The sequence below is a fragment of the Conger conger genome, chromosome 13, assembly GCF_963514075.1.
Source record: "Conger conger chromosome 13, fConCon1.1, whole genome shotgun sequence".
Classification (NCBI taxonomy): Eukaryota; Metazoa; Chordata; class Actinopteri; order Anguilliformes; family Congridae; genus Conger; species Conger conger.
The window spans coordinates 33,481,215-33,550,265 of NC_083772.1; the positions used below are offsets into that span (position 1 = coordinate 33,481,215).

Sequence of the window (69,051 nt, forward strand, 5' to 3'; positions counted from 1 at the left end):
ACGGTCACGCTGATGACATGCTATGGCCAGCAGCCCTGTACAATTGTGTGTAGCTAGCTGAGCAGTTGCCATGGGAGGGAGGGTTTTAGTCTGTGGTACTGTGCCAATCCCATTGCATTCGAGCGACTCCTCTGGCCAATCAGGTGGCTGCATCCTGCCTGTGCCAGCTGCATGAGAGGTGTCCTCCTCCGAGTCATTAACCGCACACCTCACGCGGTGGACTGGGGGGTAAACAGAATCACCATTTAGGGGCACATGCTTCAGAAGAGACTGTGTGACTTTTATGGAAGAAGCTGCAGTGATTAAACGGGCTTAGGGATATCATATTAGGGATATCATGATATACATAATACATGAACCCGTTTTTCTGAATTTGTTTTGTGCTGTTGGTTTTAGGCTCTGCACCTTCCCCAGCCCCTGACCGCTCATGGATTACCTCACGGAGTATGTCTACAATGAGACACTCGATGAGAACGCCACGGAGAGCCTCAATGGCACGGAGGGCGGCCAGCGGCACCAGTACAACTACTACGCCATGCTTCTCACCCTCCTCATCTTCGTCATCGTCTTCGGCAACGTGCTGGTGTGCATGGCGGTCTCACGGGAGAAGGCTCTGCAGACCACCACCAACTACCTGATCGTGAGCCTGGCTGTGGCTGACCTGCTGGTGGCCACACTGGTTATGCCCTGGGTGGTGTATCTGGAGGTATGTGCACACAAACGGCTGTAACCTACAGGAGCTTTAAAAGCTTTCATAGGTTTAAAAGCGCAACAAACTGTATTTCTACAACATTCAGTCACCTACAGCAGTTTTACAAGAGCAATAAACTGCACTTCAACAACATTCAGTAACCGACAGGAGTTTTAAAAGAACAATAAATTTCACTTGAATCAGAGACTACATAATTCAAGTTTGAGAGGATGGTGCAGTGGGTAGCACTGCCACCTCACAGCAAGGAGGTCTTGGGTTCGAATCCCGGTTGGCCGGGGCCTCTCTGTGTGGAGTTTGCATGTTCTCCCCGTGTTCGCGTGGGTTTCCTCCGGGTACTCCGGTTTCCTCCCACAGTCCAAAGACATGCAGGTTAGGCTGATTGGAGAGTCTAAATTTTCCGTGTGAGTGAATGGTGTGTGGACAGACAGTGGCAATACACCATCCCCCAAAAGAAATGGTGACCAGAGGCAGTGAAATTGAAATGATGTGAAATGTGTTTTGCCAAGAAACGGTTGTAAGCCACTGCTAGTGGACGTGAGACAGATACTTTCGAAGCATATATGAAGGCTTGGCGCATGTACTCCTATAACCATGGTGCTTGCCGTCCTGAACACTTGCAAGGTAGAAGGAAACCAACTGATGCCCTGTTTACACCTTCAACACTACTATGTACGATCAGATTGACTTCAGCACATCCATGCTTACCACCACTAACTATATGTGCTGTCAGACACCAGAACACTGAACCCAATAGCAAGACCACTGGAGATGTAGTGAACGTTAAAGTCTTTATTAACTTTCACGCAGTTCAGACAGGCAGGAGTCGATTTCCAGCAAACAATAATGGAGATCCAGGCAATGGTTTGATAAACGGCCAAATGGGTACAACAAGGGTAATCCAGAGAATGGTCGATGTCACAGGCAAAGGGTCAAAAACACAGAGACAGTCTAAACAGAAGCGAAAATCCGAGAAGCCAAAGGGGGTCAAAATACAGCAGGTCAAAACAGAGCAAGAGGGAAATCGAAAGAGCAGTAGTAAAGTACAAAAAATGTAAAGTGGGAGATCAGACTAAAAATAATGCTGGAAAGCATGGCTAAGGCTCATGACAATCTGGCAACAAAACACAGAAACAAAGGGGTTTGAATGACAACAGCCAGGAAGGAAGTATATATAAGGTGTGGGAGGCGAAGACACAAAATGGAACACAGGTGAAACAAATGAATGACGGTGAATGAAACAAGAAAAAGACTACGGTGAGCACAGAGGGTAAAAATAAACAAAAATGCTAAGGACAAAAATAGATAACAGAAAAAAACGTACTTGACATGTGCAAGAGAATGAATATGACCTGAGATGTTGATGTTGATTATTATCGACACATTGGGTCGCAAGTATGCTGTGTCAGCAGATGAAGACCAGCGACCTAGGATTTGTAAAGTAGAGATGCATCGGCCACGTTGGGCTGCAGTGATAGTGTAGAGCTTTGGTAACATTCTGCATTAAACCAGAACGGCACTGAGATGCCAGCTGAACTAATGCCTGCTCATTGGTACTCCAGTTTTCGTTATGAACAGTGGTTTATTTACATCTGTATGAGGCAGAAAAATTGGTCCTCAAGCTGAATCATAGGTCTTTGACATGGATTTGGCCCGACCAATTCTCATTTATTGCTTGGCAGAGTCTGTGAACAGCTGAAGGATAATCTGCGTCATTATAGAAGAATCATATGCCGTTCCACTTCTCCAAGAGCAGAGGTCAGAACTGGAGATCTGAATGGCAACCATCATCCAATATAACGCTATCGGTAAGGGATGATACCGGTCTACTTAAATCCAGCAATCTAGATGTAAAGGACTGGCCTTGGGGAATTATGCGCGTAGCAAAATTGAGCTGTCCCAGTAGTGAAAGTAACTCCCGCTTAGTGATGGAAGGAGTCTTCACATACACTTTCATCCGTTTTAATAATGAGGTGTACTTTATCAAGGGGAAGAGAAGCTTGTTGCATAATGCTGTCTAGATTAACATCCAGAAACTCAATGGAAGCAGCTGGTTTCGATAGTTTTCTTGTTGGATAGGGGGATGCCTAATTCTCTAATGTGCGCTTTAGAGATTCTAACACGGGGCTGATCAGACAGGAAATCAATCAAAAGGAAATCGTCTAATAGGCATGGAACGAACAGGAGATGCTTGTTATTCAACAAAATCCAGCATAGTGCTCCTGACAAATGGTTAAATATTTGAGGACTACTCCTGCATCCAAAAGTGAGTCTAACTGCAAAATAGAACTTTGAATCCCAGCGAACATTCAGAGGCATGGATGGGGATGATTTTGAAAGCATCAGTTATGTAACCTTTGGCAAGCCAGTCTGCGAATTTAATTAGCTGAATGGCGTTGTCGACTGTAGCGTAGTTTAATGAAAATGGTTTGAGGGGAATCATGCTACTTACATTTAGACAGTGTGGGGAGTGGGAAGAAGACAAGTCAAAAATGTTCTCTCCTGAATATTTACGAGTGGCGCCACCAATGGGGTTTGAAAGAAGGATGGTAAAGGGGGAAAGAGGAGAAGGGGATGATCAAATAGCCTTTATTTATTTCTTCTTGGATTAGACCTTTAACTATGTCAGGTTCGCTTACAACAGTTTTGATTATAGGGGTAAGAATGGCCACCCGAAGTCCTTGTGAAAGACCGTTAATTAGATAATATCGGAATGATTTATTAGAGCAAGGGACAGTGCGGGCACATTAACTGGAGTAGAAGGGTGTTTCTTTCTACAACATACAGAATCTACAGTAGTTTTTAAATATAAAATATTTTCTCAAAGAGAAATTTGTCTTGGACATTCGTGAGTTGTGGATCTGTTGCAATACATACTCACAGCTGAGCTGACATTTAAGAAGAAGGGGAAAAAAACACAAAATACAGAATTACACATTTCCTATTATTTCATAACCATTACACACACACTCCAAGATATTGCACATTCCCCACAAAATATTGTACCTTTCCAGCCATTTTATAAATTTCACACAAAAATTCCACACATATCCTTCAAAATATTGCACACTCCCCACAGACTATTGCACACTGCACATTTACCATCATTCAACAGGCTCTTTACATTCTGAACAAGCAATCTAGTTTTTACTATTCAGTAACTTAATTGACAGTGGAACCAGTGAGAATGTATATCTATTCGTCTTTGGTAACCTGCACCATCTGTCAGATGACATAACCTCATATTCCTTATGAAGAACATGATTTGGCTCATTTGGTAATTTTTAGAGCTTGCATTATCACTGTCTCTTCAAAGATCTCCTTCAGAGAGGCTGAGGGCAGCATACCAATGATTTATTTATGACTTAAGCTTAATGGACAATTTACCAAACCGTGTTGAAATACGATAACATACAATTTATTCAGAGGCTGCTCTATCGAACTGTGACATAATCCAATCTACTCCATACACCCTAAGCCTACACAAGAAGTGCAACCATTGGTTCATTCATGTACAAACATACTGAACTTGGGTAGCCCATTTCAGATTAAAATCAAAGTGCACTCCTAAATATTTGTACACTGTCACCTGTTCAATTACCTCTTTGTGGATTGATACAGGGTTGTGGTCATCAACAAACTTAGGATCAAAGACCATCTCTTTTGTTTTGTCATTTAACATCAGATCACACACTGCTGTACAAACTGTTCTATCGCTGACCTACGTATATGTAGTAGTATCAGATTATTTTGTAATTTTGTCATCTGAGAATTTGATAATATCCTAATTTGCATAGGGGCTTCTACAATCATTTGAATGCAACGTGAGGAGGAGAGGGAAGCTTACACGACCCTGTGGGGCTCCAGTACTTATAACTCGTTAACAAAGGGGTGACATGGCTCAGGCAGTAAGAACAGTCGTCTGGCAGTCGGAGGGTTGCCAGTTCGATCCCCCGCCCGGGCTGTGTCGAGGTGTCCCTGAGCAAGACACCTAACCCCCAAATGCTCCTGATGAGCTGGTCGGGGCCTTGCATGGCAGCCAATCGCCGTCGGTGTGTGAGTGTGTGTGAATGGGTGAATGGAGACGCATCAATTGTACAGCGCTTTGGATAAAGGCGCTATATAAATGCCTGCTATTTACCATTTACCATTTTTGCCAACTGCTGTTGTCTCCCTATAAGGAATGAGTGATACCATTTTATGATATAGGGGTTCACCTAAATTTGCTTAAACTTATTTAACAAAATGTGTGTATTGTATTAAACGCTGAACTAAAGTTGATGAACATTAATCTTGCAAAGGCTACAGGACTTTCAAGATGCTTTAGAATAAAGTGTGTGGTATTCAATGTGTCGCAATTGGTAGTGGTCTAAAAGATTGCACACATCAGTCTATAAAAGACCAATAAACTGTAGCATTCAGTAACCTACAGGAGCTTTCAAAGAGCATTAAACAGAATTCATTAAACAGAGATCCGACAAGGGAATGCACTGCTGAAGTTCTTCCAAAGCCTTTGTTGCTGTGAGAGGGTTTTATGTTTTCAAGCATATAATCCAAGCCAACATAATGTGGGCAAATCTAAAGAAAGTCTTTTCTAATTAGTTTCCATTTTCAACCGAAACACCATTAGGAACCATACACTGCAAAGCACAATAATAAAAAAAATAACACTGTTACAATTATTAAGAGTTTTTATGATTGGAAAGGATACTACTGTTGAATCATGCAATTATTTGAGGTGGGGGACACAATAAGTGTTACCCCTGAGAAGCTTTGCTGTCTGTACTGCTCTCTCTCCACGTGTGAAGATAATTATCATTTATTAAACTTCAGTTAATAAGGAAAGTCAGCTGGCGATAATTACAAGAGACTGTGTGCCAAGAAGTGTATGGAATATGATTAAATTATCAGATTGAGCGGCGACTGGGGAATTTGACCAATGCAGCAGAATTAATATCCTATAATCAGAATCACATTATTCTATACATGTTTTTTTCTTTGAGCATTTTGTTTTGTTTGTTTGTTTTGTTTTGCATGTCAAAAGAACAAAGGTGGCAGAAGGTTATGCCTTTTGTGTGCCTTTATTTTGTGTTTTTTATCTGCTTTCCATGCAATTACTAGTTCATAGGTCTCAGATGGGAAAAACATGAAAACAAAACAGTCCACATGACATATCTAGCTGACTGCCAATGCCTGCTTGTGGCCTTTTCCTAATTGTGATGTCTGTATACATAAGAAATCATCATTATGAAAGATTCAGCCCTTACTTTAAAACATGACCTTTATATGGCCTTTGCCAGTCCGAGAGGGTTGATGCACAGGTTGATGTTTTTGTGTCTCAGGAGGCTGACAGCCTCTTCCTATGTAGGAGAAGCTCTAAATTCATTATTCAAGTTATGTAGCATTGCCTTCAGCATGAATGGTGTTGGAGCACTGTTGGTTAGTAAGGTGAGCTTCCCTCTTTTAGTTTAAATGTGCTATAGTATATACATGTAAACATATTGGACATTGGAACAGCGAGGGATTCTTGTATCGATCCTCTCATATGGATGTAATACTCTCAAATTAAAGCTGGCAGTTTGTCTCATAGTCAGTATTTCAAATCCAGTGTGCTGGAGTACAGAGCCAACATGACAAAAATTGTGTTGCTGTCCCAAAACATGCATTTCACGGCGTATAACTGCATACTTTATGTGTAGATTAGTACAGGACTGTGCGTATTACTGGCTGCTGGTGTAACCTGGCTCATCAGAAGTGTTCACTGGGGCCCAAGTCTGGTGATCGAGCTGTCGTTTTCTGAGCCCCCCAGAGTGTGTGATCGCTCTGCTGCAGTTTTCCCTGCAGGAAGCGTTTTACAGATCTGCACCGAAGTATTAATGTTCAGCCGGGCTGCCATCCATCAACAGTCCTGACAATCTATCCAGTTTGTGCGGTAATGAGACCTGACGAGCATACGACAGTCAGGAAGCACGGAAGGCTGACATTACCGACTGCAGAATTCTTGGTTAAACTTAAGCATATGCTTATCATGAATCCATATTACTGTTTTTGGGCGATGTCGGCTCAGGCGGTAAGAGCATTCATCTGGCAGTCGGAGGGTTGCCAGTTTGATCCCGCCCTGGGTATGTCGAAGTATCCCTGAGCAAGACACCTAACCCCCAAATGCTCCTGACAATCTGGTTGGTGCCTTGCATGGCAGCCAATCACCGTGAGTGTGTGTATGAATGGATGAATGAGAAGCATCAATTGTACAGCGCTTTGGATAAAGGTGCTATATAAATGCCTACCATTTACCATATTACTCATGTTGAACAAGAATTCTGTTGACAACAACAATATATCAGATGTATTTGTTGTTTTACTTTTTTATTTACTTTTACTTTTACTTTTAGTTTTACTTTTAAGTTTTAAAGCAAACAAAGCAAGTTATTTATAGGTATGTGTTCACATACTTTCATTTGATGCATCATAATAGATTTATGAAATTTGCTGCGTATGATAAAATAGATTAAAAATCTGTTAGATCTGTTAAATCTCTGCCACTCAACCTCTCAGGGACCAGGGAACAACAAGCTAGTTATTAAAGTGTTATTTCACCATTCCAAGAGATTTGAGTAAACCACGGTGCCACACCAAGATCCAAATACACGCTGGTTTGTGCTGTGCAGAAATTCAGCAGTGTGTGCTGTTGAAGTTGCAAGCTGCTAACCCAATGCTCCAATGCCTGCTGACATTTGCGAAATGAAGCCTCGGGCAGTAGGGCCATGGTCCACTCCCACAGAGGTCAGGCCATAGCACTGCATGAGGATCTTATGCAGCTCTCTGGTTCAGGCAGAGTTGAGAGAGGTGCTCCCCCACCTCCCCTGACTGCATTCATATTCTTCAGTGACGTCATCAATGCTCAGCATTAGAACCTGACTCAGCGCTTTATTCTGCATATTGTAGAACCTGCACAGCTAGACCTATGAGGGAATAGCTGGAGGTGAAGGGACGACGTGTTCTTTCCTGGCTGTTTGGAAGTGAATGAAAGATTTTAATTATCATCCTCCGCACACGAACAGAGCACAATTATGTTTAGGAATATACTGGGTCTGTTGCCACGGGTCGGATATGGATTGACCTGCCCCATATCCCGCTTACAACTGGCCTGAAACAGATCAGTAAAATTCCTAATATTCTCCGTTCGTAAACGGGGCCGTATTTGAAAGTTTAGTGGTTCCTCTTGTTCCACTCGTTTATCTGACTCCATTTAAGATATATAATTTAGAAATTTGGGTTTGAAATTTACGCGAACCTCGGGAGTGATTACACTCGACTCGTACCTGCGCCACTATTACTCAATATATGTTCTCACGATTAACACTATTGCTGAATATCTCAGTTCGGTGTAGAACTCAGAGGCTGAGGGTCCAGTCAACACAATGCATGCAACACTGTCATGATAGTTGCGAGCCCAGGTCGGCGCAGCATTAACTGGGCTCCTTAGAGATAATTTGACAGGAACCAGCGCCGTAACGCCCAGGGGTTCCCTTCGCGTCAAATCACAAGAGCTGCGCATAACCGACCCTTTAAGTTGGCAGAAACTTGCTGGCCTCACAGCTTAGAACTATCACATGGGTACCAAGCTCTCAGTTCGGTGTAGAACTCAGAGGCTGAGGGTCCAGTCAACACAATACATGCAACACAGTCATGATAGTTGTGAGCCCAGGTCGGCGTAGCATTAACTGGGCTCCTTAGAGATCATTTGACAGGAACCAGCGCCGTAACGCCCAGGGGTTCCCTTCGCGTCAAACCACAAGAGCCGTGCATAGCCGACCCTTTACGTTGGCAGAAACTTGCTGGCCTCACAGCTTAGAACTATCACCTGTACCAAGGGACTGCCGATCGGTCAGTCCTTGGTCCCCATTGTCCCCCTCAATATTCAGTTGTAATTTAGGCTGAAAAGGTACAAGATGAATTAGAGTCATGGAGATCACGCAAGTTACAAACAAAATAATTTATTTGCAGACGGGTAGGCAGTTAGCGTAGAATCACACAGTCAATTACGAAAAGACAAATTGAAGATAAAAAGAATAGAGTGACATAGTCTTACCCAGCCTGCTTTCGCTACACACATATACAAAGTATGCACAGTGTGGGAAGTCGAGTGCGATCTTCCCTGATAGGCTCGTCTCCCTGGCTTTTATGCCAAATCATGTGTTTGATCCAGGCGGCAGTGCCATAAATTAGCCTGGTGGGGTTGTCGAATCTGGAATTTAGACCCCCACCATTGGGGGTTGTTGCGTAGGGAAAATGAGATGATTACCAAGAGAGGACGTGTAGGTTTTCCCTTGAGTTATTGAAACTATGGTTTATTAAAATCCATTTGGTATGAAATGTATCTCATCTGATTCCTTGCTTTTACTGGATCACATCCATACCAAACAGATTATCCTAATGTTTTGTTATGGTGCAGTTATCATGAAACCTCCCTCCTGTGTATCCATTTTACATGTAATTCCTGTTATTACAACAATGGGCATAATGCAATACAACAAGGATCACATGGGCAATGTTTACAATATTGTACCGGGTCTATTGACCATCTCAACCACAGTTCTGAGGTTTTCCTCCAAGAGAGTAGTCCCTGGGGTAATGACAGCAGTGCCCAAAGGAGGGCACTGTGGTACTGCCCGGAGTCTTTCCCCCTGGAAGTGACCAGGTGTGGGGTCATAAGATTTTAGGCACATTCTTTTCCCAGGAGTTTTAATGGCCCACATGGCCTAATTGCCCGGGAACCGCTCATCCACCCACCATATATCTATCCCTTATCTTCCTGGCATCACTGGTCTGGAACTCGTCAAAAGGTACTACAAACAGCATTGTCCTTTGTCCCTTTTGACACATACCAGAACCCCCACTTCACAAATGGCAGAACCCCCAGCTCACAGGCTCCTCACAGATGGCAGTCACACTTCGCCTCCCTCCTACAGCTCCCCCCTCTGACCCAGTGGGGGACACTTCGGACCGTCCTCCCGAGGGATCATAGAAAATCCCTCAGATGGTTTCCTTTGGACACCCAGGGTCGTAGGGCTGACTGTGGGGGGACACCTGGAGAGGGTTGACTGTGAGGATACCGGGAGAGGGTTAAGATCAGGTGTCGTGTAGGTTGGAGTGTGTTCCGTCAGGAGCGCAAAATACGTTGGATAGTGTAATGATGGTCAGGCCATGCACGATCTGTTGCACCAAGCCATGCAGAGATTTCATTATTCTTGTTACAATGCACCATATATGCATTAGATATATGATTTATATAAAAGATTATAATAAACAATATAACATCACATGACAAGATTTGAGAAAGAAATGGTAACACAAACTAAACATGAAACATAACATGCCATGATAATGAACATGAAAAATATACACATTTATGCAGGGTGAATGTTTGCATGAATCCGTAATCAAATTAAAGAATGATTAAAAACAATAAAAATATACACATTTATGCAGGGTGAATGTCTGCATAAATCTGCAATCAAATTAAAAAATGATTAAAAACAATTAAAATATACACATTTATGCAGGGTGAATGTCTGCATAAATCTGCAATCAAATTAAAAAATTGATCAAAAACAATACATCAAAACAAAATAAATCATACACTCCCTCAAGATAAACCATTGAGAGTGCAGAGTCTCCTGTTGTAAACACCTCACCGTATAGGCACAGATGCCACAGGTCACTGTAAATCAGTGAAAACTTTAAAGGGTTCATTTCATGGCATTAACTGGTTTATCTAAGGTCTAAAAAATATCCTAATATATATATTTTGTGTTAGTGGGAGAAACCACACAAACATACAATTAGATTTTTAAGTACACACATGTCTCAGTTAATCTAACGGGCATCCAAGTAAGTATATTAGTGTTATTAACTAACAATTCTTAAATGACATGCACAGACATGCAGTATACCGTATATAACAATATAAATTCTCTGCATTCACAGTGGTGCAACTCGAGCACACAAAGTGAAGCGGAGGAAACTAATATGGTACACCAAGATGCACTATACATTTGGCCTATGCCTAAATAATTTAATTTATCCTAATAGGATAAATGATGTATTCAGGGAATTCATCCTTTTTATTAAGAATGTATCCCTACCAGGGCATAGTTTATTTGACATTTATTACAGAACACTTGTATATTTAACTATCCACATGCCTATAACAAATGCTTTCCAAACTGTAGCCTATGTATTTAATTACAAGTATACAACTGTTGCCAATACAGGTAGCACATGCCAGAGGAATTTTACTGATCTGTTTCAGGCCAGTTGTAAGCGGGATATGGGGCAGGTCAATCCATATCCGACCCGTGGCAACAGACCCAGTATATTCCTAAACATAATTGTGCTCTGTTCGTGTGCGGAGGATGATAATTAAAATCTTTCATTCACTTCCAAACAGCCAGGAAAGAACACGTCGTCCCTTCACCTCCAGCTATTCCCTCATAGGTCTAGCTGTGCAGGTTCTACAATATGCACATCCAATCTCAAAAGGTGTGTATACACACACACACACACACACACACACACGCATGCACAAACATACAAACACACACATAATATTTGATTTGATTTGAATGTATAAAAGCACTCAAAATAAAAGCAAAGAGCTTACAGTTACTCAGCTAATACCTTATCATCTTACAGTGTGATTGCACAGTGCTTACATTGTTTACACAGCACTATTGTGTCATGCAACTACAAAACATAAGAAACTGTGTTTTTAAGTGTGAGGGGATATAGCCAGCCATGCAGACAATTTTCAGTACCCTAGTATCGGAAGAGGCTCCTAAAAATTCAGGAGAAAGAGTGTATAGATCTCAGCAAATGTGAATGACTGCTCAGGGAAGAAAATGATTTAAAAGCTTAACAGGGGATTCTCATGGAGACATTTAGAAATGTAGTCCTTATGGATAGGTCTGTGAAGTTGAAATTAAAGAAAAATATATCTATCCCAGAGCGACTTTTAAAAAGTCCAAGCACAGAGTTAATTCATAAGTGAAATATGAAAAATGGTCCATAACGTATAGAATAATAAAAGCGAGGTTTCGAAGTGATTCAAACCTTTGGAAGCATTAAAGAAGAAGATGAAGGAATCATTGCTTCATCTATGGGGAGCAGATCCTACCTTAAGAGCAGTGGCCCTGCTCCCTTTACTCATAAATATGTCACGTTTCAGGTCTGTCTCGCCATGTTTTATGTTTATTCATGTTGTCTTAGTCACGTAGTGTCTTATCATGTATTATGTTAGTCTAGGTTCGTCATGTTGTTTAGGTTATTTCTTGTTACGATTTATTTTCTCGTCATGTCTAGTTATGTTTCGTTACGATTATATTACCTTATGTATATTACGATTATATTATATTATGTTGAATGGTTATCGTCTTAGTTTCGTTTTGTATTATGTTTTGATTTATGTTTATTGTTACGTTAACTGGTCGTTGTTTATGCATACACTTTTACATGTCTTTCCGCAAACCTTGCGTTCTGCCTTTTCTCTCTCGCTCCTTCTGTCATTCACTCCCTAATTATTTCCATTTGTCTATTTACTAAAACGACTAACGCTTGATCAGGATTGGGTAGAAACTAACAAGACTAATCATGTGTTCATGTTACCTTACGTTTCTCGTGCATGTCATTTACTAATTTACTAATGCTAGGGCAGGATAGGTTCATTACTAACGATTACTAATCTCCTTGTTAAACTTGTCATCCATCGCACCTGTTTTCCATTTCCTTGCTACGCTCTAACTAATTGTCTACACCTGTCTACACCCGCATTTATAGCCCAGTCGCGCAACTGTTCTTCGCAAAATTGTCTGCCTCTTGTTATCAAAGCAACTCGTGAGCATTTACATTATTTGATTACACGTTACGATACAAGCCTGTTTTACCGACCATTGATTATTGATTTCTGTTTTGTTGACCATCGTTTGTTTTTGACCACGTCCTCGCCTACCGATTTTGTACTTTTGCCTCGTTGTTTGTTTTATGGTTTCGACTTCCGCATCGCCCACGACTACGCCTCTGCCTGCCGTCCGTCTGTTCATCTGCCCCGCTGACAGCTCCTGCTACCGGACCTCCCTGCACGTCTACCGACTACGAGTTTGCCTCTTCCCTCGGCACCGTGCTTTTTGTTTGTTTACTTTTTGTTTGGCTGGATCTACGTGTATGGACTTTGCTTGTGTTGACTACTCTCCTGGGATTCGTCCCGAATAAAGCCCTGAGGGGTCTTTATATTACTATTGTTTCTGAGTCGTGCATTTTGGGTCCAATCCCCACGCACCCGTCTCAAAATACATTTTTTATGCTATTGCTGAAATAGACACCAGGTTGATAAAACCAATCAATAAAACATACATTATGCAATATGATCACGAATCAATGTCCGGCTTATAAAACCGGTTGGTAATCTTTGGATTGTGTATCTTTACCATACGGGAAATACATTTTGGTTATTTTTATTTATCTTGTTTGATTAGATATTGATTCTGAAGAAAGTACTCTTCTCAAATGTAATCCAAGTGCACTGGGAATCTTTCAGCATTTGGTTTCTCCAAGGCAGTTACTTAATTAAAAATGGATTATGCTTCCACACAAAATTTGCATGAGAAGCAAAATCATGTCAATGGCAAATAATAGAGCTGATTATTATATTATAAGAGAATCTTGTCTGCATTTTTCCATTGCACATATTATAGCATAAGGAACTACTGTTTAAATAAGAGTTTAGATTTTGCTTCAAATTAATGTTAAAAACAAAATAAATAAGAGCAGTGAGAAAATCAAAGACACAATGGAGCTTGAACCAGGTATTCAAAACTGAATGAAGTCATAATCATAAATATAATAAATATATATTTAAAAACAAAGCTCGCGATTTGCAAGTGAAAGTACAACTGTATTGTAAAAATGGCATTGTAAATAAATAGCTGAAATAAATGCATGCAATTAAATCCCCTGCTGTCCTGATTAATGCCAGATTGTCTTTCTCCAGACACATTTTAAAGGTTTGCAAGTTCAGTCAATTTGACCTAAAGTGCAGTGGGTTAATTCTTGTGTTTTGATGGAATTTGTTGAGGATTATTGAACTAAACAAGGTATGGCAAAACAGAGGCTGCTGATTACGCAACTCAGATGATGGCCCACTGCCATATCTGACCGTAGGTATGAGGTTCTTCTCCTTGTATGCATTCCGTTTTGCCGCCAAACATGTTGATGGTGTGTGCAGTTAAAACGGTTGATTTCGGTCTCATCTGACCAGGGCACTCCGGCCATAATTCCAAATTATAGGGTTCGCAAACTCAATATGCCTGGTTTCGTTTATTGTGCTCAGTAAGGACTGTCTTTGCGCCACCATTCTAAAGAGTCTGCTGGTATGAGGTGTGATTGTATGGGTTTTTTTTTAGACATAGTGACCCCAAGGCACAACCAATCTCTGCAATTCTTAAACTGTGATCTGTGATCTGAGTTTCTGTTGTTCAGTCAGTTTAGCCAAGAGCTTGATGTTAGTCCTTTGCTCCAGATTCATAGCGTTATAGAGTGTATTTTACAAGAGTTGGAAACCCACCTGTAAAAACAAGAATAATAAGTTGCTGTAAATAAAAGGAAACTGGGCTCATATAGTGTTCAGATGTCACATAACTCTATACTGTATTATTTTGAGGCTGCTGAGTCACATAATCCGCAGCCTCAGGCTCATGTATTTTTTGCCACACCACATATGTGCATTAATTATTTATCACAAATATTTCATTGTGATAATACCTGCAGTACTAATTTGGTCTTGTTTTTTTGTTGATGTTGTTAATGGTTCCTGTTTTTATTTGAAGGTTTGTAATTATCAACAAGTACATGCCTTCTGTTGGATTTACAGATGTCCGTAAGTATTTGGACAGTGGTTCAATTTCGGATCTTTTGGCCCTGTACTCCAGCACATTGGATTTGAAATTAAACAATGAATATTTAAGACTCCAAAGGCAATGAAAAGCCGAGAATCAAGACAAGATATGGAAGGCTCTCTTATACCTTTACTAAGGAAGCGATTGATTACACCTGATTAGAAACAGTTGAGAATCCAACTGTTTCTATTGCATCTGGTCCCCTAAAATGGGGGGACTATGTATGAAAAGGGATGTAATTTCATCATGGATCACCTAATCTGGATGTTAAACCCAGTCTACATGTTAGCCTCATATTTATTGCTTAAGTCAAATCCAATGTGCTAGAGTATAGAATCAAAAGAACAGAAATTGTACCAGTGTCAAAATACTTACTGACTGCACTGTACACCTGAAATGAAATGTTTTGAATTTTTATTTTCAGGTGGTTGGGGAATGGAGGTTCAGTAAAATCCACTGTGACATCTTTGTCACTTTAGATGTGATGATGTGCACTGCCAGCATTCTCAATCTGTGTGCAATAAGTATTGACAGGTAAGAGTAACGCACACACTCTCATTCATTTATGAGAAATAACATTGTTTCTGACCGTGGTAATACAGATGCTCTCCCGCAAGGCATGTTATCAAAATTGTAATTTATTTTACTGAGCTCATTTAACTGACCAATTTAGTCTTCATAAAATGTCAAGTGAAAGGTCATAATATAGCGAATCATGCATTTTACAATTTCAAGAATGTAATATGAATGAAAATAGAACATCAGATAGTGTGTTACTTGAATTCATTATTTTACTTTAGAGAAAATGTTAATTGAATCCATGTCTCATTGTTCATTACCATGAGCACAGAGTGAGTGCTGGGATCTGTGCCTATGTGTGATTGTGTGGCTACATATTACGCTTTCATCATTCACTATAAATTAATGGATATTGATGCTTCAATAAAATCTCTCTCCCTCCCTCTCTCTTTCTTTCCCCACACTCCCTTCTGTCTGTCCCTCTAAGGTACACGGCAGTAGCCATGCCTATGCTGTATAATACCCGCTACAGCTCGAAGAGGAGGGTAACAGTAATGATCTCGGTTGTCTGGGTCCTCTCTTTTGCCATATCCTGCCCCCTGCTATTCGGCTTGAACAACACAGGTAACGGCACGCCTTTGCAAAATCCCATCCTTCCCTCCCTAAACTGAGCCATTATGACTGACTATTTGAATGAGAGAAAGTTCTTCAGGCAGCAGGATAGTATCCATAAAGGCCAGTGGTAGCACTGAGCAAAAAAGCAGTAGGCATGGCTCCACGTATGAATACATATTTTTACTATTTTTTGTAAATGTATAAAAAATCTAAAACCAAATCCAGGTGTGAAAAGATTGTAGAGACTTACCCAAGAGGACTCGAAGTTGTAATTGCTGCCAAAGGGGCTTCTACGAAGTATTATTTAAGAAAAAAAATTCTAAATAGATGTTTTCACTTTGTCATTATGGGTTATTGAGTGTAGGAAAAAGGAAATGGGCAATTAATGGGCAAAAATTAAATGGGCAATTTTATCCATTTAAAATGAAATCTACAACACAATAAAGTGTGCAAAAGGTGAAGGGGTCTGAATACTTTCTGAAGCCACTGTACATACATCTTATTTTAGAATTATATTGACTATCTGTATTTTATTCCATTGTCTTCTCCTTTGTTTCTCAGCCACCCGTGATGATTCCCTGTGTGTAATCGCGAATCCTGCGTTTGTCGTCTACTCCTCTATCGTATCCTTCTATGTGCCCTTCATCATCACGCTGTTGGTGTACGTGCAGATTTACGTCGTCCTTCGGAAGCGTCGAAAACGCGTCAACACCAAGCGCACTTTCCACGGGACTGACATCGACGCTAACACTACCCTGAAGGTGACCCTGCCAGAGTGGAAAATGCCTGTTTATCTATTATTTATTTTTTATAATTTCAGCTCTCAACCCATTCCATAGAAGGGACATGGAGATTGTAGTAGTAGCTTCCCTTGTATATAGAAGCAACTTCTTTCCTACATTTGCTACATTTCTTTCATTTATTTACATTTCATTAGGAAGAGAGGTTATGCTGCTGGAAATGCAAGCATAACCATTATGTGATTGCATTGCACTGATACTGTAGTACTCAGTACACCATAGTCACCATAGGCAGATTTGCATTTTGTCATTCTAAATAACTGTTGTCTATAAATACATAGGGTTTGCAAAAATAAATCAAAAATACAAATGCGTTCCATTCTTTTATCAACCAGATCGTATTTCTCCAAAATTATGCATTGCACAGAAGAGTAGCGCAACCGAACTGTGAAATAGATTACTGGAGGCAACCTAAAGATGATTTCCCAGCACCTAATACAAAATTATTTTGACAATTGTACCTCACAAGAGCAATAATTTCCGTATAGACGTGTGATTGGTGTCTCTGTCTTCAGGCCATCAGTTGAAGCCTTGCGAAAGCTTCCAGGCAGCAGTAATTACTCCTTGCCAAACATCATCTCTAGTTCTTTGTGCTGATTGTGACGGCTGTTGCATAGCACATATAGTCTTCCCACCGCAAGCGCACTCTGTTTTTAGCCCGCTGTATCTGCTGACAGGAGCCTGCTTCTTTGTGTGATAACACGTAGGAAGTGATGTCATTCAGACTGAATGGCAGTAGTCACGAGTTCCAGATTTGGGAAAAAGGCCTCTATTAATAGAATCTGTGACTAATTGTGAGATCATGTTATCAGCTTAAATCTGTGGGATGTTTTTTTTTTTATAGAAATATGTGATGGATTCACGCAAATTGGCAAAGATGTGATTCAAATGTGGAAATGAGGAAATGAGGAAATTTCACATCTTGCTTTTGTCTTAGAGAAGAGATTGCTGTTTGTTTTGGGGTTTTTTTCTCAGAAGAATGTTGTGATAGAATGGCTCTGCATCCTATTTAGAATTGTCCTATTCTTCATTTTGCGGTAGAATGATCCTGTTTTCATTTTATGGTAGATGTTCAGTGTAATAATGAAATTACCCCCATTTTGCATATACAGTACAGTAAAGTGCCAGACCCCATGTTGTGTCTTATGGGGCAATGTTATGTGTTATGGTAGATTGGCCGAGCGTTGCATGTTGGGGCAGGGCATTGGTTGTTATGGGAGAATTGCCTTGCATTGTGGTGTCATTGTCTCAGGAGAAATGCACAAACCCGGAGGACGTGAAGCTGTGCACATTGATTGTGAAGTCCAATGGAAGCTTTCCTGTCAGCAGGAAGAAAGTGGTATGTAAATGAATGAATGTTCCTTTAATAGGCTGCCATTTTGTATTGTATATCACCCTTAGTAATGCATGCGAGTGGTGTATTTTGTGGGTTCTCTCCAAGTAATAGGCCATGCTGCCACACGGTTTCTGCTTAATGCACCTGGAGCAAAATAACTGTATGATACTGACTTTGTGTGGGTGTAGATCTTTATTCAGGAGGTAGTGCAGAGGGGGGAGGACACGGAACTGGATGTGAAGGCCAATGCTAACCCCCCAGAAAAGAAGAAGCCCACCCCCAGTAGCTGTGGCAGCCCCCTGCTGTGCACACCGGAGACCCCCGACCCCTGCCAAAGCCTGACACCCTCCTCTGTGCCCGAAAGCCCTCTCAAAGCGGAGAAGAACGGGCACGCCAAGGAAGGGCAGCCCCCCAGAATCGCCAAAGCCTTTGAGACTCAGGCCCTCCCCGATGGCAAAATCCACTCGTCTCTCAAGACCCTGAGCAAGAGGAAGATCTCGCAGCAGAAGGAGAAGAAGGCCACTCAGATGCTGGCCATCGTGTTGGGTAAGCTCTGGGCAGCAGCCCGTTTCAGGAGCTTAGACACCATCGCCAAAAAATAAAGGGACTGATGTTCCACAGCGAACATTTGCTGAACATGTTCAGGCCGATACAATTGTAATTGTCAACTACAGAATTCTCTGTAAGTTTTTAATTGAGTTTGCATCGAACTGGATGGAAAATGCGTATGCTTATGCTTTATATTATGCTTCAGCATAATGTACAAAATGCTGTGAATATGTTTTATATCAGATCATGTTGAACATGATAATGTGCCATTGGATGAGCTGGGCTTGTATTTCATTAATCTGAAACGTGTTCTCTACAGATCATGATTTGAATTGGACAAATTATTATATTGGACACCAATATATTAATTCAGGGAGGCCATCATAGGTCACGGTGGATTTATGATATACACAATTTTGAAATGAACAATATGCCAGATATGCATCAGTGCTGCTCTAAAGTTGCCTGCCCGGCATAGAAATATTTACAGTGACAGTTTGGTTATATTTCCCTTGCAGAGGGGGAAAGGGCAAAATAAACTTGTGATTGGATGACCTAGTATGTTTACCTGAAATACTGAAATATGACAAAAAAGGTCACCTGGAATGCAACAATGACCAGCATCCATCAGGGTCATCCTGATACTGCATGCAAACAACAGTCAGGAAACAAATATGTATTTGTGGATTTTTGTCTCTATTTAACTATGGCTTCTGTCTCTCTATATCTCTCTGTCTCTTTCGCTCTCTGTCTGTTACTCACTCTATTTCTCTCTCTCTCACTCTCTTTCGCTCTCTCCAGGTGTCTTTATTATATGTTGGCTGCCGTTCTTCATCACACACATTTTAAACACTCACTGTACAAAGTGCAAGGTTCCAGCGGAGATGTACAATGCCTTCACATGGCTGGGCTATGTAAACAGTGCAGTCAATCCTATCATCTACACCACCTTCAATGTGGAGTTCAGGAAAGCCTTCATCAAGATCCTACACTGCTGAGGAGAAAGACTATCAAGGTATGGCACTAGAGATGGCCAGGGTTCCTGCAGAATATCCTGATGCCAGAGTGGACTATTCATCATGCATCAGACAATGTTCATAGAGGGATATCTCTACTTTCTCTTACAAGGAAAAGGTGAATACATTGTTGGATGTTGTCATGCTTGGTGAGGAGCTTTGTCTGCTGGTATTTGACAAGAAGACGCAGGCTTTCCGTGTTAAGGACAGATGTTATTAAATCACAGCAGGCCTTTGGATTTCGCAAGTGGTTTTCAAGGGACCATTTTGGTCGGTGGATGAATGGTTTTTGTATTGATTGTCTGGCTGTTTTGGGTGTAAATTAATTCACTGTGTGATATTCTTAGGAGAGCAACAGCTTTGAGAGGTAACAGTTCAGTATTACTGCAAAATGTTGTGAGCAGCAAGCAAAAATGGATCCAGATGCTTTCAAGTGTTCAACAATACAAAAAGAATATACATATAAAAGCTAAAATGGATGAATCAACTTTACCTCTTCATGAAGATCACTCAATTAGCCAGCTGACGTCTTAACACTACCACATTTCCAGTGATATATTTTAATTTCTGTATATGCTTACTATAAATCTATCAAATGTATATATTGCAACGTTGAATAAGCCCGTGACAAAAATTCAATGCATGATGCATTGTTCCTTCACATGGATTCTCATCTTATGAATGTTTTTTTTTTTTGTACAAAAATGCAGAGAATGTACAAAAAAATAAATGATGTAAAAATAACTAGTGGCTAATGTAGAAACATCCTTGTATAATGTAAGAAACTTAGTGTGCTTTATTGTACTTATTTACTGTGCAGACACAAAAAGAAAGAAAATAAATTAACTTGCTGGACATGTGTGAATACACCATTTCCATAGCAGGCCCTGATTTCATGCATGTACACTGTGCATCCTGAAGACTACTGTGCAGTGAAATAAATTATGAAGATGGAGCACAGAACATGTAACCACAGCACTGTTTATTGCTGAGAGACATTTTTAGGGATACAGTAGTTCACTTTCTGTTTTAGTGTGTTTTAATTTGGCCCCAGCAGTTCCTATGTGTGATGAATTGATACAGTATTATAGTCAGAGATGGCACATTTTGAACCTCAATATCTCACCAATTTCAAAACCAATCTCAATGCCATTTCGCAGGTTTACTGCAATGGCAACAGGCTCGCCAACTACTGATTTTAGGATTGTTACATTGCGCCATTTCTGTGTTATACCCTTTCAAAATTAACAGAAAACATTACGACTTTTTTTTGCTCAAAAATAACTCAATGTAAATCAAGTTATTATATTCGCTAAATTAGCTACCTCAGTTGCCTAAATGCATGGTGTTGAACTTAGCTCTAACGTTAGCTATGCAGACTGTATCAGTTCACAGGCTGACACCCTATGCTACCACATTCTTTTATTGGCTCATGATATAACTGAGCCTAATGTTAAGACATTTCTAGCTCTAGCCAAATGCATGTATTATACGGTTTTACATGTATTAGCACGGTTAAATCATGCATCGTCATGCATACTAGCTATGAAAATAAATAACCTTTGGTTGAGAACATAGACTGTTGGTTGAAGTGCATTTTCTTACCTTAAACCACAAACACACCAATGCCCCTGTAAAAGGCATTGTCAAGCCAGCAGGTCATCAGAATCTGCGGTACATATTTAAAATATCCTTCGCTGCAAACATGCTGGGCCAATCAGAAACATGCACTAAAACTGAATATCTAAGAACACCAGAAAGTAAACTATCCCTTTAACTGTTGCATACATTTCCAATGCTTCACTGACCAGCTCAGGTGTATGTCAGTTTTATGAATAATAGCCAAACATTTAGAATAACTGTTATATTGCTACAACATATACTGTATCAGCACATTTACTGGGAAACTTTGACGATATGCTGATATGAATATCATCATGTTACTGTATCCGCAGTCAGCTAAAAAGTAGTTATTTGAAATGAATGCAGTATATGTTAAGCATATGAAAGGAATTTTTTATTTGAGAAAAGCATAATTGATATGGGAAAACTACATTCTGACTGTACAGTACTTTGCTTTATCATTTTTAATAATTAATTAAAAATAATTAATAAACAAGCAGGTATATACAAAATGGTACTCTATCTGTAATATAACTAAATACTACATTACTTCAGCCCCACTGTCACTTGTCTTCATGAAGCATACATATGATTTCAGGAAGGAATTTGTTTTGCGTCCCATTTGGTGATTGTGGTACAATCATAAGAAATCGTATATGGATTGGATTCTGCCAGTATTGGATCATACCCTCCGGCATTTTTTCCCCTCCCACCTACATTTTATCACCAGATGACATCCTGTAGCATGGGGGAGTCATGAGACACCAAAGAGTTCCTCTTTAGCTCAGAGGGATCGCTGAGTGCACAAACTCAGAGAAATGTGATCACACAGAATTTGATATGCGACACATTAAAAGTCAAGTGTAAACAGGCAACCACATACAGTTTATCAGATATATGCTGTTTTTCAGCTGTATGGGATGTGTGTGTATCCATAGCCGAGCTGTAACTGAAAGGTTCTCTCAGGCACGTATAATGCAGCTCTATTTCCATCGGAATATGCCATATACGTACATGCCAAAGAAATAAATATGGTTTATGTATAAACATGAATGTCAATGACAATGCATATGTAATGTTGCAAAGTTTTGGCAGGTGCAACATGTTGTACCAAGTTAAGATGACTAAATTCCTGAACAGCTAACTGATATTGTTTTGGTTTAAATGAAGTATAGTCATAATTTGTTTCCCCCCTCATTATTCTTATTTTTTCTTTAAAAATCTCATTCACTAATGTGAATGTCAGCATTTTTTTCATAAAAAAGAATTAGCCATATCTGAAACTATGTAAATTTACACATTACTAAATCTATTTTCAAATACAATGGTAATAATGGTGAAATCAATGTGTTTATTTGTGTTGCAGTTTGTAAAATGTCTTGTCAATGTGATCTTGCACCACTCACTCATTTGTATTTGTGGTCAGTGATTTCTAAAATTTGTTCATATCAGAAACAAGCTTCCGTGTTGTAAGTAAATGTTTATATGCGTGTGTGTATATACTGTATGTGCACTTGTTTTGAATACTGTAAATATTGTGTAAATAAAATAAATGTTTAAATTAATTGTTCTTTTTCTGGTAGCACGTATTACTTTCAGTTTTTGTATTGTTCTTGAAAGGAATTTTTGTAAAATGTTTATTCTTGGATAATATGCATGATATGCAGAAACCAAGCTTGAAGGCTTGATTAATTATTCAATACAGAAATGAGGGATTCATTTCATGAGTTGTATTGCCATAAACAAGACATCGGTTCACTCACACATTTTATATAGATTATCAGAACAAGAAATGTCTGTCTGTCTATCAATGTAGTGTTTCTAGCTGTGTAGGCTGTGCTGTCCCTGCTGATATACTATGGATGTGTCTGTGCTTGTGCACAGGTGATTATTCCCCCCTACAGAAATTAAGTGTATCTTATTGCAAGAAGACTGCCTTTTAAAGTGAAATATAAATGCCTGGTTCACGCAGCTGAACTGTTTGAATGTATCTGGAGGTCACACTCATCTGAGAATAACCAAGTAATTAAAAGGTTTTATTTTTTACATTTATTTTTAATAAATGTAATAAATGTAATAAATGTAAATAAACATAATAGACCATTCACGCTGGTATTTATATTTTGTTGTATTAGTCCAGGATTTAAATCTTATTTTTAAGAGCATTAACGGCCCCACAGATGGCTTATCCCTGCAATGAACATGGCATAAAAACATTGTGTTTATAATGAGAGGATTGCATTGATCTTAGTTTTTCACTTTCTTGGCTGTTGTGCTACCTCAACGAGTTGTGCCATGGATAATGATGATGTTATAAATACGTATGTCTTGAAGATGTCTGTTTTGTCTTGGAAATTAAATGCATGCACACCTACTTATTCATGCAATTATCTAATCAGCCAATAGTATGGCAGCAGTGCTATGCATAAAACCATGCAGATACGGGTCAGGAGCTTCAGTTATGTTCACATCAACCGTCAGAATGCGGAGGAAAGTGACTATGACGGTGGAATATTTATTGGTGCCAGAGAGGGTGGTTTGAGTGTCTCAGAAACCCAGAAATTGTTGATCTCCTGGGATTTTCACGGACAACATTCTCTAGAGTTTATTCAGAATGGAGAGAAAAACAAGAAATCCTGTGAGCAGCAGTTCTGCAGGCAAAAACTCCTTGTTAATGAGAGAGGTCAGAGGAAAAGAGCCAGACTGGTCAAAGCTGACAGGAAGGTAAACAAAACAAAAACACAAAACCACACATTGCAACTGTGGCATGCAGAAGAGCAACTCTGAACACACAATGCGTCATACCTCTAAGTGGATAGGCTACAGCAGCAGAAAACCAAAAAGTCTAAAAGATAAGGCTAATACATACCTAATAAAATGCTCACTGAGTATTTTAGAACATATAAAAGGTCTGATCTTTCATTTGAGGAGGGTGTAGAATTTAGAGGAGCATGCAGGAGATGCTGAGTAAGACATTTCTGCCTTCTCTTGGATCCTGTAGTTACTGTGCAGCCATTAAAACATCTTTCTTTAGCATTAGGTACATTAGGGTTCTTGGAGTGGAAACAAATAATGTCAGCATCAAGAATGTTTTGCATGGCTACAACAACACAGTGAAGGAGATATGATTTATGGAAATATGCACAGGGAACATTTTCATAAATATGGAAATTCATGTTATACAGGTTATGTGCCTTGCCTATTACAGTAAAAATGCAAATGCTACAAAAGTTGTGGGTACTTGGCATAAATCATTAAAAACTGTGTGAATTCTTTCATTGTTGTGAGTACCAGTCTCTTGGCCCAAAAAAGTCCAAAAGAGACATTGGAAATCAGAAGGTGAAAAAAATTGCCTTGTGGGTAAAAAAAAAAAAAAAAAATTATCATAAAAATATGTACATTGCTGTCCAAAGTTTTTTAAAGATACAATTGTTTTGGCATGTCAAAAATTAAACATATTGCAATTCATCATATTCTTGCAAAATGTTCCACATAGAGCATCTTTCACAATAAAGCCTAATTCAGTTTAGCATCTTATTGTGCCAGTGTAAGGAAAAAATATGAAATGCATGTTATCTTTCATACCTGCCATCCCAATATAAATAATTTTATACTCTGGTGCACTGCTCCCAGAAGTGCTGCCCAAATGTCAATGCTTGTTAAAAAATATCTAGGGCTACTAGCGATAAAAAAAATGCAATTAAAGCAAAAAAGTAAAAGGAACAATCACCTCAGTGACCAATGAATGTTTAACTGGAATTGCAGTTAACTGTGTTATTTATGTCCGAGGAAGCTGTGATGGGCATTTGTTATTTGCACTATTTTTTCGACTTGAAATAGTCCGCAGAGACAGTTGTTATTAATGCATGGACTTGCATATTAGGACTCTCAGTGGAAGAAGAGGCTGCTGGGTCATTGGAGTCTTGGCTTAATGCAACGATAGATGGTCTAGCCTAGACAGTTGGAAAAAAATACAAAGCTTGGCTGACTTGTTTGTTGTCCTCATCAAACATTCTGTATGCTCTTATGCCCTCCATCCTGACTGTACTCTTGTGCCAGATTCACAAACAACAATCCCCTGCTTCCTTTCTGCGCTGCGGAGTCTAGCACAGTAATCTATCCCTGAGTCGCTGAGACTATAGTGTATCAAGGCCAGTTTATAGTTTGGCGATGTATGATTGTTGCCACCAGCAATTATCACATTTGATAGTCAGTCCATTTTTAGTTGTTTAGACTAGAACGATCGATGGTTTGATGCCCTCGCTATCATCGTTGTGCCCATCACTGAGACATCAATTGTATTGAACTTTGACCCCATCGTTGGCTCAATTGTCATGACAACCTTATTATACTGTAGAACATTCTCATCTGTAATTATCTTTAGTGAAGTGTCACCAACAAGCTGCCATGTATTGAGCTGGCAGTGACTCCCCTTCAGAGATGCATTCTTAGTTTGACATTTTTATGAGCGACAGCATTGAAAATCAAAGAAGAGCGATAATGGAATGTTGGGGACAGTGTATCGATATCCGTCATCCAATCATGCATCACCTAACTATAAACTGGCCTTCATATCTTAACAATGTTTGTATTACACAGAGTGTTTGTTCAGACCCCTGTGAATTGCTCATTCCTCCCAAAGGCTTAAGAACCTGTAATGATGGTCAGTAGAAGGCCAGGCCTGGCCCCAAAATAGTCTTGGGATTTCCATTTTGCTACTAAAATTTGAATTAATGCATCTATATTCATGAATTTGTATATCCATTTATGGATCTGTTCAGACGATATATGTTAGCATTACAAAGCAAGGCATTGTGATTAGAGTACACATTAAGACTATGCAGAGCATGTATGTGGCATTTAGCACAGAGATTATGTTCATCCATAGAGCTGCATATTGAGAGAAGGGTGACAGAAATAAATAAATCATGTGTATTAATTTTTTTAAATGCATTAGAAAAAAGATGGAAACATTCCATTCATCATGCAGAGTTAAGAACAAAGTGCATGTCAGCTTGACAGAACGGTCCTTTAGCTGCTTAGCACTCGTAAACCAAAGAGTCCCTCTGGACATACAGTAAGCAAGGCCATTACTATGTTGGGTTCTGTCTTTAAAGCTCTTTGTCTGAGTTTTTTAAAGCCCTTTGCTGAGGATTCTCCTAAATACTGTGAAGGCAGACTGTGACTGCGGCATTGTAAAATAAAAAATATAATTTGAATCTTGAACATAATAGTCATTTGAATGTCAATGCATTTGGACATGCAGTAATAGTACTTTTGAGCATCCATTTGATCAGGTGCACAGTAAAATGGGAAGAACATCTTATTGTAAAAGTGTAAAACGGATTCCAATTGGTACTCGGGCCCTGGCTGATTACATCTAGCCACTGTTCTCTCCACAGTGCCCTTTTTATACAGGCCTAGCCCATACTGATACACACAGCAATAAGGCATTATGTGAAAATGAATCAGTGTTATATCCATTTGTAGTTTTGTTGTTATTGTTCTTGTCACTCTGGGTATCGGTTTAATTTTCTCCACTTTTGTTTGATGCAATAATTGGTAATAAACTATAAAAAAAAAACTAATTTGATTCCATATTTGAAAAAAAAAGTAAGGGGACAGGGCAGACAGAATTGTGCAATACACAATCAATTTCTCATAGCTTGTTTTATATTTTATCATGTTGAAATATTTGCTGCAAAATTAATGTGACATCCCAAGGAAAATGTCTCCAGTCAAGGCAAGCTCAGTGGTGTGTGTTACAGCCCATGATTATTCTTGCCCATTCCTGTGCTGTCAATCAGCATGACTGTGGCTGGCCATCTTACACAGCAGGAGCATTGCGCAGTGTGCCCACTCATGGTGATCTGAAGCAGTTACCCCTTTTTGGGGTTTGTTTTATTCTAAGTCAATGTTCTATAACTCCATTGCCCCATTGCTAAACGTCTTTTGGATGAGATGTAAAACAGACACTCCTTAGAGTAGGGTGTTCCCCGGTGTCCTAGCTAATTTCCAAACCTGGCTATGCCACCTAATCATCCCCTGGTTTAATTGGGGGAAAATAATTGTTTGCTCACCACCTCCACTGATGTGTGGTGAGCATTCTGGCACAAAATGGCTGCCGTTGCATCACCCAGGTGGGTACTAGACACCAGCACTGTAAAGCGCTTTGAGTTGCCAGCTGGTGAGAAAAGCACTGTGTAAATGCAAGGAATTAATCAAGGAATTGATTGCTTTCAATTACCAGTAGTGATTGTTACACCAGCATTAGAATGTTCAGTTAAGAAGGCAATTTCTGCAGTCATAGGGGCCTGCTGCCTCTCTCACCTGCCACTGGGCTGTCTGTTTGACTTTGCCTCATTACCATGGAGGGGCTACTCTGTCGTCCTGAGTGTGAGTGAGTGAACTCATCTCTGATAGCAGCGTGAAGAGTGCAGTGAGATAATTCAGTTCCAGGTTTCTGCCATCCTCCAATGTTTCCTCACATGCAAAGATAAAAAAAGAAGAAAATCCAGGACAGGCCGTGTTATCCTGTGGGGATCAGAGTGGAGTGGAGCCGGGGCTCGAATGCATAGCACTCAGGGGGGCAGACTGTAATAGATCCATCAACACAATCACATTTTCCTTTCATCAACCATAATAAGAAATGTCAAGTGTTGATCTCAATTTTATACTATATAAAAAAATGTCACCATGACAACTGCAGTTTCCTGTTCAGCATCAGGACAATGCATTGCCTGGTACATAATACATTGCCCTTTAACACTGCTTCAGGTGATTTTATTCTAGTTTTTTAATACAGCACATGTCAAATTGAATGTAGAAGGGGGTGGTAATATGTATGCTGCCTACATCATACAGTGCTGCTTGTATGTGAACCCCTTTGTCTTTTTTACCTAACATATATATATATATATATATAAAATGTAAAAAAAAAAAAAGGTTTATATTTACAAATTCCTTATGTGGGTTTAGAGGAAATCATGCATGTAGTAAAAAAAAAAAATTTAAAAGGAATTAGTGCAGGTGCAAAAATAAATGAACCCCAAGTTGTATTGGTTAAATCAGGTAGGTAAGTAGAATCAGGTGGGTAAATAATTAAGCATCAAATTAATCAATCAAAGGAGAGATCTTTTGGAAAAGGTTTGGGTGGGACTCTGCTAAATAGAGATAAGAAACCTTTTTAGTTTGACATTACCTACACAGATGAATGCAAAACACCATGCAGAGAGGATAGAATATCTCACAAGACATCAGGTGCCCTTCCAAAATATCCCCAAAAACCAAAGAAAAATAATAAATTATGTAAAAGCCAACTCAAACATAGCATCTAAAGATTTGCAGACCTCCCTTGTTGGATATTAGGTAACTATGCATGCTTCATATTTTTTTGTTTTTGTTACATAAACCACTTTTGTTAACCCCAGGGCTGGGCCGGTGAGGGTTTTTTTGCATTCATTCATTTTTTTCAGGGTGAAATCACTATGGTAAAAGGATATACCGTTTGAAAACTCACGGTTCTATCTGTATAACCTATTTTAAGATGCCATTGCTTTAGCGACAACTGTTTCTTACTTTTTAACATGTCAAACAAGTGTGGGGTGACTTCACCTTCACCTCTGCATTTTGGTAATCCACATACTGCAAGAAATAAGGTAATGTCAGTGTCCTTTTCACAACAAGTGTACAGCAGACAATGGAGAATAGTTTCTCCCTCTACACATGTGCTAATTCAAAGAAACATTGATAGAATGTCCATTGGACTAAGACATTATATATGCATTAATTCATTATCCTAACCTGCGTATCCTGAACAGGGTCGCAGGGGGGCTGGAGCCTATCCCAGCATACATTGGGCGAAAGGCAAGAATACACCCTGGACAGGTCGCCAGTCCATCACAGGGCACAAACACCATTCACTCACACACTCACACACTCACACACTCATACATACACATACCTATGGGCAATTTAGACTCTCCAATTAGCCTAACCTGCATGTCTTTGGACTGTGGGAGGAAACCAGAGTACCCGGAGGAAACCCACGTGCACACAGGGAGAACATGCAAACTCCACACAGAGAGGCCCCGGCTGACCGGGATTCAAACCCAGGACCTCCTTGCTGTGAGGTAGCAGTGCTACCCACTGCACCATCCGTGCCGCCCAGAATGTCCATTGTTTACTCAGAATTTCCTTGGATCAATTATAATTGTTGTCCGTTCCGGCATTGTATACTTCTACAAAAGTACTTGTACATAGAAATGCTATTATCTATGCTTTGTATAGGCCCTCTCAAACACGATGAGCTCAAGTACAACTGTCTCTAACCAGTATTTGTAATATAGTTGCAGAGAAAAATCTTATACCCCCATCCGTGTATAAGAAAATTCTGTATAACTTCAGCTCAAAGAACTGACTACGGAATGATCTCAGAAACCTCTTAAATTAATCTGTACCCTTTAATAGAGACAACTATGCCGTGTGACTTGAAATGAAACTAAAGCAATAGTTTCAAATAAATTCACAGACAAAAAGGTGATGCAACAGAAAACTGAATGAAAGAAATCAGAGCTTCATTGTTTCTAGAGTGTATAGCTAGACAGTTTATTATGGTTCATTAGCACTACCTGACAGGTTAAGCCATAAAATTTCATGAGAACCACTAAAAGAAGTTTATTATAGGAAAAAAATTAAAATAATATACTGTATATTGCTTCCATAAGTCATACTTTATTTCTTTCTTTATTCTAGTCTCATCTGTTTCATTGGTTTGCATCTAATTCATCTCAAGATAATTGCTGTTAGTAATTTCTAAATGAGAATAATCAGCACAAACTGTAAATTAATTTCAGCTACACAGATGTACACTTTCATGTTCAAACTGTGTGTGGCATGTTCTCTAGAAGTTCAGTATTGGGAGGCACATGATATTGAATCCTTCCTTGTCGACAGTGTGTTCCACGTCTCATTGTGCAATAGCAACTCAGGGACTTGCAGTCTGCCTATTTCAGATGTGCATGAGACATCCACCTTTGAAGCTGGTTAGCTGAAAGTGGTGGCTGGGAATGTGCTTGCCTGTGCTTTCCTGCATTGATGGAGGATACTGTGGTGACAGAGCAGTAATAATTGGCCATTCCAGAGAAGAGTGTAAAGAGATAAATAGTTGTTTTAAAAACGCTTTATTTGCAGGAAAGGCATTCATAAATATTACAACATGATGTCTTTCAATCAATTCTTAACAGACCCAAGAGCAGCAGCAGCATTTGTTGAAAGATACAATCTGCACCAGATTCACTGCAAACTGCCTGTTTAAACAAGCCAGGTGAAGGCCAGATTCACACCTGAGCTGATTACAGATCACCCTGCCAGTATGTTCTGAAAGCTTGCCAGGCCTAGGCAGGCAGCTCTGACAGTGAATAAAGAGCCCTTTCTCACCCATCCTGACATCACCGCATCAGCCTCCAGGTCTCCTAGCCCTGGCCAGAGCTGACTTCCCACCCGGGCGTCACTGCACCAAACAGAGCCGCAATGGGATGTGTCTGTCAACAGAGGCCCCAAATGGAAAATACTGCAGCATGGACACATCCAGTTCCAGAGAAATCTCTGCCTGTTCTCCAGAAAAATAAATAGAATTGAAATGATCCTGGTTAATAACTACAGTATATGGCATTCCAGTTTGCATTCTAGTCTATACCTGTATATCTCTTCTAGACTATACCGCTGCACTCCCACTTTTGAGAAAGGTTCTTTGAGCTGGGTTCTGGTGTGAAAACGCCAGTGATGGGGCTGCATGGTGCTGAAATGGTTGTTTGATTTAGTAAGTCTATAAATGTGCCATCTATTCTCACTTACAGTCCTGTGTGACACACGTAAGTGGAGGATAACAAGGCTCTCAAAGTGTTATTAAGTGCTCCATAAACCTCAGACTTAACGCAGCCATTGCAGTCCTACTCCATCAATTCTTTAATTGTATTGTGTGGAAAAGAAGCTAGCACTGAAGGAATAAAAGATTGGGTTTAGTGAATTAGCCTGCTGTTGCACTTCATAGGTCTTAATTTGCAGTTCAGAGACAATGTGTCACATGGACTATGATTCATTGATAATTATCTAACTTAGTTAGACATTTATGTTTGAGCATATTACCCAGTGGAGGCCCAAAATGTTGCTCCAATGTATCAATTTGTGTTGCTACAGAATATAGATTTGTATTTAGGTATGTAAAATGTGATGATTCATACAAGAAGGTTCAGGTATAATAGATTGTTTTCATTTGACCTTTAATTTGCAAAAACTTGGATTATTTTAGGTGTGCCCTGAAGGAACAACAATGGAAGCAGTATGCAGTAGATGTGATAGGTTGATATTTTTGTGAATATGATGGATTGTGTTTTCCACAGACCAGACAGATGCTATCACACTAAACTTCCTCAGGGATCATCTGAATATAAATGACTACAAAAAAGAGAACAGAAGACTACATGGAATTAATCAGTCAACTTCAGTGCAATCAAATGGCACCTATCTGTAAATTTGGCTGACAAATTAAAGCAACCAGTGAGTTACTTTCTTTTTAATGCAAGCACATTTCTTTAATGTCAAAGTTTGTTTATGACGACTGAACTCCCTGGCAAAATGAAAACAAATTTTTCATGTATAAAGAATAACTTAGATTGAATCTGGGCCAAACTTAAACAAAGTAGTTTTTTGATATAAGATGCCCATAAATTGTACAGCATGATAGTTTTTGGGGTCAGTTTGGCAAGGGTTTCATTTGAAATTACATTTCTGAAAGAATCAATGGACCACAGATCATTGATTGCATTAGAGGCCACATTCAAGGAGGGTCAAACAAGAAACAACCGCTTGACGATCGATAAGGTGCCTTACACAAGCCCGGTAAGTAACGATGGCCATTTCCAAATAATCTGTCTGAGGGAAGAGCCATATCAATCTAAATCTTCCCATAATGTATTAGATTTGTGGCGGGGATGTCAGATTTTAATTGTGTGGGGAGAGATATGGGAGGGACAGGTCTGGCTGAGGCAGCTGGGTGTTAGTAATCACAAGCTCTGTATGAGAGGCTGTCTCCTCGGAGCCTGGGAATAAAGAGCATTAGGGCTGGAGACAGCTGCTGTGTTTGTTTTTCTAATGTACTAATAAAGTCTAAAGTCCCATCCAAAGCCCCACCAGACATCCAGACAACAGTGTGTCATGCCACCATCAGTTTAACCAGCCTCTATATATACACACAGTGAGCTCCATAAAATTTGGGTCAAAGACATGTTTTATTGATTTGGCTCTGTAATCAAACCATTTTATACATGTAATCAAATAATTCAGTAATTAAGTTTATGCTTACGGTATACATTTTGGTTATACCATGTAGAAATGACAGCACTTTTTATACATAACCCCCCTCCACCCATTTCAGATGTTCAGGACATAATAATGGTATGTAAATGAAAGTAGTCAAACTTTCAAACTAGGCATTGCAGATCAAATATGAATCAACATTCAGCAACTGCATTGCTTATTTATTGTACCTGCACTAAAGACGCGATTGGATACGCCTGGCTAATCCAAAACAGCTGAGAACCCTGCTGAAAAAAACAGCTCAAACTAGGTTTTGAAACACCTGGTTGATCCATTCAGACCAGCTCCCCACTCAACATGGTTTGACCAGCTCAAGCTATGTCTTAACATTCAAATTCAATGTGCTGCAAAAGAACAGAGCCAAAAGAAAATAAATTGTACTACTGTCCAATTACGGACTGAACTTGTTAATGCAAATATGTAATCATCCAATCCTATGGCAGCAACTAAATGCAAGCAAGCAGACATGCTGAAGAGGTTGAGCTGTGGTTCATACAAAATGGAATGTGGAATGATTGTTGGTACCAGACAGGATGGTTTGCATATCTCAGAAACTGCTCATTTCCTGGGATTCTCACACATAACAGTCTCTAGAGTTTACTCGGTGACCCGGTCTTGCAGGTTCTTCCTATACAACATACGGAGAATCCGCCCCTTTCTCACCCCCTACTCGACCCAGCTCCTGGTCCAAGCGATGGTTCTGTCCCGCCTGGACTACTGCAATTCCCTCTTGGCTGGCCTCCCAGCATCCGCCATCAGACCCCTCCAACTTATCCAGAATGCAGCAGCTCGTCTGGTCTTCAACCTTCCCAAATACTCGCACGTCACCCCCCTGCTTACTACCCTCCACTGGCTGCCTGTCATGGCTCGCATCAAATTCAAAACATTGGTGCTAGCCTTCCAAGCAGTTAAGGGGTCTTCCCCAGCTTATCTACAAAAAATCATCAGACCCTACACCCCTGCCAGACCTCTTCGTTCAGCCTCCACAGGCCGCTTGGCACCTCCCCCTCTCCAAACCTCCACCTCACGCTCACGACTGCTGTCTGTTCTGGCTCCACGGTGGTGGAACGAACTCCCCGTTGAGGTCAGAACTGTAGAATCTCTCCCCACCTTCAAACGCAAGCTGAAGACACACCTCTTCAAGCAGCACCTCTCCCCATCCCTCCCTACCTCCCTGTGAACCTTAATTGTTGTCTCTGTGACTTGCTTTGTGTATCGGTATTTTTTAGTTGGCTAGGTAAGCAGTGTTTTGATAGTTAACTTTGGTCACTTTTGCTCTGTTTGTTTGTCTCTTGTTTAAAAAAAAATTGGCCCTCGTCCTTATCTTTGTTGTACAGGTAGCAGTTCAAATTGTACTTCCCTCTAGGGTCTTTCAGCGAACTTATCCCTGGTTATGGATATGCACTTTGTTGTACGTCGCTCTGGATAAGAGCGTCTGCCAAATGCCAATAATGTAATGTAATGTAATGTACTCAGAATGAGAGAAAAAAAAACTGTGAGCAGCACTTCTGGAGGCAAAAACTCCTAGTTAATGAGAGAGGTCAGAGGAGAAGGCCCAGACTGGTCAAAGCTGACAAGAAGTCTAATAAATACCTAATAAAGTGCTCACTGAGTGTATGTATACATCGTCGCATTTATTTCAGACCTGAAATAATGTGCCCTGCCATGCCTAAAAAAACTATTCTTTAAAAATTCTTATATTGCGCACCCAGCTTTATATGAGTATAAGGTAACATTTTAAAACAGGTGACAAAACAGGTTTTGTGTTTCATGATCACTGTTGTTGATAATGGAGTAATCCTTCAGCTGATGACAAATGCCTTTTTAAATTGGATATTGAGTTGTGAAAACCTCTTCCCTGGGTAATGATTGGGATAAAGCACTTTGCCAGGTCTTTGCTTTGCTTGAAAGCCATGAAGATCAAAGTCTTGAATCCACCTTCTCTTGAGTGACTTATTTGTACAATGCCAAATGTTGAACTTGAGGATTTTTTATTGATTCAAATTTATTCATAATTATTAACCCCTTAAGGTTTGCCCCCTTTTCTTAACACAAGCTTGAAAATGACAAACTAAAAAAAATAAAAAAAGACGAAAAGATTAGAAAATGACAAACCCAAAATAAAATGGTTACTATTCCTAAACACTGAAACATGTATAAACCAGGTCTCTTCTGAAAGATGATCCCTGGGGGCTGAAATTACTTTAAATATTACTGAAACAAAGTTACAGAAGCTTAGACACAGTGGTAGAAGATGAGACTGTCAGCTGCTCAGATATGTCAGCTGCTCAGATATGTTTGGAGTCTTGATTACCTCCGACTCTGAGGCCTCACACCCAATAGGCTAACATTTGAACTTCCTGTGGTGCAGTGTGCTCATAAAAAAACAGATTTGACTTTATCGATCACAATATTTAAGCAATCACTTGATCCATGTGGTCTGTGGTCGGCAAGGTTTTCCAACAGACCATCATTGGGGGAACTACCCACAGCTGTTTCTCTGTGAGATAATGACAAATTACTTAGGAGTTAATGAATTTCACAATAACATCCATCAATTGATTTTCCATTAGACTACTCTGAAACTTTAACCAAAGGAAACCTACAATCAGTTGACATGTTGCCTGTAATCTACCCTCTTTAAAATGTACCCTCTTTAAAGGTAACACTATTAAAGTATGCAGTTTATCTCTATCAACTTAATTTGCTGGTTGAGCCAGAGACTGCTTCAATACCTTATTGAGACTCTTGGCATCAACATTCTACCTCTATCTTTGTACTGAGGCTGAGCAGGTCTAGTTCAAGTCAGTGCTTTGCCTCCTGTATACTGAAAACCATCATTCTTTAAGTACTTCTACCAGGGGGCAAGTTCTTTTTTTAATTGTGAATATGAGCTAAACATGTACAAGTATGCGTAGCAATGACTTACTATATTGTGTCACCAAATACTATCCCAGACTGCATTTGGCCCAGTGATGCTTGTTGAATTTCTCTTCTATATATCTCAGGGGAGAGGGTACTTCCATTAAATTATCTACTGTTAAAAAAAAGCTGAGATACTGCATGAAAATGGTGTGATCATTAATTCTCTTAATACATTCCTGTGGCAGACACTTTCACCCAACAGGGTCCTGGAATCTTCTTATGCAAGGGGCCCGTCCAGGGATTAAACCAGAATACATAAATCATAAGAACAATGGCTTTCCTCATTATCTTTGAGCAGGAGGCTTTCTGCAGTCAAATGATCAAACATGAATGAAAAAGACACAGGTCAGAAGGTGATGTAGCCTATGTGCGGAGGAGAATCTCTCAGATCCCTTGAGCTACATGGTTGCCAATTTATTGCAGGGAATGAAAATATTGGATCTGCACATCAAGCAAGTGTCATTATCTGTGAAACCATGCCAAGGAATCACACAGAAATCAAGCAATAAAGAAAGTTATATGGGGTGACTGGGTTTCTGAGCCCAAAAAAACTGAATTTTACACCATGGGGGTTCCCCCTGGATGAGAGAAAAATAAATTGAAAATGTAGGCTAATAACTAGGCTAAATAATAATATTTGCCACAGAATATGCAACCTTGATAGACTGGCTTACACTGTAAATGGTGTATGAATCAATTTTATATCTCATTGTTGTTCTTATAAATTACGCTTTGGGTTGCGTATATCCGACTCCCCTTCCCCTCCCTTCCCAATGGATCTATCCGTGTTTATTGACGAATACGTTAATTTACGTCGACCTCTTTTTAATTAATGCTGAAAGAAAACAAACAATGCCTGGCGCTCTAAAACGTAAAAAGAGAAACAACAATTTATTTATTATGGCTGCAACGTGTGTTGTTTTATAAACATGCGGAGTTGCGACCTGAAGTTCACTCCAGCAAGACTCTCCGACTCGGTTTTTTTTTTCATCAGTAGCTACATCTTACGTTTTTAAACTAATAAACACACCTGTCTGCGTTCTAATGCACAAGACGCCTCTCTCTTTTTGTTGAGAGAGAACTCGCCTGACTAACGGACAGGACGGACTGCAACAATGTCAGAGATATTTTGATAAAATTACACAGGAAAGCGGCTCCTTCGAACTTCTTATGCCCTTGGAACTGACAAGAACTACGTATTGGTAAGTATGACCCCCTCCCAAAACATGTATAACTTTAGTTTACTTGCTTATGGCATTGAAATGAGGGTTTGCACATACTTGCAAGAGCAGGCCTATTTCTTTCTAGTGTCAAGGGTTTGTAGCCCGCCATAATTCGTGCCATTGCACTGCAGTGTTTATTTCACCGCAAAGAAGACGTTAATTAAACTGGGAAATTCATAAAATAGACAAGCTTGTGTGAAAGGCTGTTTCTATGATATGCATAGATGTGACACTGGGTAGGCTGTCTGTGGATTTTTATAAAAATCTCTCTGCAGTAACGTAACGTTAATGTTTAATTTGCTGGCAGTAATGCGAGATGAGAAATCCACTCGGAGATAAATTGTATCAGGGCCTGGCTGTCCAGGGCAGTTTGTAGAAGATTGATGAGAGAGGGTCTCCAGGTGCTGTTTGAGCAGCTCTGAAGAGAACCCTCAGTCATAATAACAGTGCGTCTCCAGAAACAACTGTAGGAGTGAGAGAGAAACATGTTCAGGGAGCAGTAGGGATGCAAAAGCTTATGGAAAAATTGAAAATGCTGGTGGCCAGAACATAAAACCGTTGCCACCAATTGCACAACTCTCAATCCCCCGATACCCTCTCTCACACTTGATGCAGGGCTTTAAAGGATGGAGGGAAAAAAACAGGACCTTTTCTTCAGTGATTTTCCAGCCCCTGACTCCCACTGTGCTGAATATTATCGCTGCATTTCCCCTCTCAGTCAAGATTTAGGGCATAATCCCCACCCTCTCGGAAGACCTGTCCCACATATATTGTACACTTATTTTGATTGGCTGATGGGAGGCAGAGGTGGAGTTGGCAAGGCTGCAGCAGATGTGTATCGTTTGATGGTTCTGCTTGTTTTCTTGGGAAAGCCTGGCAAGACCGAGTCCTTTAACCCCTTAGGTATCGCCCATTTTCTTGACACAAGCTTAAAAGTGACATAAACAAAATAAAATAGTTTTGACTATTGACTACAGCAGCGCAGCGCAACTCCACGTCCATTTTGACTACAGCAGTGCCGCGCAACTCCACGCCCAGCATTATTTGGCTCAATAGAATTGTTTTTGCCGAAGTGCAACAGAAGCAACAGAGCATGCATATTGAAAAAGCTACAGTTTTGTTACACAGGTGAAAAAATACTGTGTTGTTTTGTGCCTAACAAATTATACACTTTTGGAAACATAATGCCATTAGGTGAAATGCTTTTTTTGTCATCACTTCAATAACATGCCTGTAGTTTGATGAGCTACATTTAGACTGAATTTTCTTACACAAGAATGGGGGTAATGCATTTTCTCTGCAACTGCGTTACAAATACTGGTCGGAGACGGTTGTACTTGGGCTCATCGTGTTAATATAATTTCTATGTACAAGTACTTTTGTAGAAGTACAGGAACATTTTAAATTACTTATTTTGTTTTGTCACCTAAAATTTGTATTTAAAAAAAGATATTCAGTCAGAACAAGACTAGCACACAGCTCTACTCACTTATCTTCTCTCCACTGGCTTCACGCAGCACACAACATTGGTAAAGCCGCATTGTACAGAAATTCACTTCATATGCCTTGTATTCACCACAGGGTAGGCTAGCAGGTTTCAGAGGACTAAAATATTCTCTCACACAGCCTCAGGCATTGTTTTGAGAAGTTTGCAAGATTTGAAATCTGGGTCAAAACGCAATCTGTTTATGTGGAAAATGTTACAGGATGAAACACGGAGCATTGCTGTGCTGTAGCGTGCTGCTGAATAAGTCCCTTGGAAGAGAGAGAAGGAGGCTTATGGCACAGAGATGAGCGAGTCAGAGAATGAATGCCGTCCTCCCAAACATCCTTGCCAGAAAGGTAGGAGACTGTTATTAGTGTACCTATGACCCATTTTTTATTTTGTTTATTTTTTTAATCCATGCCCAGGAAGTTGCCAAGTCATCTATGCCAGCCCAAAAATAATTTAGCATATTAACAATTGATAAGATTAGAATTACAGGGTCCTATCTGTAGATTAGCCTCAGTGGCCAGGTAACATCTCATTCAATTAAATTATGACCCCTCTATTTTTGGGAATGCCATCCATCCATCCGAGATCGGTGCTCGCCCCCAAAATCCCAAATAATCTGACTGTCTACCAGAGATTGAGTGACTGGAATCGAGGCTGTCTGCAGATTTTGGGATATGAAGCATAATAATGTTTTAGCACAGTTTTATGCTGTCACTGTGTTATTTATGTCATGTTTTAAAAGAAGTTGGCTGGCCAAAAAAAACAAAAAAACAATGTTACAGAATTACGGACTTGACATTGATAATGAGTTTATAAGTACTTTAATTATAAATTCTTGAAATTGTGTCTTGCTGCCATAAACAATGAAAGGAAAATGCAGAATTTCATACATAAATATGTCTTCTTAGTATGTCTTTTTGACAAGCAGACAGGATAAATGAAGTCATGTGCATGATGTTGAGAATAAATGGTAATTTTCAGCACAATTTATGGACCTCAAAGCCATCTGCTATCAAGCAGCAGGCTGTGTGGGTGTGACTTATTTCAGCCACCACTGATTCCTACCTGGGCAATTCATGGCAGCTGTCATATACCATTAATTTCTTATCCAAAATCAACAGGACATAACATTAAGTCATTAAGTCATGAAAGTCATGAAGGTTTTTTTCAAATACCACCACCAAAGTGAAATTGTGGCTGAAGAAGATAAAATACTACAATGCATATAGTTACTACTTTTGATATTACTTTTTAAATTAGGTTAGGAGAGTTGTGATGGTTGTGATATTGTTACGACCTCTGTCATAAGCTTTTGTTTACATTTGTGAATCTTTGCAGCATGCACAACTATCTCGCCTTATAGTGACACCGGTTATTTAGAGTGTTCCTGCTGTGTTGCATCCTTACATTGGGACACTATTTGTTATTTTGCTTTATTATTTTTCCTTTGTTATTTTTGAAGATATGCTCCTGTGTGGAGATCTGATATCCATTGAGGGTTGTTTATAGCCCCACTTTGTGCCTGGTAAACCTTCAAAGACTAAGAGGTTTATTTAGGTTTGGTAAGGCAGACAGGACTGGAGTTACTGTGAATGGCTGCATTGATTCAATTAAAATCATAAAATGGGTAAAGTCTTAGTTTTCTGATTCTCAAATTATGTTTTATTCTTTAATGAAAAGAAGTGGCCTTTCATATTAGGCTTGTATTTGAAATTATATAGGTCATTGAACAATGGAACATCTCCCCTGAATATAACGTCTGCACTATGCTAACAGGCTTTTACCAGAATGGCTTAAAAATAAGATTGGTGTTAAGTGGTTTATGGTGGTTTTATGTGGTTTTAAGTTGTTATCTGCTGAAGGTAAATTATTTTAAATGAAAGCCATTTGCATCATCCTCTGTTCTGCTTATCTACAAGTTCAGTCCATAGAACATTAAAAACACACAAAGCTGTTAGTCACAAACCATTTATTACTGTGCAGGTGGAATTAATGAATTCAAACTGTCATATTTTTAGTTGTTTTTGAACTGCAGTTATCTACTATCAGGTAAGTAAATTCTGAAAAATGTGTATTTATTGCCAATGGTTGTATAACAAGAATTCTGACGAGTATTTATTTTGAATGAGAATATTTAATATGAATGTCCTTTGTGCAGTCCTCCATAACATTCCCTTTCCCTTAGGGAACGATTAAAAAAAAATGTAAAAAGAAAAAAACCCCATCTGCTCTCCCTTACATTTGACACAAGGCCCACAACGTTTACAAATGAGGTCAATTTAAAAATAGCAGACAGAACCTCTAACACATGTCAAGTTTCTACTTTAATGCTGTAGTTAATGGGCCAGTGTCAGTGTAACGTACGTGAGCGTGAGTGAGTCAGAGAATGCTACTGTGTGTTTCGCTGCATGTGTTTGTTCACTCTGTGTGGCACCAGACTTTTGCAGTCCCAGTGTTGACTGTGACCAGCAGTCCCACAGAGCAGCGCTGTAAGGTAGTCTGGTGAGGGATGGGGCTGCTCTCATTTCAGCACACACTAGCAGCTACTCTGCTCAGCCTGACATTGGAAGTCTCCTGGCTATGAATGACTGGGGCCTTTCCCTTCAAAACACCCTTTGCCTTCAATCCCTCTTGGATTGCTGTTGTACAAGTTTGGAAGTGTGTGCTGTGGCAGTGTGAACGGGGGGGTGTTATCATCTTTGAATATGGGGACAGCTTGAGGAAACTGTGTTTGCACCATAGGGTGCACCTACTGCATTCTTATAAAGTGCCTTCATAATTGGCTGTAATGGTACCACACTGAGCAAGCATCTCACCCACTGACTCACGTATGACACAGCTGTTCATACCAGAGGTGTAAAACCCGGGTTCAGAAAGTACGAGTCCTCCCCAGTATTTTGTTTCGACCACCTGGATTTGCCACATTGCTCAGCACTTCAGCCAGGAGGTAGCACTAATTAGTGAAATCAGAGTTGATGGGATGAAGAAACACGTGGCAAGGCCTTTACTTTCTAAACCATGGATTTTATACGTCCATACCGTTATGGATCCACCACCAAAAGTTGGCAGCCGGCAATATGGGTTGAAGGCCTCCCTTGGCTTTCATCAGATCCTACTAGACCATTGGGCAGCAGGCTAGTATAAGGGTTTGGAAACAGGGCTTATAACCTACAGGTTGCATGTTTCATTCCCAGGTTGGACATTGCCCTGGTGTCCTTGATCAAGGAACTTGACCTGAATTGCTTCAGTATGTATCCAGCTGTATTGGATACTATGTAAGAAATGGAAAAGCTGTTTAAGTTGCTCTGGATAAGAGTATCTCTTTTGTTTCCTTGCTTCATTAAACAAATGTGCCGTTTTTGTGACAAATGCACCTGCAATTTGGGAATTATGTTAGTTGCCTCGTGTCACCTTGGAAAGTCACATAGCTGATTGTTCAGACCTATTTTATATACTGACACATACTTTATTGCTAATTGGCATTCAACAAAATGTGACTCGCCTGTGTAGCTTCCTTTGTAATTGTTATTGTTACTGCAATGTTTAAGTCCTTTTCCATGTCATGTGGAAATACACGCACACATTATATACAAAATAAACTACCAAGATAAAAGTGAAAATGGAAAATGTTATGCGCAATGCACTGGTGCCTTGCCAAATTAACCTAAAAGCTTATTAATAGGTCAAGGTCTAATATGGCAGATATATGGATATGATATATGACTTCCAAAAACAATATTAAAATGGGAAAATGGAAGTGGAAAAGACCAGCTAGTCCAGTGCCAGCTGGTTTCACACAGCCATTTGGCCTGAGTCTCTTCCCCCAATGGGTTCAGTCTGCATTAGAGCAGGAAGGTTGAACACAGTGCCCATGACCTGAAGAAAATAGAATGCAATAAAAATGAGTGTATGGCTTGTAATCACTTAATGACAATCCATTAGAAAACTGCTTTTGAACTTAAAGGCACACTATGCGGGATTTTTACCTGGAAAATATTATGAAATAACCAAGCTCGGTCATATCTGTGATGCATTGGCAATCTCTGTTTCTGCACGCATTTGCCAGTTCTATGCTCCTCTGCCTGTACGTTTGGGACAGTTCTGGACAGATTTCAGCGAGATGGCTAGCATTTGTAGCTTGCTAGCTACTGCAGTGGTGAAGGTGAAGAAGCACAAATACAGCAAAGTGCAATGACGAGCCAGAGTCAACCTTGGAGCTGCTTTTCCTTCATGGTGACAGCTATCGGAAAAACAGAGATATAAAAATAAAAATGGATTTAAATTATGAAAATGGAGCTGGGTGGTCAGAGGTTGGGGACAGAAGAGGAAACTTTGATTGTAAACACAGCAGCACAACAAGGCTAGAAATCCTGCACAGTGTAGCTTTAAAGACATTTTGGTACATCCATAAATCATCACACTTGTGTAGTGACAAATATTTTCTCAGAGACAAACAAACAGCCTTTACAACCTGGGATTAAAAAGTAAATGCTGTAATTAGGAGGATTCTGAAAAGCTTTAGAACTCAACCATAGCCTGCCTATGCTATAATATTCCATAATCCTTATCTTCATCACCCTGTTATCAGCAGAGTTTCAGACTGTCATGTAATTACATGATGAATATCATCACAGAAAAAAATAATACTCCAGGTATTTGGGTACACAATATTGGCTTTCGCATTGTGAATAACATATTTTCATACATGCTGACTAGGGAAACTTAGATCATTGGATTGGAGCATCTGTGATTTGAAATCTTTTTAATTGTGTCTGTCTCCCTCTTTTGGTGTTTGTTCTGAGGGATGTATTATAAAGGGACAGGTAGCTTTAATACCGGCTTATGGAACAGGAGGGTGAACAGGGTTAATATGAAACAGCAGGGAAACCCCTTTGGTACAGCCACATGTGGGCGGTGCACTCCCATGCAAAAAATAAATCTAATTAACATTTTGCCCTTCAGTTTGACTTTCAAATAAATGCCATCTCCTAAATACAATAAATGTTTTTTCCCCCGCTCTCAGTTTAGAACGTTGATATTGGCCATTCAATTACCTGTAGGTCAACATTAAAGAAAAATGTTGCTGGAACTTGGTTTTGAGGTAACCCAAAGGCAGAAAGGCAGTTCCTGATTCAAAAGATCTTCTAATAGCTGGTTATAATGGAAATAATGATGACTATAAAAAGGATGAACATGGTTTTCAATAAATAAATAAAGCACATGATAACACACTGAAACTCAATGTGTAAATCCCTGCATCAACAGCATCTTCATGCCACTTCAATGACACTGCATTTATGTGTGTGTGCTGCGAGTTTAAACCCATTCTCCTCACGGTCCCCATGGCACAACTATAAATACAACTAGCTAGTTGAGCCAAATGCCCAAGGTCCGCAGCCAAGGGAGCTAACTGTGCTCTGTATTCTGCCTCTGTGGATGGATTTCTGAACATGATGTTAGTGTGCCAACTCGGATTACCAAGCTCCTTAAAGATCATAGAAATGTGTGCACTCTGGCCCAAATCCATTGTATCCATTGATCTGTTGTTATCTGCAATACACTTCAGGGACAGAAAGTGCTCGCACTTTGTATAGAAAATATTGGTATTGCTTCAGCCTGAACAAACAGTGAGGAACAAAGAGGCCTTCACTAGTTACCTTGGGCAAATATATTTCAAAACAAATTGCCAGATTGTTCACCGTAAGTACAAAAAAATACTAGCTTACAGAATACAGTGGTAAGTAAGGCAGATTGATAAGAAATGGTGAGGGTTTTGCCATAATGACCATGAATATATCAGAATATTTCTGCACCCTAGCTCTGTTATATTCCCAGGTATTTGAATGATACCCTGAGGCAATGCTGTCTTCTTACAGTCACACAAAAAGTGCACATGACAGACTGGAGTACCAGCAGCAGCAGCAGCAGACTTTCTTGATTGGCAAGGGTTGTTGTGCATTCTGGGAACTGCTGGAGGAAAAGGTGAGAGAGCCCAGGACACACAGGAGGAGGGTGGAGAGGGAACATACCCCACACAGTACAGTATATCGGCGCTAAAATGTTATTGCGGTACCAATAATGTAAAACTATATGATACCAGCATTTTTCTAATTTCAATACTGAAGGAAAATGTACTATGGTTGCTTATGTTGTATTCACTGAAAAACACTGCTTCTTTAAGAGTGGCTCTGCCAAGTTTCTGCGTGCTTTAGGCCAGTTTTGTGTCTGGGTCGAGAGACTGTGCTGTAGGTTCATTTCAACCCTAGTTTGGCACACCTGACTCTACTAAATAGCAGCTTAACCAAATCTCTAGCTTAGAATGATTTAGGGTTGGAGTGAAAACATAGATCTCCCGGAACAGGGTTGGTTACCCACTGTGGAATAAATAGAGACTGATACTGCTAGTGAAAGTCACTTGTGTGCTGTGTCTGCTGTGTTCACTCAGTGTGACGGTCTGAGACAGTGGGAAAGCAGAGATAATTCAAACCTGAATGTGTGTACATTACATGTCTTGGTTTAATTAGACAATATTAATAAGTCATTGTTTTCCATGTAATTTTCATTTTGCAATTTTTAAAATATATCTTTTGGGGAAAATTTTCGGTTTCATTTTATGAGACAATCCAGGTTAATTTCCCCCCTCGAGTATCGATTTGGTATCTATATGAAGTACCAAAGTTGGTACCGGTAGCAAAACTGAACACTACCCCACATACATAGTTCTTGGTGCTGTGTTTTATTCACTCAACTCTATGGTAGTTATCTTTGGTTGTGTAGAGGGACATCTATTGTAATGTAAGGTACAGAAGGTATATAATCCGTTTTTGGCCATGCAATGATAGAGAAAGGTGATGAATTGTGGTACAGTACTAATGGTGGGCACTGGGTATTTGGCTGTGTGGTTATGGAGAAGGTGGATTTGGGGTATGTGTGGTGGTTATGCGGTTGAGTGGATGTAGAGAGGAAGAAAATGCGCTCGGGGGAAAAACAGCCTCAGCCCTGGAAAATGAGATCCACAGGGACGCCAGTGATCAGGTACAAACAAACAGTTTTCCACAGCGGGGCAGAGGTGACCGTGAAGACTGAGACAGCACTCTCAGGCTCCAATCCTTTCCACTTCAGTGCCGTTTCAAGGCCTGGAGTCACACTGTCTGTGCCAGGTTAATAACTGGCATGACCCGGAAACTTTATGAGGAAGAGGAGGGGAATGAAGAAGAGGAAGAAGAAAAGGAAAAGGAGGAGGAGGAGGAATAATTTAGAAATAAATTTAAGAAACTTTTAATACATTTAATTTTCTGTCCTGAGGCAGACTCTGGGCTGTTGAACCCACGATGGCCTGGACTGGAATCTGATTTTAAGCTAGTTTTGAATATAGCCCTGGGCAGTCTGTCTGAAAACAAGTGCTTAATTAATAACATATGCCTGCATACAGTATACTTGCTGGCCATTTATAACACATTCATATTCAGTTATCAAATAAAAGGAACTTTAAATGCAACAAGGATCCATTTTTTGACGAACAGGATCGATTTCTAGTGTGTATTTCTGAGAATGTTCAAGGATATTTCTCTCTGGAAATATATAATTGACAGTAAGAGTACGTGCTGTGGATCTAAATAGAGGAGACACCGAGCCAGAGCAGTGCTTTCATTCTTTCTTTGGTTCAGTGAACAAGTAGCCATTATTCATGACATGCATGTTCTCCCATGCCAGAAAAGTACTGACAAATGCATACGGTGATTGGCTGTGCGTTGTTGTGCATATATGGTAAATGGTTTATGGCATTTATATAGTGCCTTGATCCAAAGCACTGTACAATTGATGCTTCTCATTCACCCGATTGGCTGCCATGCATGGAACCAACCAGCTCGTCAGGAGCTTTTGGGGGTTAGGTGTCTTGCTCAGGGACACTTCAACACATCCAGGGCGGGATCAAACCGGCAACCCAAACCGGCAACCCATATGGATGCTGTGTCAGCAGTGTCTCCTTCGCTGTCTGGATTGTTGGAGGCACCACTGGGAACAACGAACATCTAAGACACTCGTGAGATGCTTCCATTATGACATTAGCGTGGATATGTGCTGTTATATGATTTTCTTGTTGTTGTTGGGAGCACCTTAAACTTCACATAATCCCCAACTTTGAATTAAAAAAAGGTTATTATATATAGATGTGGCAGTTTTTGACACCTTTATAACTAACTCAAAATGATTGCAAATGAAAGGCAAGAAAATTGACATGCTTTAAAACTGACAATAAAGCTGTGTGGAGCTTAATAAGTAATTATTATGAAGGTATTATTTGTCCTCTTCTTCCCTGCTATCTTGCCTGGTGTGCAGCGGTCCAGTTCAAACCACTTGACAGCTAATTGTATTTTTCATGATAAAGCTAGTAGCCTAATTTTTGGGTACCCCACAAGTACTGCTAATGGATTCTAAATTGCCCAACCACTTCTGTTCATAGACGTCACAAGCATTAGCATAGGCAGTCATCTAACAGCAGTGTGAAATGCATTTCTGCTGCAGTGTGACTGCTGTTAGCCATTGTCACTCAAATCCTCAAACTGAAGCTCCTAATGCTGTGCACAGGCAAAATTCACCAGGCCCACATGCCTTGGATCACACAGGGACTCCCATGAGGGAGCATGCCGCAGGTGTAGACACCATGTCAGACAGGAATTCTTTTTAAAAGGTATGTCACCATAGTGCAAGCCTCTGTCATACGGTATATGGCTACTGGTACTATGGATTCACTGAAGTGGTTGAATTAACTTCCTCTGAAGCAAGCTGCTGTATTAGCTTTCTCTTTTGTTGTTCATGCAGCTTCCCCCCCACCCCCACTGGCAGGCATGGTTGCTAGGCTCCTATGTTCCTTTGTTTGGGAGGATTACAAGAAATCTAATTGTATTACTCCCCCAGAAGCATAAGGAGACCACACAAACAATTTAGGACATGATATACAAAAAGGAAATATTTGCGGTTTGTGATATGGCTTTAAAAATAGTTTTGCTTTAGACACAAAGTGTGATCTTGACTTTCAATGAAATTGCATGTCTGAAATTAGGTGTGTGTATATGTTCATGTTCACAAGTTCTCCTCCTCCCTGTAGGCACTATGCAATCCACTGAGCTAATTATTAGCTACGTGGCCATTTTCAGTGCAGCCATGTAACCATCTTACGTCACCATGGCTATCTACTATGGCTATTGGTAGCTATCTACTGTTACTGTACCACACGTGCACATGCGCAACATGTAATATTAATTGGATGTCATGGCATTTATCAGTCTCTTCCCGTCTTTACCACAGATAATAGAAGAATCTCACTTCAGGTCGCATTAGATCTGAATGTGTAGCCTGGCCACTACTCTTGTTCAGCTTTGAAACGAAGTCTCCACCAGGCAGGGATGGGCAGTATTTCTGATATATGTATTTGAATTTGAGTTCTGTATTTTTGTATTTTAAAAATACCTAAAATACTTTTTCCACCCATCCTCAAAACTCTTGCCATTGCTCCTTTCCGCTGTGGGCCAAACCTAGTGCTTTAAACTTACTTCCAGGGTTCCTGGGATCTTTCCACTGTGCTGGGCTAGGCTTAAACAGAGCTCATCCAGGAACTCATGCTCAACTACAAACCTTCTCCAACGGCCAAGGCCATGGTTGTCATTGCATGTCATTATGCAGCACTGCTTCAACGATTTCAATGCTCAACCAGCCCATCACCTGTCTCTTTAACCCTTCACGAAATCTAGCTATCACTAAATAATCAGCAAATTACCTATTTTTGTTGTGAAACACAAAACAGCAGACATTTTTAAGAAGTTAGCTAGATGCCTATCTAGGTTGCAAAGTAACGTTAGCTTATGTTACAGTGATGAAAGATGTTTTAGCAGCCCAGTTGTTCTGCAGCATTGTTTTTATCGACATGACCAACCTGAGTAAGTTAGTTAACACAACAGATATTACAAAACGCCCCTAAATTTGTTTCAATACTCTTGTCAGCACCACAATCAGCAACAACTTATCTTGCAGTGAGTGGACTTATCTTGCAGTGAGTGGACTCATCTTGTTGTGACATAATCGTCTATCCTCCGCTTGGCTTTCAGAAACTCTGATAGGGTAAGAAGAAGCAAAGTAAAATCCACAATGTGAAAACTATGTTCTGCTTTGTTGCCATGGGTACAGTTGGGATACAGCAACCTGGCTAAATAATCTGTTTTAAGATGCCATTGCTTTAGCGACAGTTATAGTTAACAGTTCCTTATTTTGTAACATGTGGGTGGCAAAACAAGCTTGGGGGGGCATTTGCCTTCTCTGCATTTTGGAAATCTATATACTACACAAAATAAGGTAATGTCAATTTCCTTTTCACGGCAAGGATCCAGCAAACCAAATGCATAATAATGCAATTCTAAAAACGTGCTAACTCAGAGAAATGTTGATAGCATGTCCATTGTTTACTTGTAAGTTCTCTGTTGGAATTATCTTTGTTTCCATTTCGCCGCTGCATACTTTGACAAAAACAAAAGGCTCCCCAGGCTCTCTGGAACAAGAAGAGCCCATGTACAAACTTCTCTGACCAGTATCAGTAATCCTGTTGTACAGTTAAAAGTGTGATCCCTATCCGTGAGCAAAAAATGCAGCATAACTTCAGCTGAACCTAGAACTGGCTAGTGAAAACACCTTTGTCCCCACAGTAGAGTGCATTTTTATTGTCGTGACCCCATTTTATATCAGTGTTCATCTAAATACATTCTCAAAATATTGTGTCATTATTCAGTGTGCTTTTAAAAAGGAGCAAGCCTGCCTTTGAATAATAAAAAGCATGTAAATTGTGGAATGTGTTTGACTTGTTGATGTGGCTTGGGTATTTGACAAAAAGCGTCAATGAATGGACCTCAATAAGTATGCAAGATGTTATTATTGTGATTATCGTATTTATTCTTTACAATATTCTCAACCTGTTACTATCTAAGGAGAGCACAAGAAGAGCGAGAGGTAGAGGGAGGGTGACAGATTTTTTTCAGAATAAAAAGTGTTGTATACTTTATTAAGCAAAATACAGTATTTTACATGTCATACGACTCATAATATTATCTAGTTTCCATGTGTACTTTTGGAGTCTCCAAATGTCTTTTTTAGAATCCTTTGCAGAATGATATTCTCATCAAATTTGAAAGAGGATTTGTCCGGTGTTCTGGCTGTGGCTCCATTGTGTTTCTAAGTGCGCCAAAATAATCTGTATCCACTCAAAAACAGACTCTGAGCATCTGTAACTTTGATTTAGAAATTCTCTTTTCTCTTGGTTAGTTTTCAGTCATCGACACCAGGATTATGCCTATTGTCAATTTCATTTTTGGGATGTCATTTTCAAGAAAAGGGGTGATACTGAAGGGGTTAAATCTCTCTGCGTCAGCTGAATATGTGCTTTTGCCTGAACTATTAGACATGTACGCTGGCCCACGCTCATGTTCGAGACTCACCACTCTCTCTGGATGCACTGGAATGTACGTCCTCAACATACATACACTCACTCATTCACCCGTGTAGCACACACAATTCCCTGAGGAAGGTCAGCTTTGGGGCCATATTTTAGGGCTGGAAATGAATATAATGGGCTGGGCTAAAAATAAATGCTGTCAGACAACGTGCTTGCCAAAAGAGAAAGTATTGCATGGGGCAACTTCGAGAGAATTAATGGAATGTCTCTAGTAGGTTTAATTTCTTTGTGTTGAGTTTCACATCCTGTAGGCGGTTACTACTGGTTGCTTGAGCAACACAACACATTTTCCCCCAGTTTTTTTATGTGTTTGGACAGTTTTATCACTTTGTAAATGGTAGATTTTGTAATTACTGAGGCTTTTCACAGTTGATGAAAGGGCTCTTATCTCATTACCCCACACAGTGGATAATTATCCTTCATGCATGCAGGCTGCTGTTATTCTTCGAGATTATTCTTTTTGATTGCTTTTGTTTTCTCCCAAATTGCAGACTTCAATTGGTAACAGCTTTTTTTATCCCAAGCATGCTAAAGACACAGAGTATTATTCTCCAAAGCGAAACTGTGATATGAGAAGAAGGTCAAATGGAACATTAACAAAACATAGCAAATGCTCAGTAGGAAGATTCAGTAGTGTGGTAAGGCAAAGCTGTCCCATTAATGCCCCCTCACTGCAAATCAAGACTGAATGCAGGCCAAAGTGTGCCAGCATGCAGCGTAATCCACAAAAACAGAGCGTGCTCATGTCGCACTCCGTGCTCCTATATCCTAGTGTTGTGTATTTCCTGCCTTTGCTTTAATATTTCTTGTCCTTGTTCCCTTTCCGTCGTCATTCACCTGTGTCTCGTTACCTGTTTCCCTGCACTCGCACGTGTTCGACATCTCCGTTAATTTGTCTTCATTGTTTTCACACCCTTGTTTCTTTTCCAGATTGTTATGTTGTGTTCGACCTTACCGTGCATTGCAAATGTTTTTCTGCTAATGGTTTGTTTCTTCAGAAATGTTTGTATGTAAATCCCATAGTCACTTATAAACAATATTATAATATAGTCAATTTTATAATAATTATGGCTTTACCTATAAAAACGTGTTTACACACAGTATACATTCAGATCTGATTGTTTCTTGAGACATTTGCTTGGAGCTACACTATAAAAAGTCCACTGTTTTCAATAAAAGTCCACTCTGCCTTGCTGTCCGAAATGGCTTAAAACAGATATAATTTATCCACTTTATCCATCAAAATAATTAAAAATCTTTAAAAGAATGGTCTAAAAACCAGTCAGAGTTGTCAAGTCACTGTATGATTTTGAGGCCACAACTAACTACAAGGAGTCACAACTCATTTGCAAAATAACATTTACACAAAATGATAAAATATAGGAAAATATAGTACAATCTTTAAGAATTACATTCAGTATGAAACAGGGTGTAATATCTCACCGTGGAAATGTATGACTGTTTAATTCACAAAGATTTTGCCCCAGGATTCATGAACTGTTAGACTGTTAGCTGGGAATAGATGACCACGGAAACTGATGGCACACTGTGGTTTCCATGCAGCGAGCCTGCGCGGGGCTGTTCGTCACACGCTGTCGCTGTCTAGTGCCTGCACCACCTCGTGTTTGTGCAGATTGGTGGCCAGCTTCCTGGCGGTACAGCCCGCGGCGTCCTTGGTGCCCAGGTCCGCCCCGTTCAGCAGCAGGGCCTCCACGATGGCCACAGCGCCGCTGGAGGCCGCCAGGTGCAGAGGTGTGGCCTGGCCGGCGTTCTGGGCGTTGATCAGGGCGCCGCGGGCGATGAGCTGCAGCACGCTGGGGAAGCAGCCGGCTCTGCTGGCCAGGTGCAGCGGGGTCCAGCCGCCGTCCTCCGCCAGGTTTGGGTCGGCCCCCACTGTCAGCAGCGCCGACACCACCTCCTGCAGGCCGTGGTGGCAGCCCAGATGCAGGGCCGTCCACCCGTTTTCCCCCTGGGCGTTCAAGTTGGCCCCGTGCTCCTCCAGCAGTGGGAGCAGGGCCGAGTGCCCTTTCAGGGCCCCCAGGTGCAGGGCCGTCCACCCCTGATGGGTCCTGAGGTCTGGGTTGGCCCCCCGCGTCAGCAGCAGCCTGCACGTTGCAGTGTGCCCTTTCATGGCCGCCCTGTGGAGGGCGCTGTAGCTCTGGAGGTCCGCTCGGTCCACCTGGGCCCCGCTCTCCAGGAGCAGCCGGGCCACCCTCACGTGCCCCTTTTCAGCCGCCAGGTGGAGGGCGTGGCAGCCGCCGCGCTCCGGCCGGTTGGGGTCGGCCCCCTTGCCCAGCAGCAGCTTGGCGATGCCCAGGTGGCCGTAGGAGGACGCCATGTGCAGGGCCGTCAGCCCGTCCTTCTCCGTCTGGTGGTCATGCGTGGCCGTGCGCGGCAGCAGGATCCGCACCACGTTCTCGTGCCCGTTCTGCGCCGCCAGGTGCAAGGGCGTCCACCTGTCCTTCTCCTGGGCGTCGGACACTGCCCCGTGGTCCAGGAGTAGCCGGGCCAGCCTGTCGTTGCCGTTCTGGGCCACAAAATGGAGGCCCGTCCAGCCCTCGCCGTCGCTTTGGTTGACGTCGGCGCCTTGCTTCACCAGCAGGGTGCAGATGTCGTACAGCTGGTGGAGGATGCCGATGATGAGGGGCGTGTAGCCTTTGGCGTTCTGGGAGTTCACGGCCGCGCCCTGCCGGAGCACCAGGTCGACCGACTCGGCGTCTCCGCTCACCACGGTGTGGTGCAGGAGGGTGTAGTTCTCCTCGTACAGCTCCAACACATCATCCATCTTCAGCGACTGTCGAAAATTCCTGAAATCCTTTTTGAGCAGAAAGTCAAAGGTCTTCTGGGAAACTTCCCCACCTGTCAAGAAATTTAGATTAAAAACTTTGAGAAATTTCAAGAAAAATGTATATTCAAAAAATACAGTATATTAAAATGCACCAGTTGAAACCTGGCATTTCAAGATGAATGAATGATTAATGAATGTGTGATATCAATGTAATTCCATGGCTTAATCCAGTACTGACCTGAATCAGGGTTCATTTTAATCCTGGGTTCCTTCATGAGAACAAAAAAGGAACAATGAGGTTTGCAGGTGAACTCAGATCGACACCTTTTCTTATTGAGATCAATGATTCAAGAACACATTCACACATTGTTCAAAACCATTCTGAGGGAGCAGCAGGCCACATGGGCATATTTACCCAAACCCACAGTGTCACTCATCAGAATCATGCAGATATGGGTTAGGAGCTTCAGTTAATGTTCACATCAACCATCAGAATGGGGAAAAAGTGTAATCTAAATGACTTTGATCGTGGAATGATTTTTGGTGTCAGACAGGGTGGTATCTCAGAAACTGCTGATCTCTTGGGATTTGTTACACTCAACAGTCTCTAGAGTTTGCAGAGAATGGTGCAAAAAACAGCAGTTCTGCGGGCTAAAATGTCTTGTTAATGAAAGAGGTCAGAGAAGAAGGGCCAGACTGGTCATAGCTGACAGGAAGGTGACCGAGCATCTCTGAACACACAACACATCAAACCTCCAAGTGGATAGGCTACAGACGCAGAAGCAGAAGACCAAAAAATAGGTCGAATAAATACCTAATGAAGTGCTCACTGAGTGTATATATAAAGCTATAAAGGACCTGCCAGATCTCTCTTCTCTTCAGATTAACCATGCAAAATACTGCATTGCTGAATACATGTCATTTTTTATATTTGTCTATTACATGTCATGGCCAAGGTGACAAGCCAATTCTCTACCAAAGAATAAATAAAGCAGCTGTGCCTTAGGTAATTACAGCACAAAAATCTGGATCATAGCGAGCTGTAAATGTGATGAGCTCTGCCAGTGAACAGCTCGGCTTGTGTGAGCATGTCTTTGTATTCTACATTTGTTTCCAATTGGCAGAAGCATAATTTTCTTTAAGGTGACCTCATGGTTTTTGGTTTAATGGGTCACAATTTAATTAAACCCAGGTGAGATATCCTGGCTGTACATGATGTTCTAGGTTTTACTTCTTGGTAATACTTTGTATTTTTATACTTCAACCAGGCAGAAAACCTTCCAGAGTGTTTGTGCTGGCCGAAGGCCTTTTTCTCTGTCCCCAGAGTTTTTTTTTCTAATTGCATTTGGCCGTGTTTGCAGTCTGCGAATGTATTCTGAGGCCAGCCAAGCTGTAAGAGGATAAACAGATGCTTCATACCTGAAGTATGACTGTACTTTCTACTCCAGTTCATTCCTGTCATGTTTGACGGTGCACCTGATTGTTTCCCACCTGTACGCATGAACCCACTTGAGCGCGGAGAACAAGAAGGGTTTAAAACCTGTCTTAACGTACCTTGAGTGTGAACACCGTGTCGAAAGCTTTGTGCGGTCTGTACACATCCTGGAGCACATCAGGGATTTTCAAGACTTCACTGAGGGCTTCAGTTTCTCTGACTATGTCTAGAAAAAGTGGATTAGCATTAGCTGAAGCTAAAGACATAAGCATATTCATACAAACAGTATGTAGGTACATATTTATTTACATGTACACACACACACACACACACACACACACCCCATGGTGGCTGTCGCTGTGCTTTAGGTGACTGTACCTGTGAATGGTGGCCGATCGCAGGGCTTCTGCAGCCAGCAACGCTGCATTATGTTCATCATGGCTTCACTTTCCTTGGGTTTGTCATCTGGAATCTTTTCCACACTCGGCCTTTTGCCAGAAGATACCTTCATTAATACTGTCATCATATTGGCCCCTGTGTTAGCAAATGTTAAGGGTGAGAGGTACATTTGAAGCAAATCCTTTGATTATTCATTACTTTTTTTTGATGATTTCAAATGTTTACCCGAAACCATTATTCTAAATTTAGAATGCCCAGATTGTATGTATGTGTGTTCATGCGAGATCATAGCATATTAACATTTGAAATGTGAATTCAGAGAACTTATACCTGGGAAAGCTTTCTTCTGTGTCAGTATCTCCCATATGACAATGGCAAAACTAAAAATAAACAAGTTGGATTAAGTAAGACAAATATAAAGCTATTTATATATATATATATTGTCCTGCAATATAACAAGTGTCCAATTTGCATCACCTGTAAACATCAAATTTGGTTCCTGGGGGGTCAGAGCTCTCTGTGAAAGTCTCGGGTGGGATGTAGCTGAGGTTTCCTCTCGCAGTCAAATGTTCAATGAATTCCTTACTGCTGGAGAAGTCCTCCCATTTAATGAATCCAAAGTCAGAAATCTGCCGCAAAAAAAAAAAAAATGCTTCTAAAATAAGCGGTATATGATATCACTGCGAAAGCCAAAAATACGTTGGTGTCAAGGTCCTATATTTAGACGTAAAATCTCATTTCTAGTAATGAAACATTTAAGACAGACATTTTTTTGCAGTGATTATGCACATGAGCAGAAATCGTTTCATGGTTAGTAAGAAAAACCTCTTACTGTATATACACTGACTGGCCACTATACATAGGTACACCTAACTAATACCAAATAGAACCCGCTTTTGCTTCCAGCCTGTATTGTCTGTATTGAACCAGATGCTGGAAACATTCATTCGAGATTTTGTTCCATGCTGACTCTATAGCATCCTGCAATTTCTGTAGAACTTTTCTGTAGAACTTTCATGCACCACCCGTTACACAATTCTGCGTCTGGAGTAAACAGAAGTCACTCTTAAGTTCATAGAAGCTTGAGATAGTTTCTGCTTGGCCACATGCCGCATTGTCTGGAAGTTTGAGAAACTGTGGCCATAAAGGCACATGGTCATTACAGTTATTTGGCTGATCAGCAACAATACTTAGGTGTAGTGTTTAAATGATGCTCGATTGGTATTAAGGGGCATATGTGTGCCAAGAAAACATTCCTCACACCATTACACAAACACCACCAGCCTGCACTGTTGACACAAGGCGGGATGGATCCATGGATTCATACTGTCTCCACCAAATTCTGACCCTTCCTTCTACATGTCAAAGAGAGACTGTAGTGCATTTAGTTGCAGCCACATGATTCCCTGTTTGGAGGAACATGGCATTTGTGTTAATTACTGCATAAAATGGCTGCTGAGTGTATATACAGTAAAATGGTAGTGGGACAGTGGGACAGTCCTTTCTTTTTCTAGTTTTGATTCCATACTCCAATACATTGGATTTGAAATAATCTATTTTGAGTGACCCATGTAGGAATTACAGCGTATTGATTCTCAGTTAAATATAAATACCTGCTTATTTTTTTCGGCCTAAGTGAACTGGCCAAACTGTGTTCATGAAGAAAAAGCTTGGACAGACTTGTGAGATGGCAAAGTAAAACATTCAGTCTCTGCATCCGACCACCTACGTATTAAAACACAGAGACTGGGGGGAGCCTCTTGCTCTTTCGGGGGAGCCCCCTCACCTTGACGTGCAGATGGTCGTCCAGCAGGACGTTGGCTGGCTTCAGGTTCAGGTGGAGATGAGGAGGACTCATGCTGTGGAGGAAGTTCATCCCCATGGCGACCTCATGAATCATTTGGAACTTCTTGGGCCACATCAGTTCGTGGCTGTTGAGGAGGCCTTCCAGCGACCCGCTGCTCATGTACTCCATCACCACGGCCGGGGGGTCGGTGCAGGCCCCGTAAACCGTCACTATATACTTGAACTTCAATTTCCTCATTTTGGAGACCTTCTCAATCACCCCCCTAAAAATAGCAACGTTACGCTTAATGCTTGGCATTGACAACCTCCCAATATTGTAAAGTGAAAGTTGTCAGTTGGCTTCTCTTTTTCTTTTGACTTAGTGTTGAAATATCTATTTTATTTTGTATTAAACACCCTTATCAGTTTGACAATATTTTTACTCTTACATTACATTATAGGCATTCGGCAGCAGACACTCTTATCCAGAGCGATGTACGTAACGTAACTTAAACTTGTTTAGTGTTGTATTGAAGCCAGGCCCTACCGAAACTCACACCCACACTCCACCTGTTCAGAACTAAAGCCCAGCCTCGTTATCAGCCTTCCATATGCCACAGCGCTGGCCTCAGGCCGAATGTACTCTTTATACCTTTCCCCAGATAACCTCTATCTTTGTGTCACAGATTTACATTTTGACTGTACTGTACATACCTGGACGAGCTTGTTTGAGGCATCGAGGTACAGAAGCCTTTAATGGCACATACTTCCCTCCATAGTTTCAGCTTCACTTTGTAAACCCGCCCGAAGGTTCTCTCCCCCACCTTGAGCCAGTCAGCCTCAAAGTTGTCCTTCTGGAAAATCCTGAACTTCTCAGAGCCCCCGCCATCTATAGGATCCATGGGGGGCATTAGCTGTGTGCCGTCCCAGCTACTCAGATATCACAGTTGCGGTGTGCTCTCTCCTCTGCAGGTCCCTAGAGCTGAGTGTCTGTGTTTGTGGTATACATCCGTTTTACAACCAGAAATACTGCATTGGCAAATGGGCATGTGGGCTGAGCCAAGGTATAGCAATGTTGCAAGACTGGTTTTTGGAGCTCAGGGAAAAACTACACTCGCCAGTTCTTGTCATTTGCCCGAACACTGCAGCCTCTAGTGTAGTGAATTTATTTTTGCATAGTCACCAGCTGGATTTTGATGTATTTTAAGAAATATGCTACAATTTTCTTCTGTTCTGTTGGTTCATTGTTTTTATTGGTAAAATAAATGTGTATTTCGGGCTTTTCAAAAGGTAAGACATTCTTTCTGTTGGATGCATTTCTATCTGTTATCTGGACCAGTTTTTCTTTTTTTTTCACCATCACCATGAACAGAAGAATGTGTAATTAAACTGCACATGTACCCAGGGGAGACCAGGGAAGCTATGTAGAAAACAATAAAAAATAAGGAGGCAGCTGTCACAACTTTTACTTTTAGACACTCCTTTTGGCCCTGTTCATGGTCTGTAAATACTCTTCCATCTGAAACAGAAGGATCTGAAATGTAGCCAAGAGTACTTTGCTATATATTTTATACTGTACTTTTAAACACAATATAACATATGTTATTGTCTAGCACAATATTAAACTTTAGTTGAATAAGTACGGTGGGCTCCAGAATTAGTGGCACCCTTGATAAATATGCACAAAACGTGCTGTAAACTAAAAAAGAATAGTTATTTACATCAGTCTCCAACCCTGCACACACTACACCAGTGTGCACAGGCTGAACGTGGGCTGAGCACAGGCTGAACATTCAGAAAAGCCCCGGGTGGAGCCTAACACAGTTCTTCTCAAGCTGCCGCTGCTACCACCACCATAATTGCCTCAGCAATAATCAAATATAAATCATTAAACATAATAAATGGTTTTTCAGAAATCAGCAGTGCTCTGATCAGCCTGATAATAAAGACTGATGAGCAAATCACCCCTCTTACAGTGGACACAGCCCAATAGCTTCCCTGGGAACCCCTCAACAAAAACACCACTTGGTACATTAATTTCACAGAAACTCCCAACATGTCAGAAGATTGCTGAATTATGCAAGTACAGTTCGTTTTTTTTTATTTCATTAGGCCATTTCCATTAGGCCTTTCTCAGAAAGCAAAACAAATATGCATATATGAAGGGAGATGACTGTCAGACTGGATGAAATGTGGGTTATGAACTAAATGAAAACAGCAAGTTAAATAACTGTTCACACAAAGACGTTTTTGTTGCCGGCATTTAGAACACAATGATTACAGTCCAGAAAGTCGTTCATGTCGGGGCTAACCCAGTGACAGCCTCCCTCACCATCTTCCTTGCTTTCTGTGGTGATAATATGCACTTGCATCCGCTTTCTGGCAAGTTTGCAACCATGCCATATATTCTTTCTTTGTCTTTTCCCATGCTGATGGTTGACAAAGGGATTTTTCATGCTCATTACCTTATTTTTATACTCTAGTGAAACAGGAAGTGATGAAATGACTGAGATTAACTAAATGAAAGTAAAATTATATTGCCAATTTCACTTTGTTTGATTTGATTTACAATTATTGTTAGGGGTGATTACTAAATTTTAAAAAAAACATTGAAACATTTTCATGGAAAGCATAGAGGGCTTTCTCAAGGTGTTGGAATGTAACCTGGGCACTGCCTTTTTCTACAGATGTATTTGTGGGGATGTTGTGGGGTATTGTGTGTGCATGTTGTGCTAGTGTGCGTATGAAAGAGGGAGAGGAAGAGCAAGTATATGTGCGTCAGGTACAGTACACTTGTGGGTTAACTAGTCTTGTACACTGAATAACAGCCTGCAGCAGCATTAGGAGTTCACAGATCAGTATGCGCATCTTGGTTAGCAGTGTCGTGTGAATCGCTAATGAATCGGTTTATGCCGTACAGGAGCTTGTGAAGGAGGTATGCTGGTGCAGAAGTTCAGGAGTGCCGAGCATTTCAATGGGAATGAGACGGGAAAGAAACTGTTGGATCTCCTGGATTGATATCTTTTTGGCTCTTTAGTAGTGAGCATCATCCTGGAGTAACAGAAAGAATCGCTGCTCTAATTTATTAGACTGACAGAATAAGGACCACCGACCACTGTTAGCCCTGCTGCCACCAAATGACCTTATTTATGTATTTGTTTGTTTGTGCATGTCATATAGGCCATACATCTGAAACACTCATTTCCCTAGAACTTTGGTAACTTGGAATTTAATATGAAATCCCAGACAAACCTCATAAGTAGTTCTTAAGTGTGAAGAGTTTCACAGATTTGAGGGCATTTACATGGAATATTTATAATATTTATAATACCGTTGGTTTTTAGGCAGGCTCTGGTGGTTGTATTGTATATAAATATATTTGAGATGGATAATATTACTGCTTTGAAAGCGAGAATGATTTAGACATGATTACTGTTGGTATATCGTTTGCCCTCGTGTCATGAAAATGAGTGCTTAGTCCATTTAATGAAACAATATTTTTGTTAAAAGGTAGGCTATAGAGTAGTCTTCATTTCAACAGTTTGTCCAGTTATTAAAAAGGGAGGCACTTTGAGTTTACTGTATTTTTATATTACTTAGTATTGTGGTGGTGAATTAGGTGGTGGCAGGAAATAATATTAACTTTTCTATTATTCATTATTTTATGAAGGCAGAACATTCCATTATATAAATACAGATTCAATCTCTGGCTCCAGGCCACAGTTAATTTTACTGATTTTGCATTTGTGAAGAAAAGAAAATGTTAAGTTCAGGTAAAGTTAAGGAAAAATCTTGATCGCCACTAGGCCACAGACACACTGTCTCCTGCTCTCTCTCTGGTGCATGAGAGAGCACAATTTATGAACGATTAATATTTTCTACTTAAGTCTTATTTTCAACATTTAAGTTCAGGATGCCTGATGTGTTTTGTTTGCATCTTTAAAAAACACAACAGTTATTCAGAGCACCCAATACGATTTCCCCCCCTGTTACAAATCACCCCACTCTTTCTCTGGATTGCTGTCTGTTTGGGCTGCACGAGTCAGTATGTGTGAATTGTCTCACAGGTGATTTCTGCCCGCTGCTGTTTAATAGTGTTTTTCCCCCGTGGTTCCCCTTGTTGTTCATAGTCATATTTCACCCGCTGAGCGACCAGGCCAAAACAAATCATGAGCAGGAGATTACATCCAAAACACGTTTGGTTTTTGTGGCTTTTTGGCGTGATGAACTGGCTAAGAGAGTCCTAAGGGAGTTGAACCGTATAAATCATGAGCATGTTCAGTATAATTATATTTATACCCAGTGGCAGGCTTTGAACTTTTAATAGGTGACCCTGTAAAATAAACGTTGTTTCTTTAAAAAGGGAGAATTTATGGTTCACATTCATGCAAGATAAGAAAATAATATTAGTGCTTTCATAAAGTGGCTTTTAATTTAATCAGTGTTTCGCTAGAGGGAAATATTTCCACTGCATCTTAGGAACGGTAATCAATGTTTGAAGATCACTTTAATGCTTATCTTGTTTAAGCCTAGTTTATGAACCCAGCCCGCTTCTGTAATATTACAGTCAGCCTGTATTTATTAGACATATTTTTTTACTTATTGGTGTTACACCATACTCAAACCACCCTGTCTGGCACCAACACTCATTCCATGGTCAAAGTCTTGCATCAAATTCAAAACATTGGTGCTAGCCTTCCAAGCAGTTAAGGGGTCTTCCCCAGCTTACCTACAAAAAATCATCAGACCCCACACCCCTGCCTCTTCGTTCAGCCTCCACAGGCCGCTTGGCACCTCCCCCTCTCCGAACTTCCACCTCACGCTCACGACTACTGTCTGTTCTGGCTCCACGGTGGTGGAACGAACTCCCCGTTGAGGTCAGAACTGTAGAATCTCTTCCCACCTTCAAGCACAAACTGAAGACGCACCTCTTCAAGCAGCACCTCTCCCCGTCCCTCCCTACCTCCATGTGAACCTTAATTGTTGTCTTTCTGTGATTTACTTTTTTCTGTATCAGTATTTTTAGTTTGGCTAGGTAAACAGTGTTTGGCTAGTTAAGGGGTTTGGTCATACTTTTGCGTTTTGTTTGTTTGTTTGATTTAAAAAAATCAAATTGGCCCTGGTCCTTATCTTTGTTGTACTGGTAGCAGTTGAAATTGTACTTCCCTCTAGGGTATTTCAGTGCACTTATCCCTGGTTATGGGTATGCACTTTGTTGTATGTCGCTCTGGATAAGAGTGTCTGCCAAATGCCATTAATGTAATGTAAAGTCACGTAGATCACATTTCCAGATTCTGATATTTAGTCTGAAAAATAGTTGAACCTCTTGACCATGTTGGCATGCTTTTATGCATTTAGTTGCTGCAGCATGATCGGCTGATTAAATATTTGCATTAACAAGCTGGTGTACATGTCTACCTAATAAACTAATCAGTGAGTGTACACATCATTACAGAGATGCAAATTAGAAACCTATTAACAATTAAGGATACAAATGTTAAATTTAGCGAGTGCAGATTCACTAAGATTAATGAAAATATAGTTTACTCTCTGTATTGCTGCATGCCTCTCCTTATAACTGGTTTAACATAGGCAATTGGGTTCTCACTGCTGTATTGCTGGTGATGAATTGTAAATGGTTAAGCACGAGTATATTTTTGGCTTTATTGATGTGTTGCTGAAAGCTGTACAATAAAATATTCAGCCCCCCTCACCCCTCATCAATCACAGTAGCGATGTGTGCCACCCACCCAAGGACAGAGGCTGAACTGTGTTCACACAGGTGGAGGAGCACTGTGGGTACAACAGAAGGGAGCCACACCTCCACCTCTGCCTTCGCCAACGCTGTGTTTGTCTGCTCCGTTAACAAAGCCGAACGGACAGTGATGAATTACCGCGGGTCAGGACACAGACTCGCTTTATTTTGTTTCCCATCAAGCTGTAGATAAACGAACAGATCCTGCATGCAGCGCATGAGAATTTTACGAGCACCTCTTGGTTGAAACTATCGCATTAATGACTCCGCTACTTGTACAGAATGCGTCTTTGCGGCTGTTTCCATCTCTGGTGTGATCAGATGTGATCAAGTGATGGGTTAGACTGGGCTTCTTCAACTACTACTTAACAAAGTAAAATACGTATGTATTGCAGTTCCATTTAAATACTTTTCCCCCATCTCAATGATGAGGGCCAAGAGTACATCTGTTGAGAGCCATATTTGGTCCAAGGATCATCTGGGTTTAAACATGTAAGGATCATCTGGGTTTAAACATTTAAGGATCACCTGGGTTTAAACATTTAAGGATCATCTGGGTTTAAACATTTAAGGATCATCTGGGTTTAAACATTTAAGTCAGATTCAGATAGCAGCTTTAACTACTTTAATCCAAAATCCTAGATATGAACAAGAAACCGTTGAAAATATCCAAAAAGCCAATATCTTTCTCTGCAATCCTGCTTTAACTGGCATGGTTCCCCTACCGACTGAAAGAGATGGTATTAAGTGAATTCAAACGCTGTTTGTCTGAACTGTGATAATTATAAGATTAAATAATTTGTACTGCTGCTTGTGCATTATCGGTTTCTGCACACGTCCCTTTGGATAAGAACATCTGTAAAATGGCTGCAGCGAATCTCTGTCACCATCATCACTGTTAATGGTAGCCTCATCAATGTAATAATTGCAATAATCTTCATCATCAATGACATGACATGGCATTGTAATAATTACAATTTAATACTTAATTAAAACAAATCTAAATAATCATATAATGTATGCAAATTCTAAAATATTAAAGTTTTTATCACGATTATTCCTTTCAGACAAATTCTAATCACTTATGGGGTATGCTCAGTTCTATTATATGTAGTATATGGAGCGCAATTATTGTGGAGAGATCTAAAACCCGTTAATTTTAGTGACACTACTAATCATTATGACGACGTAGACACGTAATTCATAAGCACTTCTTCTATGATGAGATTCATATTTTGTACTGTTTTGGCCTTGGAAAAGCAAGCAGAGTACTGCTATTAGAAACCCACTGCTGGCAGTGCCATAGAGTCCTGTCTCAAACAAAATAACATAACAATAACATTGCAGGTCCTCTATAATTTACAAAAAGGAGTAATTTCCATTGGCAAAATATCTATCAGTGAAGACATAGACCATTTTATTCAACACAAATCCTTATCCTTAAATGACATCCAACGATAAAGACTCCACTCTGCACCACCCAAAGAAGTGTCACCACTTCATACGTTTTACAGGTGTATTCTGTCCAATGCTATAGCCGAGAGGGGATACTACGCATTGTTCCTGATTAAAGGCAGCCTATCCTCTAGTGTTGCTATGGGATGATATATGCATTAACATTTGGAAGATATTTGAGGACAGCTCTTTCTTTTGCTCTAATAATAGCAAAGCCACCTGCTACATTAGAGTAATCAAGGTGACCAAGACCACTGAGGGAACAAAACTTCCCAGACAAACAAACCGCTCCTGGATGATGCATCTAACAATTTACATTCATCCAAGATAATGAAAGAAAGACACTGGCCTGCCCGTGAAAGAGGGAGCCTCCATCTCCTTCAGGGTAGGCCCAGAGGAGACATGGTATGGATTAGTGAGGCTTGTGGCCCTGCCCTCCTCAGAGTGCATCTGTCTGTACTGGAGACACTGCTGCACTCCACCACAGACACCTCAGAGGTCACCGCAGTGACCCAAATGGAAATGACCATCATTTTGTGCACAAAAATCCCAGAGGGCATTGCACCTTTTCTGCACTTGCAGTGAACCCAAAAAAAGCTCAGAGAAGTGAGCTTTACAGAAAGTTCTGGAAAATGAAAATGAACCTCAGAACTTCTCTTAGAAATGTACAGTAGTATATAATTTGAACACAAAAATCAATTTTCAGTTCTTCTCAAGGCCCTGAAACTTCAAACCCAAGGAACTTGTTAGGACTCTGATGGTGAAATAAGGAGTGTCTGCAGAGGGAACATTACAAAGACTGCTTGTCTCAGTTGTCTCATTGGGTAAAATCACCCCGTTTTCATAAGTAACAGAGCAGAGTACATTTTTAAACAGCTCAAGGCATCAAAAGGAGCTTCTCGCTGAGGTACATATGTGAGGAAGCCTTGGCAGCAGTCCTCTCTGCTTAATGGGGCCTCTGCACCTTTTGACAGGTGTTCAGCTGACCCCCTCTGGCTCTCCCTCAGCCTCTCGTGCTCTGTGAGGTTCTCAGGCACACTTTCACATGGCAGTGCAGGTAAACCCTGGAGTAATTAATCATCTGGAACAGACTGATCCTGAAGCTGGCTCTGCTGGAGACATTGCCTGGGATGAGCCTCATGCCCCTCGGGTCTATGGGCGACCTGTGGATTCCATCAAAGGCACAGAAAGCACACGAGGACAGGACAGTAATCATCAAAGACTTTCCTCATCATGCAAACAGACCAGGAATTGCATCTCTTTCCCTAAATTTGAATCATGATCAAATGCAATTGCTATTCTTTGTTTCTTAACAACTATAACTTGGAAATTAAATAATATGTTATATCCTAGAAATAAATATAATTTCTGCACATGGTAATTATTCCTCATACAATATCTGGGGATGACTTTAAAGTACCTTTTTTTTCAGAAAGCTGTTAGGGATTAGTTCAAGGTAAAACTATAAGTCACGAGGTGCACATGTTTGTGGGTGTGTGTGTCTGTGTGAGAGAGAGAGTTAATAAGTGTGTGCGCATTTGCATGCGTGTATGTGCATAGATGCATTTTTTAATTGCATGTTGTTTATACTGTCTAGGGGGAAATGAAATGCCTTTTCTTCAAGGTGTGCAACATCTGGTCATTTAGCTTCATCATTCAAGTCTGCAATCCTGTTTATAATCATTGTGACTGCTGCAAGCTACTGCCCCCTAGTGTAAGAGAGCCGGGGCCTTTTCAACATGCCTGGGAAGTAAGGCACTTTAAATTGGTATTCAAAAGAATAAATGTGTTCCAGAACTGCACCTCAGATAAGCAAAGAAGAATGGTGGAAGTAAACTATCAACAGTGGGCAGACATCAGTTCAAAATCCTCACACACCATTTCCGCCTAATAGTCTAAAACACATTAAGAAGGAATCCTATATTTTTTTCTCACTGCTTCTTGTCATACTCACAACTTTCTTGTTAAGATTTTGGCTGTGATTGTAGTCAGCCCTCCGAGTGATTAATCATGTTTGACTGTGTGGATAAATATATATCATAACACCATTGCCGGATGGCTGGCTTCTAACCTTTGAATACTTTTTCCAACAAATGGAGACAGAAATACAGACCTCACGTGAACTTGCATAAAATGAATGGTAAATAAGGGCATGATACAGTGCCATCCAGAATGATTGATGCCCTTGAATAAGATGAGCTATAAAAAATGCTGTATAAAATAAACAATACAGTTGTTTAATTTGCTCAAAAATAGAAAATGTGTATTCTTTCAGACTAATTTCTTCTCAAGCAATAATTTTATTTCCCGTAACAATTGGTGTCAAAATTATTGGCACCCCTGCATTCAGTGGACCCTCACAATAATAATGCTACCGAGTGATATTCTGTTGTGCTTTATGACCGAAGCACATGGTTCCAGTGCTGAACTACATTTGGAACCAGGTGCTATGTTCAAATTGGCCAGACCAAGTTGCATCTGAAAGACACATGTTCAAAAGGATGTCATAATTATGGTGAAATATGGGGTGGGTCTTGGATGTTATGGGGTTGTTTTTCATCTGCAGGTCTGCGGCTCTTAAGACTGAAGAGAGATTGAAAACAGTGTGTGAAAACAGTGGTGCTCATAATACTGACATGTAACTATTTAGGAAAATTAGTAGTGGTTTAAATAAATAAAAACATTGTTCACTAAGCTTTTATAATAATACATCCTTCCAATTTTTTCAGCATGCAGTATACCTCATTGCCTGTATTGTTCATTTCATACAGTATCATTATCAGTTTTGGAAGGCAGTACTGAGGACAGGCATAATCTCTTCAACTAGTTTGATTAAATTGATAATGACAAAGATACTATCGATGGCAGCTGTAAAAATTACTTTAAAAAAAGATTTTCAATTAATCTCCACTTCATGTCCCTTGCGAGTTATGTGATAAGCACAGCTCATATTTCAAGTTTGATTGCTGATATTAGCTAAGGTAAGGTGTCATTTTTGTATTATCCCATATGGTTTTCTTGCCTCTGTCTGGAATGGGTCTTGTCCATGTGTTCCAAGGGGTCACTGCTGGTATGTTTTGTCTTGCCAGCATTACCATGGTCACCATGGTAGCATATGTAATAACATTGCGTGCCTAGAGAATACACATCGGGCTGCGTCATCAGAGAGAGACGTTATTGTCAGGTTCACCGGGCCTTTGTTGGTTTTACGTTTAATCACCACGTGGAGATTTCCTTGGGCTTGGACAAAGTCTCCAGGGAGCACTCTCCCGGTTGAGGTTCATCTCTCCGGTGTAGTTCCCTGTCCTGCATGCTTCGTCTGGGATCACCGCCAGGCTGACATGGGTGAAGGAGTGGAGCTAAAATTGTGCAAAATTAACAGAAATGCACAGAAAATGTCTTTTTTTTTTTTTTTTCTCTCAACTTTGAATGATCAACTGGTGCACACAGAGTTATAGTCTGCAGGCAGCCAATCAGCCATGAGACGCAGTCCCTCCCAGGCTGACACTATGGCCATTTAAGCACCGCCCTCATGGGTCACAGTTAGCCATCCAAGAGTCCAGAGAATCACGCGCTGTTCTGTTTGTGTTAAAATTACAAAAAGCCTGCCATAGCAGAACTTGTCAGCGCTTTCAGTCAGAAGCAATGCACACTTACTGTATTCTGCTTATTAGTCTTGTGATCGAACAGACAGCTGTTGGAAAAAAGTCCAGCTTTACCAGTGTGATGATTCAATTTCCCACTGAGGGAGACATGTTGATACAAGCTGCATCCTCAAAATTGTCTGTAAGTGCTGGTTCTGATTAGATCCGGCTCTTGGGGGTCTTCTCAGATAGGTCATGCCCGCCACCTCTACTGCTCCATTGGGGCCCAGACTGAGTTTGTCAGCCTTTGGTTCTAATGCATTTGCAGGCCTGGATTCACTTAAATCTGTGTGAGAGCAGGCTGCTTTCTGCTAACAGGTCCAAAGTGTTGTGGACTGATGTCTCTGCTCCGGTACCATGCCCTGTATAAGGTTCCTCATTGGACAGGCTGACTGATGTGACCACCGTTTGGAACTGCCTATCCAAAATGTCAGACTGGCTCATGAGTCCTTGTTGTTTGGATGATTACATCTGCTTATCTCGGAGACAGAGAGAGATGTGTTCTTACAATTGCAGAGTGGTCCTTGGTATTAGACAGCGTTAGGGATAATGTGGTCACCCATGCCTTATCAATAGGGCTGTTAGATTGCATTCTGCTGTGTGGTGTGGGTGTGAAGGAGGGCATATGCAGTGCCCTCCATAATGTTTGGGAGAAATACCCATTATGTCTTGATTTGTCTGTATTTGGCCACAATTTTAGATTTGGAATCACACAATTAACGTGGTTATGGTATTTTTATACATTTTGGTTTCACCACGTAGAAATTACATTGGTGTTTAAACATAGTCCCCCAATTTCAGGGCACCATAACATTTGAGCTTCACGGGTGTTTGTTATTGCTCAGTTGTGTTTAATTGCTTCCATAATGCAGGTATAAAAGAGCTCTCAGCACCTAGTCTTTCCTCTAGTCTTTCAATCTTTGGAAACTATTATCGCTGTTTGTCAACATGAGGACCAAAGTTGTGCCAATGAAAGTCAAAGAAGCCATTATTAGACTGAGAAACGGCAATAAAATGGTCATCAACGAGACATAAGCCAAGACTTTGGCTTACATTACCAAAATCAAATGTTTGGAACCTAATTATGAAGAAAGAGAGCACTGGTGAGTTAACTAATCCCAGGGACTGTCAGGCCAAGGATGACCTCCACAGCTGATGAGTGAAGAATTCTCCTGTCAGCCAGATCAGAAACACTCTTCAGGAGTCAGGTGTGGATTTGTCAATGATCACTGTCCGCAGAAGACTTCATGAACAGAAATTACTACACTGGCTACACTGCAAGATGCAAACCACTGGTTAGCCGCAAAAACAGGATGGCCAGGTTACAGTTTATAGTACTTAAAATAGCAACCTCAGTTCTGGACAAAGGTCTTGTAAACAGATGAAAGATTAAGTTCTATCAGATATCAGAGCGATGTCAAGAGCAAAGTATGGAGGGGAGAAGGAACTGACCAAGATCCAAAGCATACCACCTCATTTGTGAAACATGGTGGTAGGGGTTTTATGGCCTGGGGCATGTATGGCTGCTGAAGGTACTGGCTCACTTATGTTCATTGATGATATAACTGCTGATGGTAGTAGCAAAATTAATTCTGAAGTGTACGGTATAGAGACATCCTATCTGCTCAAGTTCAACTGTAACGGACGTGGCTTTGAACTGACATTTCAAGGAGCAAGGGCACTCCCATTTGCCGAATTCGGGTCTTCTCGATTTTCCAGTCCTTACTTCCTTTTCTTTCATCTTTTCCTAGCCTCTCCCGATGGGTGAAAAGGAGAAAAGAAAAGGAAAAAGATGAGGAAAATAAGGGATTGGAATGAGCCCATGGTCTGTTGGTAACCATTGAATTTCACCCCTCGTAACTGTGGGCCCGGGGGCCCCAAACACAGAGGGTTTCGGACTCCCAATGTCACTGCCTCTAATCAAAATCCCTGCTTTGGTCAGAGCTGTGCGGGAAAGGAGCACATTATGGGGCATGCTCGGCAGAACTTTTGACAGCCTGACAGGACCCTATGGTTTGAAGAGAGTCCCAGGCTTTGGTCCGACAGTGAAGTGCAGGGGTTGTGCAGGGTTTTTTGCCTCAACCGAAATGGTGACAGGAGAAGCAGGCCGCCTGAAAATGGTGTTAGAAGCCAAATTTGCAATTTGTGCAGA

General features: G+C 40.6%; 2 protein-coding genes and 1 long non-coding RNA gene across 3 annotated transcripts; 2 read left to right on the top strand and 1 right to left on the bottom strand.

The window, feature by feature from the left end:
* The first annotated feature begins 427 nt into the window (after window positions 1-427).
* drd2a (dopamine receptor D2a) lies at window positions 428-19,478 on the top strand. Its single transcript, XM_061217287.1, has 7 exons — window positions 428-706; window positions 15,086-15,195; window positions 15,668-15,804; window positions 16,357-16,556; window positions 17,848-17,934; window positions 18,120-18,477; window positions 19,282-19,478. The coding sequence occupies exons 1-7, from the start codon at window positions 428-430 to the stop codon at window positions 19,476-19,478; spliced, it is 1,368 nt and encodes a 455-aa protein (XP_061073271.1).
* Window positions 19,479-36,449: 16,971 nt separating this feature from the next.
* LOC133108180 (uncharacterized) lies at window positions 36,450-44,121 on the top strand. Its single transcript, XR_009704644.1, has 3 exons — window positions 36,450-36,622; window positions 38,350-38,485; window positions 44,015-44,121. It is a non-coding gene; the product is annotated as an uncharacterized LOC133108180 (long non-coding RNA).
* Window positions 44,122-50,741: 6,620 nt separating this feature from the next.
* ankk1 (ankyrin repeat and kinase domain containing 1) lies at window positions 50,742-57,026 on the bottom strand. The gene is made up of 8 exons (XM_061217921.1): window positions 56,760-57,026; window positions 56,047-56,329; window positions 54,738-54,889; window positions 54,591-54,640; window positions 54,240-54,395; window positions 53,981-54,087; window positions 52,665-52,695; window positions 50,742-52,497 (listed from the first exon to the last, which is right to left on the bottom strand). The coding sequence occupies exons 1-8, from the start codon at window positions 56,954-56,956 to the stop codon at window positions 51,224-51,226; spliced, it is 2,250 nt and encodes a 749-aa protein (XP_061073905.1). The 5' UTR covers window positions 56,957-57,026; the 3' UTR covers window positions 50,742-51,223.
* Window positions 57,027-69,051: the final 12,025 nt, after the last annotated feature.

Excerpts from the sequence above, each read along its gene's own strand:
- ankk1 (XM_061217921.1), bottom strand. The coding sequence starts at position 56,956 with ATGCCCCCCATGGATCCTATAGATGGCGGGGGCTCTGAGAAGTTCAGG. Across the intron at positions 54,641-54,737 it reads ACCAAATTTGATGTTTACAG|TTTTGCCATTGTCATATGGG; the intron begins GTGATGCAAATT and ends GTTTATTTTTAG. Across the intron at positions 52,498-52,664 it reads TAAAATGAACCCTGATTCAG|GTGGGGAAGTTTCCCAGAAG; the intron begins GTCAGTACTGGA and ends ATTTCTTGACAG.
- drd2a (XM_061217287.1), top strand. The coding sequence starts at position 428 with ATGGATTACCTCACGGAGTATGTCTACAATGAGACACTCGATGAGAAC. Across the intron at positions 707-15,085 it reads CCTGGGTGGTGTATCTGGAG|GTGGTTGGGGAATGGAGGTT; the intron begins GTATGTGCACAC and ends TTTTATTTTCAG. Across the intron at positions 15,805-16,356 it reads ATTCGGCTTGAACAACACAG|CCACCCGTGATGATTCCCTG; the intron begins GTAACGGCACGC and ends TTTGTTTCTCAG.